Source organism: Grus americana, chromosome 1 (genome assembly GCF_028858705.1).
Source record: "Grus americana isolate bGruAme1 chromosome 1, bGruAme1.mat, whole genome shotgun sequence".
NCBI classification, from domain to species: Eukaryota; Metazoa; Chordata; class Aves; order Gruiformes; family Gruidae; genus Grus; species Grus americana.
Window position 1 is genome coordinate 149,083,242 of NC_072852.1, and position 71,896 is coordinate 149,155,137.

General features: G+C 41.0%; 2 protein-coding genes across 3 annotated transcripts; one reads left to right on the forward strand and one right to left on the reverse strand.

The window, feature by feature from the left end:
* Positions 1–694: 694 nt before the first annotated feature.
* MFSD9 (major facilitator superfamily domain containing 9) lies at positions 695–11,020 on the reverse strand. Its single transcript, XM_054846664.1, has 6 exons — positions 10,850–11,020; positions 8,710–8,797; positions 7,359–7,402; positions 5,926–6,055; positions 5,164–5,373; positions 695–4,619 (listed from the first exon to the last, which is right to left on the reverse strand). Exons 1-6 carry the CDS (start codon positions 11,015–11,017, stop codon positions 3,829–3,831), a joined length of 1,431 nt encoding a protein of 476 aa, XP_054702639.1. The 5' UTR covers positions 11,018–11,020; the 3' UTR covers positions 695–3,828.
* A 13,067-nt stretch (positions 11,021–24,087) lies between these two features.
* On the forward strand, positions 24,088–51,442 carry TMEM182 (transmembrane protein 182). 2 transcript variants are annotated; one of them, XM_054813439.1, is made up of 6 exons: positions 24,088–24,442; positions 24,869–24,968; positions 26,344–26,442; positions 35,097–35,234; positions 46,593–46,705; positions 50,427–51,442. In XM_054813439.1, the coding sequence occupies exons 1-6, from the start codon at positions 24,302–24,304 to the stop codon at positions 50,454–50,456; spliced, it is 621 nt and encodes a 206-aa protein (XP_054669414.1). In that variant the 5' UTR covers positions 24,088–24,301; the 3' UTR covers positions 50,457–51,442. The 2 variants fall into 2 exon arrangements, with proteins under 2 accessions (XP_054669414.1, XP_054669413.1); XM_054813438.1 differs by lacking the exon at positions 50,427–51,442 and having other exon boundaries at positions 46,593–47,719.
* Positions 51,443–71,896: the final 20,454 nt, after the last annotated feature.

Consider the following 71,896-nt stretch of genomic DNA (forward strand, 5'->3'; position numbering starts at 1 on the left):
GGAAAAGGCATTTTAAATACCCCAGGTTTTTTTTTTTTTTCCCCGTATCTAAGACCTCCTGTTTATTACAAATTTGACAGAATGGAAGAGCAGTGCCTATGATGTAGCACATCTCAAAAATAGGTCTTTGATGCTAATATAGGATTAAAAATAACTGGAAATTTGGGGTTATTTCTCCTTGTAAGTTAACACAGAAATTTTTCAAAACTTCCCTTAAAAACAAGCTCTGCAAACTTTCATTTTTATAATAAGTCCAAGCTCCACTCACAATCATTTGATTCTAAAAGTTCAGGCTCCAATATACTCCCTTACAAGATTCACGATCAGCTCTTTGTGAATGAGTCTTCAAAATTATAGCAGTAACAGCACAGTCGAGTCTTGGGTTTTCAAATCCCAAAGCTCCAAGCTATAAAGCATCACTTACCCAGGAGTATTCCACAGCACCCATAAACAAATGGGGGCTGGCAGCACCCAAACATACCCACAGAGGCTCCCATCAGCTAGAAAGTGATGTCATGACAGAGTGCTTGAGGTAATGAGCAAGCCAGTTAGTAAGCAATGCTTGTCCTGTGTCCTTGCTGCATTATCTGCTCAATAATCAACCTGTTCTCAAGAAATGAGAATGGTACTGACCTCTGTGATGGTGCTGCAGTGAGTAAATTCAGAGAAAAGAAAACATGTTAAGAAACTGAAATCTGCAGAACTGGTATGTTTATAAAGGATCTCTTTGAATATATGCAGCATACACCAACATGGAATTCACATTTGCTTCATCTAAAAGCAACAAAATCAGTACATATGGTATGATACCAGCTGCTTTACAGAAATAAACTACTACGTTGTAGACAGTGTCTTCAACGTCAGCTGATCATAAAGGTTAGAAAAGTAGTCACTGTTAAAAAAGTGAAAATTTCAAAACGTAAAAAGCAAAAAACCCCAAGCCTGCTTACAAGCCCAAGAAAACCAACCCACACCTAAAGTAACAGCAAGCAAGAGAAAAAGGTTAATTTGCAGTGATTTGCAGGTAGGAACTTTTTTAGTCCACATTCAGATCTCTGGTTTGTCACAGTCTTCCGATACCACAACTAGATTTCAGAAACTGCTGAGTAAATTCAGTAAAGCCCACTAGACTATAGCCAAAAATAGCTGCAACTGCTCCTCCTCAACTTAAAAGGGGGAGTCACACCTCCTCAGCCTCAGGGATGTCATTTACTCATCACTCTCTGAACTTGCACAGTTGTGGCAACTAAGAGACAACACAGGGGATCCAAACATGGTCTCCAGGCACTAGGAACAGTAGCTTTAAGCACTCCATCTCAAAACGGGTAAGTTCTCTATTTTCTTTTACTTCTTTTTCATTCACTGTCAAGCCACTTCTTGGTTGAATCATTGGCTCCTGTGCCTTTTACCATAAAAGTAGGCTGATTCAAATGATCATTGTAAGGAACAGCTTGAAGAAAAAAACCCACAAAAACATCTGCGCTTCATATTGACTTGAACATCTCTATTTTGTGCTAGAGTTTCAGCAGAGGAAGAGGGGAAAAAACACAGTGACAGTATGATGTGGAATGTCACTTCATTTTATTTCTATTCCTTAAAAGAAAAAAAAAATTAGGGGAACTTTTCTAACTGAGGCTTTACAAAGAAGAAATGTTTCTGCAGCACTTCAGAAGTCATTTTGGCCTACAAGTAAAAAACTTTTCTTCTGTAACATCACTTGCAACATGTCCCTGAGAATGCAGCCTTCCACAGATTTCTCAATTTGATTATTTAATTTCATTTTTATTTAGCATATATGGAGAACTATTTTTCAAAATAAACCAAAAATATTTGCTGTTTGTGGAAAGCACATTTCTCACATACAAACAAAAGCAGTGAAGTTTTGAAGTTTTTATAAGCAGAAAAGCAATATTCAGGCAGCTCTAAATGTTAGTATAAACTGAATTTTATAGTATTTACAGAATTCAGCTTTAATCAGTGCAGCAACTTAGGTAAATGTTATCTATTACTTCATATAATCAAAAAGTATAGTAAAAACTACTAAATCTTTCATATATATTAATTTTTGAGTGGTTTTTCCTACCCTTTTCCTTTACTCCTTGCTATAATTGCAAAACAGAAGTCCCCGACTTACAGAAGGGTGGTTTTAGGTAAAACAAATAAAAACAGGTTTTAGAAGATGGAAAGAAAGAAAATAGGAAATTTAGGGTGAGAATGTTTTGGGGCACCTACCAAGCAAGACAAGGTAAGACACTTGAAAATGCCTCAAGTTCCTAGGGAGAAATGAAACACAGATTATTACAATAAGGAACTCTGAGGATATGTACTGAAATCATAGCAGTAGTAAGACACACACTCATTATGTCAATATATAAAATTAAAACAACTTAGAATTCTATAAATATTCCCATGGTGCTGCCACTGGAATCACTGTGGTTTCAATAAGGATTTAAATGACAGCAGGCACTAGAAAAGGTTAAGAAGAGGAGGAAAAAAAAGAAGAAAAAAAAAGGCAAAAAAAAGCAAAACACCATTGATGACTCTCCTGAAGCAGCAACGCTATTTGCACAGATGTGTTCAAGGAGATAACTAAATAGTTTTTAATCAACCCCCAACAATTATACATAGCTGACTTTGTACTTACGTCAGGTAATACTAGGAAAAGCATATGGAATGTTATCAGTGCAAAATACATTTTTCATGTTTCAAATGAAATACAAACAGTGGTGACTGGCAAGTAATATGAACTTGAACAGTAACTAGCACAGGAGAGTGCTACAACTCTCAGTATAGCTCTGAAAGTAACCTCTCATTCCCTAAGCAGTGCAGACACATGAAGACTAAAATACAAAAAAATAAAGTTTTTCTCTTGTCACTGAAACGTCACTTATGCCTCCAGAAATGAGAGAGAATGCATTAATCCAGATCTATGAACTACTGCTAATTGCTCCAGCACACTTTTACAGTCATTCAAAAGAATTAAGCAGCAAATTTATTCTTAAAATGAAGGTAAAAAAAAAATTGCACAGGAAATATTAACAAATAATTTATGACAAAGTTTCTCAGTAGACGTTATTATCAAACAGAAACCACCAGTTTAAGTTTCAATAAAGCTTACATTCAGTCTCAGTTTCAGTCTGAATGAGCCTGTATTATTCTAAAATTGTCCATTTTAGGCCTTCTAATACATGAATCCTGTTACCTGGGAAAGACCAGGAATCAGCAGGGTTTGGATGGCTACCCCGAGGTGCCTAATCATGCTGCGCAGCAAGTTTTGTAGACAAAGTATGCTTAACAAAATCACATAAGCAAACACTCTGTTAATTAAGCTACTGTCACAGCAGACAAATGGCAGCAGACCACAGCATAAGAAATTAAGGCTAATGAGCTATATTGCAAATTGTCCTGATTAAATAACAAAAATTCACCTCTGATTAAATAATAAGAATCAATTTCTGTCTTTTAACAATCCATCAATTTAAACACCATTTCAAATGTAAGCTACAAGCAGGATTTGTGTATTTCACGATATTCTTTTCTTCCCCTCCAAAAAGGTTAAAAATCCATTAAAAAAATCCCCTCCCGTAGAATACAACACCACCTGTCCCTCTCACAAGTGTTCTAGCGGTACCAGTTAGAATAACCTTTGTCTACGGTTAACATTCCTGCCGCAGAAATACTGTATGTACTTGACTCCACGTGAACATAATATGCCCTCTTAAAAGATCCTGTTCCTACTGTACTAGCCTGGCAGGTGTAAACACCACCCAAGGTTGATTCACTTTGCCTCTCCTGTAAGATACTTCTCTCTGCAATCCAAATTTGCAGCTATGGATTTTTTAACTTAACATTTCCACGGCTACAGTATTTTTGTTTGTTTGCGTTCATTATCAGAATAGCTGCTAAAGCTAGTCCAACCCCTAGACTTGGAGGGCCGCAAGGACTGAACTCCTGAGCAATTCCAGAAAGGAGTGGGGCAACTATACGTCCCACTGATGTCACGGACTGTCCAACACCTAGGAGCGTACCGCTGGCCTCATTCCCACCAATGGTCAGTTCAAGATCAATGATACAAGTCCGACCTATAGTAGTGGAAAAAGCTAAGAACGTGGAAGACAAAATGACCATCCATATGCTCAGCGCTGACGCGTACAGGAGAATCAACGTGCAGGTCAGAGTGCTGGAGTGCAACAAAAGTCTGTAAGTGTTGTGCTGATACAGTCTTGTTATTGGTCCGAGCAGACAACCAGCCAGGACTCCGAGGGCACTGCTGTAGCTCATTAGGTATCCAGCGAACAAGGGTTTCACCCCAAATCTCTCCTCCAAGGCCAGACTAAAATTATTATAGTACAGCAGTATAGCAACAGACATCAGCAACCGCACTAAAAATATATCCCACAGATCAGAGCACGCAATTCCTTTAATCCTTTTCAGCACTGTTGCAACTTGGATCCATGGAGACCGGAAAAGACTGTCGCTTGCCATAGCTCCATTAGTTGTTGATTTCAAGTGCAGGTCACGGTTTGCTTTTGCTGAGAAACTGCCTGTTCCTTTGTTGCCTTGTTGGTGTTCCCTGTTGCCAGTGTTTTCTTCACTCCAGGGTAACATCCAGACAAGACCTATATAGATCAAGAAATTAGCTGGTTTCATTCAATTGCTTTAAGTGCAAGACATTAGCCTGATGGCAACAGTTTACTCAGTGTAAAGATCACAATTCAAAACAGGACTTTAACAATCATTTCACTTTAAAAAATTAGAAAGATTAAGTCTAGTGTTATTCACAGTATCAGTTCAATTTTAAGTGTGGTGAGAGCAAGGAAGGAAAATACTGAGGTGACACATTTGAAACATATAAACAAATCTAAAGGCTAAAGCCAAAATTCTGATTTCCAGTCTTCACCTTTGGGCACACGAAAAATTCCTATTCCCGTGTGTGAATGTAGAAGCGATATATACAATACAAAGGAGAAGCATCTGGAGGTTAACTGTTTCAAAATTCCCACCCTTCCACACAAGCTCAAATTCAAAGGGTAGTATCAGTATACAGAACACGTACGCCATAGATGATAAACACACCACGAATTCCAGGTTTTACAAATGGCATAAAACCACAAAAGTGAGGAATGAAGGAACCCAAGATGCAAAATATGACATACAGCTTACCAGCATTCAGAAGGAAGATAGAGGCACAGATGAAAGACGTTTGATAAAAGCCATCTTCCAACTCTGTAAGGTAGCCACCAACAACAGGCCCCAGAATGAAGCCCACGCTAGAGGCTGCATTGAAGCGTCCCATCACTAACGGGCGATCTCTCTCAGAAACCAAGTCAGAAAGCAGGGCTTTAGAGATGGAGAGTGTGTGTTTGAAAATACCTACAACATAACATAAACACAATAATAAACACGTATTGCTCAGTCCAAAAGCTTTAAAATTACAAAAGCTATCTGAAATATCAATGTTCAAAATTTATTTTTAGGATTCCATAAACCACAAATTCCTTGATGCTAGAGTCACGCAGCACGCTGGGCCACAACCATCATCCTGACTGTTGAACGATTTGGACTTAGCAATCAAAATTATTCACAGATCTGTGTTGAAGGAGCGCTCCTGCAGCCCTGCTGAAAGACAAAGTAACTTAGCTGAGTGCTGGAGCACACTAGGAATAAACCAGCCCCTAAAACAGGAAATTGTGAGTGGGTAATGGTGGAGTAGGAATGGTTTGTTTGCTTGTAAACATAGCTCTGTACCAACTTTGCTGAGTATGGAGATTTCCAGGATTGTAACATACCAAATTCATATGGGAGACTGGTAGGTGGCAAAAGAAGAGCACAGAAGGGCAAGCATCCTGCAGGAATACTAATAATGCAATCTTTTATTATTTACTACAGGGAATTTAAACTGCAAATTGCCAAGCGTTTACTCACCTACGGGAACTCTAGAAAGGGCAAACAGGAACACAGTGGTGGATGTTCCAAGAAGGAAGTAACCCAGTGCACTGAGAAGAATACAAGCAAGCAGGGAATACCGTCTTCCTACTATATCACTCCAGCAACCCTTACATAAAGCAGGAAACTAAGATTAGCTTTTTATAACATTTAACTATGTACAGTGAACCATCAATACTTCTAAATTAAATTGAGGAAAGAGATCAAAGGACTGTCAGTGAAAGCTTAATAAGCTTATTACACAACATTCCCACATGTTCAAAATCTGGAACTGACGAGCAGAGTTCTGCCCTGCCAGCAGTGCACCTGCTGAAACTATCATTCTATTTAATGTCATGCATACAGCTTTTTTAAAAATATTTTCTCTCTTTTAAAAATACAATCCTGCAATAAACACCATGAAATATTAGTAGTAGGGACCCTCTGAAAATGTTACCACATCCGACCACAAGTATTTCTTTGCAAAAATGGTTGCTGTGTACTAGACACTTGTTGAGCATCTGAAAAGGAATGATCTTCACTATGAGGAGTCTGTCATCTGAGCGCAGACAAGTAGGAAGTATTTATGAGAAGGGAAAACAGTAAATTTGCAAGTAGCATCCTTATAAATCAGCTTGATTCCAAACAGGAAGTTTTTTAAGAAAGTAGGTAATAGTCTTGCAGTTCAAAGAAAATGCCACAAGATTATAGAAGCAAATTATCCCAGGTGGCCTGCATCACAAACCCTGAAACAGGGTTTTTTTCATCAGATGCTCAAACTCCACTGGCTTGAAAGCCAGGAGGTATCAGGGTAATATTAAAGGTGCTCCTAGCTAAATACAGGGATCTAAGGTATCGACAGGTAAAGCATACGTTCAAGAGGTTCAGCCTTGATGTTTAGCCTTTGCACTCTTGCTTAGATTAGGGTGTAAAAAAAATCAGAAGCTAACAGAAAACAAACCCAAACAAAGCTCACAGGCATAATGCATGAATTTAGGCCATATGGCAAATTACAGGGCACTATTCATTAAGCAGGGAAAGCAAACTCTAGATAACAGGCTTATGAAGAGCTGACTTGTGAGACTGCTTTTTGGACGGGCAACTGCAATGAAGAAAACCGCTTTACTAGCACCAACACTAAAGAGAACCCTGTGTGACCGAGATGTGCTCAGTAATGTACGACTGACCCCAAATCTGGATTCTAGTTTTTGTCTAAAGACTGTATTCTGTTTAGTTCTGGAAAAAAATTGATAATTCCCTATAAATGAAACAAACATTTTCCACACAAACTAAAAACTGGATCCACCAACCAAAAATGCTTATATGAACACTGTAAACATTTTAAAATTTTCAAGAAAAACTATTATTAATCTCATCCTTTTTCCCCCTAAAATCCATAGAAATACCAACAGGAATGCAGTGTTAGAACTCACCACAAATGTGCTGGAAAATAGTTGCATTATACCATAGAGAGATCCTAAAACACACAAGTAAAATACCAATGTTAAAAATTAAACTGTTGGTTTTTTTTTTAATGAAAACTGCCAAATTTTTTAAATGATGAAACATGAGAGAAACTCTGGGAATAATTTACTACGAGAATAGGAAGAGGGAGCGGGACAAACCAAGGGTGGAGCTTAGCACATAACCAAGAGAATAGTTTCTGCTAAAAACTTGTAGAACTATGCAATGAAGAAGGATGTTGCTTTGTATGATGTATTAAACATTGCCATTTATAGTTGCTTTCTCAGAATCGGGAGAGAATTTCATTACCGGGAGGCACTAATTACCTTCCACTTGGCACTTCGACATGTTACAAGTCACCACAGAAGCCCTGAACAAACCACAGACACTAGTCTTCCATTCTGGAGGCTAAGAGTTTAGCAGCAGTTAGTAACAGAAGAGAAAAAGCAGAGAAACAGAGAAACATCTGCCAGACTCTGTAAGAACACACCTCAAAACCCAGTTTCTTTTTAAAGTTAAAAATCAAAGCAGACTGTTGAAATGAAAACATATTTTTGATGAATTGCTGCTTAAAATAATACTCTTGACAACTCAGACCAGAACCAGAATTATTTCATGAAAAGTGCAGAATTTCATCCAAAATAAAAAAACAAGGTAATAAAAAACTGAGTAACAGAGCCCATGCAAACCACATGGAGCTATAAAGAATTCATCATACTTGTACCATTACAAATCATAAACAGTACCATAAGATATAAGTAAGAACTTCAGAACCACAGAACTTCATCTTAGTGCTTCATTTTTAAGATAAAATTCCAAACCTTCAGAATTTACTTGTAAACACTCCTTAAAGATGATAAATATTTTGCCAAAAGACAATTGCAAGGAATTTAATCAAACCTGGAGTAATCACGGCCTTTGGAAAGCTCAGGAGAACCAGCTGCAGAAGTACTGTTTGCAAAGCCTGTAAATAACAATAAAACTAAAAGCAACACCTCTGGCTCCCAAAGTTGCTGAGCTGTGAATTCTTGGATGCTGGAAAAGCATCTGTACAAGTATCACTGCAAGACTTCCTTGTTCTTTCCAAGAATGCTCTTTCCCAAGCACCTGCTTTTGACTACTGTCAAGTATGCAAATTTGGACAGGTCTTTGGGTCTAACACAGTATGGCTGCCCTTACAATTTTACTTGGAAATTGGCCTTCCTTTTTGTTACGCTACTAGCAAGGAAGAATTATGTTACAATGTCCAATTTGCAGTAAAGCATAATCCAGTTCACGTTATCTTATTCTTTGGTAAATCAGTGAAATACTGCAACCCACCTATTATTCCAGCAACTGTATGACTTGCTCCTAGAGATTTGATATGAAGATTCATTAAAGGAACAACCATGCTCACACCAAATAAATCCTGAAAAGAAGGCAGGAAAAGTTTTAATAACTGACACTTTTACAAAGATGATGGCAACCTGGCTTAATAAGAGTCAATATTTTAAAAAAAATATTATTTTCATATAAATACAAGATTAAAAGAAATTTTTTCATAGCCAATGTGGTATGTTGTAACCTCTACAATGCATCCAGTATGTACAAAATTACAAAACCACATAAACTGATAAAGGATTGTCTCACAGAGGAGTTAAAACTATGAAAACAGCAATCCCCTTTCCCCCTCCAGATACAATCATTCTGAACATAAATACTTTAATATATATTAAAGGAATATTTAATGTTTAACTTTATCTGTTTAACAAGAAAAGTACTTGGTACCAGTATTTTAAATTCAAAGTGGCCTGTAATTTCAATCACCTAAAAATACTTTTTACTTATGCACAGAGAGTACATTTGGAAAACCTACAGTATTTTAACTCTCAACCACCATGGGGAAGAGGCTATGGTAGATCTAAACCTACCTGCAGATCGCCTTTGTGTATAACTTAAGAAATGTAGTGAAAAGACAGAAACATAAAAAAAAAAGAAAAAAGCAAAGCATAAGTGAAAAACGTTTTGTAAGGGGAGGGCAAAGGACACTGCCCATCCTGAACAGTACAAGGATCTCCTACTCATTCCTTTTGATTTTTTATCTTTTGTTAAGCTAACCCCACTGACCCAGTAGTTCTTTCACTACTACTATCTGGCACAGCATGCAGCGTCCTACATCAGAGCAGAACCTTACAGAAGGTCTATTGGAGCAAGATCACCTTTTATGAGTGACTGCTTGAGCTGAACTAGACTAGCCCAAAGCCTGAATAACTGTAACAATGTGTACCACTAAGTAAATTCTCACAGTCTATCATTATCTTTTGATAGTTGAAACTGAGACTTAAAAGGTGAGAATAATGATTAAATACATTAGCATGAGCAAACAGCGCACATGACTTACGAACATCTTCAATAACAACATCTTGGGTGTCATATGCAAACCTGAAGAGAGGTTCAATGGCCTTGTCCAGGTCATCGATAGAGACATTAAAAAGGACAAGTCTCTGAATATACCCTGGCAGGCTTGGACTTGTCATAGGCACGCAGATAGAGCAAGACCCATTAACCACTATCCTAGATGGGTAGTTCTTTCTCATTTCACCTATAATTTCTACATCGAATGACAACTACATTGTATTTGCCTGCTTACAGGAAGGTTGCATCACAGGCAACAGCTCTTTATTACGATGTTTCATCACACCCTACGCCCTCTAAAAGGGCACTCGCTGCTTGGTTGATTTCAGTGTGTACTCCAGCTTGGTGTCAACAAGGCAGTACAGGGTTGGAGAACCACTGTGTTTAAGAGTCAGCAAAGAAGCCAAGCTTGTTCTAACGCACCTTTCCCTGGAATATTTGTTCCAGGACCCAAAACAACTAGATTGTTTCTACTGCCCAACCTACAGGTAGGTAACAAAATATATCTACATCTCACACTGCAAATTTGTACTCATTTTGTATTCATTTTCCAAGTTATCCCATTTAATTGAAAATTAATTAAATGACATTTTCCCAAGGCTCATGAATCACTACAGAATAGACCATAGTCTATGCACTACGGTCTTTCAGCAAGGATTATTTTGTTTTGGGTTTTTTTTGGGGGGGTTTGCATAGTGGGGGTTTTGTTGTTGGTGGTTTTGGGGGTTTTTTTATGTTTTTTGTTGTTTTTTTTTTTTTAAGAAAAGGCAGGTTTTTCTGGGGGGTTGGGAGGGTTCTGTGTAGGCTTGTTTTAAGTTTGCACCAAGCACTGGTATTTCAAGGAAAAGCTCTCTAATAACCACAAGCTGCCCTGTGCTATTCCACTCCGGAGCCGCCGCCCCCCACTTCTGACTGGAGCACGGCCCCTCCAACGGCTGCCCCGGAGCCGTGGGGCCGGGCGGCGGGCCGCGCGCGGCGGGTCGGATTTCCCTTCTCAGGCACGGCCGCCTGTCCCAGGCCGCGCCGGAAGGGCACCAGGGCCCTTCCCCAGCGCCTCCCCGCTTACCAGGAAGCCCACAGCGTAAAGGCACCGCACGAAACGGCCGGACGCCGCCGTCGGACTCCCCGCAGCTCCCCGGCCTCCATCCTCCTCCTCTTCCTCCTCCATCCGGCCACCGGTGGCGACAGGCCCGCGCCCCGTAGCGGCCGGATGCGCGGCGGCGGCGCTGGGCATGCGCAGTACGGGCGGCGCGGTGGGGACAGGGAGGTGGTGGGGCAGGGAGCGGGGGCAGACTCTGGTGTTTTGTGTAGGTTAACGAATGTGTTTTTTCGTGTCTCCACTTTTTTTTTTTTTTCAGGCGAGGAGAAGGAGGAATAAGGATCCCTGCAGGTCTCGGAGGCCGTCGGGATCCCTGCCCCCCCCCCCCCGCACACCTGTAGACCTTGGCCTTCCCGCCTCTTGGTGCGTGTTTGCACTTGGAGAGTTTTGCAACCCCTCACGTCAGCCTGCGGCCCTGCGGAGAGCAGGAAGAGCTAGATAGGATGGAGGGGCTTTGGAGGCAGAAATACCCCCAGGAGCGTGGTAACGGGTTCCCTGCACTGCTCTCGCCGTTGCTATAGAAAGGTGACTTTGGAACCTGTGCACCTCCGAGCCTGCCTCCTTCACGGGGAAGAGTGGCGGTGCAAAAATGCACAAGGGAACAGGAGGTGCTTTAATGTGTTTTTCATTATGAGTAAAAAGAAGCTTTTGAAAAACGATGATGATTTTTAAATTTTAGAAGTTTGCGCTAGTTGATAAAGTTTGAGAATGATCAATCAACAACCAGCAAGAGGATAACCTCAGTTCTATCTTTATGTTTTCAGAAGAAATAAATATCACAGGATTGAGGGTCTTCAACAGATTTAGGTCACAAAAAAGGGAGAAGGGAATGTGGTTTTGCCTTACGGTTATGAAGAATTAAGCTCAAAACCCCCCACAACTGGAAAGCAAGACATATTTCTAGATACACAGCTTATTTATAAGATACCAAGGCAAAGCTTAGGCTAGCATATGCATAGGGACAAAGATATCAGTTTCTGCAGAATAACTCAGTTGTTTAATATCCCAGTGGCTGTGATATTTTATAGTTGGCTTAACCAATACATCTTACTAATTTAACTCTCTAAGGCCACTTTGAATAACAAATCCTCTCAGTGAGATTTTTAAAGTTCTGGGTATAACATTAATGGAGATCACAGTTGCACACAATTCCTCTGAAATGGACAAAATGGTTACAAGATACTGAAATATTAGAGCATAATGGGAATTGACACTACATTGTCTGCTCAGTATTGCACTAATTGTACCCTTGGTCATTTTAACTCTGATAGAAGAAATGGAAAAGGCTTGAAGATTTATCAGAGGAAGCTGCTAAAGAGGTGAATGATTAAAAGATGTTGCCAGGGTTAGGTGCTGTTCCTGGGGTATCAGACAGATCAGTTCAGTGTTTGTGCAAGTGTAAAAGTGACATTTTTGAGCTTCTATGTAAATGTTGGTTTCTGCTGTAAGTCTCAGAAACCTCAGCATTTCTGCATTCTTCTCAGATTCTGAAGATCAACATGATGTAATATAACGGGGACAAAATATTGTAGGCATGAATATTGAATTCCCTGACAATTAAAACTTTCTTAGTTTTGTCTATTATTTCAAGCTATCTCCATGCAGAATGGCTTGTAAAGCAGAGAATAACTGAACTTTTTGATCCTCCAATAACATTGTCAGTGCAAACTGTTCACAGAGAAAAAAAATAAGTTAGAAAACTTATACATGTCTCTGATCTCTTACTGATTTTGTACTGGCAAACTTGATTAGATTATTAAAGAATTGTGCATATTACATGTTTACTTTTGCATGATATATGGTAACATGGCAAATATATCTGTTGCCTTTGAACTGAAGACAGATGGTTCCTACTACCTCTGAGGTTCCGACTCATTCTGTCATTGCAATTACAAAATTTAAGATAAAGGCTCCCAAATAAATCTTAAGATAAAGGTTCCCAAACAAAGTGATGGCACGACTGATAAGGGAATTGACTAACAATTAAAGGAATGAAATACAATGAAGACCATTTATCACAGTCTTAAGGAAAATAGAACCAGTCTAAGATCTTTGGAGGCAGAATTACACTGTTGATTAAAATTATACTATCAATATAATACACTCACATTACTTTAAGGTGTTTGACTTCTTATTGGATGATTCTTAAAGACAGTAGAGCAATACATATTCAGAAATGGCAAACAGCATGTTTATTCAGAATTGTTTGATATGTCTCCAGACTGTATTTGTGAATGGAAAATCGTAGAATCATAGAATGGTTTGGGTTGGAAGGGACCTTAAAGATCATCTGGTTCCAACCCCCCTGCCATGGGCAGAGACACCCTCCACTAGACCAGGTTGCCCAAAGCCCCATCCAACCTGGCCTTGAACACTTCCAGGGAGGGGGCATCCACAGCCTCTCTGGGCAACCTGTGCCAGTGCCTCACCACCCTCACAGTAAAGAATTTCTTCCTAATATCTAATCTAAATCGACCCTCCTTCAGCTTAAAACCATTACCCCTTGTCCTATCACTGCATGCCTTTGTAAACAGTCCCTCTCCAGATTTCTTGTAAACCCATTCAGGTACTGGAAGGCTGCTCTAAGGTCTCCCCGGAACCTTCTCTTCTCCAGGCTGAACAACCCCAACTCTCTCAGCCTGTCCTCATAGGAGAGGTGCTCCAGCCCTCTGATCAGCTTCGTGGCCTCCTCTGGACTCGCTCCAACAGCTCCATGTCTCTCCTGTACTGGGGCCCCCAGAGCTGGATGCAGTACTCCAGGTGGGGTCTCAGCAGAGTGGAGTAGAGGGGCAGGATCACCTCCCTCAACCTGCTGGTCACACCTCTTTTGATGCAGCCCAGGACACGGTTGGCTTTCTGGGCTGCAAGCGCACACTGCTGGCTCATGTTGAGCTTCTCATCAATCAATCAATACCCACAAGTCCTTCTCCTCGGGGCTGCTTTCAATCCATTCCTCTCCCAGCCTATAGCTGTGCTTGGGATTGCCCTGACCCATGTGCAGGACCTTGCACTTGGCCTTGTTGAACTTCATGAGGTTTGCACGGGCCCACCTCTCCAGCCTGTCAAGGTCCCTCTGGATGGCATCCCTTCCCTCCAGCATGTCGACCACACCACACAGCTTGGTGTCGTTGGCAAACTTGCTGAGGGTGCACTCAATCCCACTGTCCATGTCGCCGACAAAGATGTTAAACAGTGCCGGTCCCAGTACCGACCCCTGAGGAACACCACTCGTCACTGTTCTCCACTTGGACATTGAGCCATTGATCACAACTCTTTGAGCGCAACCATCCAGCCAATTCCTTATCTACCGAGTGGTCCATCCATCGAATACATGTCTCTCCAATTTAGAGACAAGGATGTTGTGCGAGACAGTGTCATATGCCTTGCACAAGTCCAGGTAGATGACGTCAGCTGCCCTTCCCTTGTCCACAGACGCTGTAACCCCATCATAGAAGGCCACCAAGTTTGTCAGGCACGATTTGCCCCTAGTGAAGCCGTGTTGGCTGTCACCAATCACCTCCTTATCTTCCATGTGCCTGAGCATAGTCTCCAGGAGGGTCTGCTCCATGATCTTGCCAGGCACAGAGGTGAGACTGACGGGCCTGTAGTTCCCTGGGTCTTCCTTTCTTCCCTTCTTAAAAATGGGGGTTATGTTCCCCCTCTTCCAGTCGGCGGGAACTTCGCTGGACTGCCAGGACTTCTCAAATATGATGGTGAGTGGCCTGGCCACTTCATCCGCCAGTTCCCTCAAGACCCGCGGATGCATCTCATCAGGTCCCATGGACTTGTGCACCTTCAGGTTCCTTAGATATTCTCGAACCTGATCTTCTCCTACAGTGGGCGGTTCTGCATTCTCCCAGTCCCTGCCTTCTGTGACCTGGGCAGTGTGGCTCAAGCATTTGCCAGTGAAGACCGAGGCGAAGAAGTCATTAAATACCTCAGCCTTCTCCATATCCTGGGTAACCAGGTCACCCATTTCATTCTGGAGGGGACCCACATTTTCCCTCCTCCTCCTTTTATCACTGACATACCTATAGAAGCTTTTCTTGTTGTCCGTGACATCCCTGGCCAGACTAATTTCTATCAGGGCTTTAGTTTTCCTAACCTGATCCCTGGCTGCTCAGACAGTTTCTCTGTATTCTTCCCAGGCTACCTGCCCTTGCTTCCACCCTCTGTAGGCTTCCTTTTTTTGTTTGACTTTGCCCAGGAGCTCCTTGTTCATCCACGGGGGCCTTTTGGTGTTTTTGCTTGACTTCCTCTTTGCTGGGATGCATTGCTCCTGAGCTTGGAGGTGAGCCTTGAATATTAGCCAGCTGTCTCGGGCCCCTCTTCCATCCAGGGCTTTGTCCCATGCTATTTTACCAAGCAGATCTCTGAAGAGGCTAAAGTCTGCTCTGCTGAAGTCCAGGGTAGTGAGCTTGCTGCACACCCTCCTCGCTGCCCTGAGGATCCTGAATTCCACCATTTCGTGGTCACTGCAGCCAAGGCTGCCCTTGAGCTTGACGTCCCCTACCAGGCCCTCCTTATTGGTGAGAATAAGGTCCAGCATGGCACCTCTCCTTGTGGGCTCCTCTATCGCTTGGAGGAGAAAGTTGTCATCAACACATTCCAGGAACTTCCTGGATTGCTTGCGCTCAGCTGCGTTGTCCCTCCAACAAATGTCAGGGTGGTTGAAGTCCCCCATAAGGACCAGGGCTTGTGAGCATGAGCCTGCTCCTATCTGCCTATAGAGGGCTTTATCTGCTCGGTCCCCCTGGTCAGGTGGCCTGTAGCAGACCCCCGCTATGATGTCCCCTGCCCCAGTGCTCCCTTTAATCCTGACCCATAGGCTCTCAGTCGGCTCCTCATCCTTCCCCAGGTGGAGCTCCATGCACTCCAGCTGGTCATTGATGTAGAGGGCAACACCCGCTCCTCATCTGCCCTGCCTGTCCTTCCTAAATAGCCTGTACCCTTCCATCCCAACACTCCAGTCACAGGACCTGTCCCACCATGTCTCTGTAATGCCAGTAAGGTCATAGCCTTGCAGGCACACACACATCTCCAGCTCCTCTTGTAAAAATCTTCCATGAAGAAGGGGTAAGTCTAGATGGTCTTCTCATTTCCAACCCCTTTTCCATGACCTGGAAGGAGAGATAGAATCAAAATTAGTGTTTTTATGGATAATGCTTGGACCAGGAAAATTACTCAGACTACTGACACAACACAATCTGAGTACTCAGCTTTCATGACATATCAGTATTCTAAGTGTAAAGGTGCAGCTAGAAACAAAGCATGATGCACGCTTAGGGGGTGCACCTCTCTGTTGTGGCAGTCAGTGATTAGTAGTAGTCCTAGTAAATAATCAGTGACCATAAGCTTTTATTGCTATTCTGTGGCCCAAAAAGCAAACTCCATCTTTTGTTAAGAAATAGAGGAACCTGAGGTAGAAAAGCAGGAAAACTTGATTACTTTTGTATCAGTTATTTTGTCTGAATAGTAATGCAACATGGTGTCTAGTTCTGCTGTCCTAATTGAAGATCAATGTTGAATACCTGGAGAGGGTTAAAAAAAATTAAAAAATACTTTAATTGTAAGCCCTGCCAAGCAAGGGCTTGAGGCAGACTGTAGCTGCCCTTCCTCAGCCAGCTTGGTGGCTGTGCCTGCTCCAAGCCATGACAAAGTGAAAGCACTGATGGAAGTCATCTGAAATCTAACAAAGTTTTGAAAAAAAGATCCTTTCATTCCTTCAACAGGGGAGAAAATTTTAAACCTTATAAATTCTTTAAATAAAGTTTGTAAAATACTTCTGTAAGACAGATCTAAGACAACTACAGCAATTTATTGCATTAAATGGAACATATTCTTGGATTCCTGCATTACAAATAGGTAAGGTCAAGACCCCCAAATGTACAATTTGTCATCAAATTTAGCGAATCTAACAATGACTTATTTCATTCTGGTTTACCGCTTCAGATCATTAGGGTAACATTCAACAGTAATTTCAACTTTTCATATACAAATTGAGCCCAGCAGAAAAAGTTACAATCCAGTGGTCCAGAACATTTTAAGAGGTACTGTAAATGAACTTGAGTTTGGAAACTGCTGTTAATCTTAAAGACATTTAAAGTGTAATCTCTCTGAAAAGATCTGCAGATTTAAGGAATGTGGAAAGAAACCTTTGATTGACTTCACTCTCAAAGCTGTAAGTGCTGGTGGGCATGACAGAGTGACTTAGCATTTCTAAAAACCTTGTTAAAGGAAGAAATTATTTCAGGCTTTGGGCCTAGTTCTCCCCTTCTGGAGTTTTCCATGGCAGCATAACTAAGATCACGTAGCTTTCTAGGTTTCTTTCAATTAATGTTTAACAGATAAAATAAATGGAATGGTTTAAATAGTATTGATCCTGCTCTGGATCAGAGGATGGCCTGATGACTCCTGTTGACTCCAGTCCATTTCCCATTGTACTACAGTACCCTTATTTCACACACACACACAGAGCCTAAGATTTATTTTTTTAACCGCAGGAGGTCTGTAGAAGCTGGAAGAGTACAGAAAAGACCGGAGGCTAGTTCCTCAGGCCTCCTGAATAAAATCCAAAAATATGTACCAAAAAGTGTCTGTGCAGTAGATGGAAGGAGTTAATGCCTCAGAGTGAGATTCATGATAGCTTCCTGCTGTGGAAGGACCCATGTAAGACAGCAATAAAAATGGTGAACAAGGGCACAACACTTAATTTCTGATTATTTCTGGGGTGCAGGCACGCAACTATTTCCATGGGAAACTGCCTGGAGCACCTCCTAAAATTAGGCAACTCATACATTTCTGTGAAAATTGTACAAGGAGTGAGTCATTCCTTTAAAACACTGCAGGAAACATTAATGGTTGTCCTGGGTTTGGCTGGGATAAAGTTAATTTTCTTTCTAGTAGCTGATACAGTGCTCTGTTTTGGATTTAGGACGAGAATGGTATTGATAACACACTGATGGTTTTAGTTGTTGCTGGGTAGGTGTAGTGTCTACACTAAGCCAAGGACTTTCCAGCTTCCCACGCCCTGCCAGGTGCACAAGGAGCTGGGAGAGCACAGCCAGGACAGCTGGCCCAGGCTGGCCAAAGGGATGTTCCCTGCCGTAGAACGTCATGCTCAGCATATAAAGTGGGGAAGCTGCTGGGAGGCAGGATCGCTGCTCGGAAACAGACTGGGAATCAGGTTGTTTTTATACACGTGGTGAGCAATTGCATTTGTGCATCACTTGTTTTATTTATATATATATATATTTTTTTTTTTAAATAGTTTTGTTATTGTCATCTTCATCTTCCTTTGTTACCCTATTAATCTGTCTTTATCTCAACCCATGAGTTTTTTTCCATTCTCCTCCCAATCCCACTGCGGGGGGGAAGGGTGAGCGAGTGTGGTGCTTGGTTACCAGCTGGGGTTAATCCATGGCAATGGTATTGGCCTGGCTTTCCTATAATTGAAAGAAGAGTTTAGAGCACTTGCTGAGGATGTGAGGAACTCAGATGCACCTTCTTGTACATCTGATGGTTTTAGTTACCTTGCTCAATTTGCAGGGATGTGGATTCATCACACCCCAAATCAATGCTGTGACTTAATTAAAAAATATCATGCCTTCCTGTATTTTTACCTATTTTATCCAATGCAGATTTAATGTAAGATAAAATGCAGAATGGAATATATGAAACAGAGCAACCCACTCACAATCACGGAATCACAGAATCACAGAAGGGTAGGGGTTGGAAGGGACCTCTGGAGATCATCTAGTCCAACCTCCTGCTAAAGCAGGATCACCCAGAGCAGGTTGCACAGGGTTGTGTCCAGGTGGATTTTGAATATCTACAGAGAAGGAGACTCCACAGCCTCTCTGGGCAGCCTGTTCCAGCACTCGGTCACCCTCAGAGTGAAGAAGTTTTTCCTCATATTCAGGTGGGACTTCCTGCGTTCCAGTTTGTGCCCATTGCCCCTTGTCCTGTTGCTGGGGACCACTGAAAAGAGTTTGGCCCCATCATCTTGACACCTGCCCTTTAGATATTTATAAGCGTTGATAAGATCCCATCTCAGTGTTCTCTTCTCCAGGCTAAACAGCCCCAGCTCTCTCAGCCTTTCCTCATACGAGAGATGCTCCAGTCCCCTCATCATCTTTGTAGCCCTCCGCTGGGCTCTCTCCAGTAGTTCCCTGTCCTTCTTGAACTGGGGAGCCCAGAACTGGACACAGGACTCCAGATGTGGCCTCACCAGGACAGAGTAGAGGGGGAGGAGTAGCCTGGAGAAGAGAAGGCTCAGGAGGATATTTTAAATGTATATAAATACCTGAAGGGAGGGTATAAAGAGGACAGAGCCAGGCTCTATTCAGCAGTGCCCAGTGACAGGACCAGAGGCAGTGCGCACAACCTGAAACAGAGGAGGTTCCCTCTGAACATCAGGAAACATATTTTTACTGTGAGGGTGACCCAGCACTGGCATGGGTTGCCCAGGGACGTTGTGGAGTCTCCAGCCTTAGAGATATTCAAAAGTCATCTGGACATGGTCCTGGGCAACCAGCTCTAGGTGGTCCTGCTTGAGCAGGGGAGTTGGACCAGGTGACCTCCAGAGGTTCTTTCCAAGCTCAATCATTCTGTGATTTGTGGCCTGATTTACTGTAGTGTTAAGATTAAAGTGGTCATATCTCAAACTAGTTATTCCAGGCCCCCTTTTAGTCAGTGGAGAAAAAAAAAAAAAAAAAAAGTAATTGCACTTTTAGGGCATGATTCATTGCACATTGAAGTAGTCATCCAAAAATAGGTCAGCTGGACTGTGCCGTACAAGTGCCGATATGACTGTAAAGGAAACCTGAAGTGACCAGCTTAATTGGAGACAGCTACCCTGCAGCTGTCTAGTATTAGGTAAGATGAATCCCAGCCAAAGATTTAATGGACAAGGTGTACTATATGTATGAGTCTGTATGTCTGCCCAGCACGCTGCTGACAATTGATCGTATAGGTGCAATGGATAATACTGCCCAGCGGGGAGGGTGGACAGGATGAGGATCTGAATCAGTGAGGGAGATGCTCCATCGCTGTTCAGAATGTTTTTCTTCAACAGTAAATGGGCATTGAGGTCTCAGAAGGACTCATCTCTGAGGCAGCTGCTGAAATTGTTTCTTGGTGTATAGTGAGACATGCAGCCAGTTCTAAAAGGCTGTTTTTAGATCATGGACATATCTGCCAGCACAGATAAGGAGCCGCCTGCCAATTCCAAACATACACACACGACATTTACTCAATCACACACAAACATAAACAAGCAAATAAACAACCTCCCCCTCCCATCGACTAATCAAGCTTTTTCTCCTTCAGATGGAAAAGGAAGAAAGAAAAAGCCTGTTATTGTTTTGGTTTGTTTTTTTCTTATTTTCTATTTTTAAATACAAGGGGGGGCTCAGATACTATATTGAAGCTGGAGCTATTTAGATACATAAATAAAATATGCAGATTTAGAGTTAGTTTAGCCCTATTTATCTGGAAAATAAACAGAAATAAAATCATAAAACTTTTGCCAGCTTTGTTAAATGAGATTGGAATTCATCCATTATGTGGGGGCCTTCAATCTTCACCCTATGAATCAACAAAATCAATGAATGTTGGGCTTAATTGGCAAAACTGATTGGATGTTAAAACTGATTTAATTACATCATTGTCATTATAGTAAGGATAAATTTGGCCAAGTCACTTTGATTTTAAAATGCCAGGTTTTCTGTAGAAATTTTGGAAGGAACTGGGGAATGACCTTGTTGAAGATTCAGAATAATGACTGGTTTGGCTTGATAAGCCTGGTCCTATTTCACTGCCTTGAAACTTTCTCTCTTCTATTGAGGAACCATCAGAATTGAACTGAATTGAAGAAAAACTGTCCTGAGACTTTCCGTGAGTGTGTATTCAAGTAGTGGATAACATGAATTTTTAAGCTGACATAACAAGTCTTAACACGGCCTCTGATTCATTCCTGACATAGCCAGGCATAATACTGGAGATGTCAGAGTATTTGGAAGATAGGACTGCCAGAGAATGTGCCATAAATATAAAAGAGAATAATTAAATTAGATCCTTTCAGGATGAACATGCTAAACTGAGACCAGAGTGCATGTACAGTATAGTAAAAATAAATACTTGTACTGCACAGGCAGTGATTCAGCTGTCATGTGAATTCAGTGAAACTTTTCATACAAACTTATTTCAGTGAAGCTACTTATGAGAGTGTTACTCTCATGCAGAAATGGGTTCATGGGGTCACTGACATATTTCTGACCCAATACCAGCTAAGTGCAATAAGACTGAAATCAGCCATTTTATTTCCTTTATTATTTGTAGTTCAGTGGCTGAGACCGGAGTTCTCTTTTACTTCTGATAAACGTTGAAAAAGTCATTTCATGATTGTTTGCCACAGTTTCCTTAATTACAGGTGTGAATAGCAGTGCATGACCATCTTTGAAAAGAGCTTTGAGAACAGTAGAGTAAAACATGAGAGTGAAAAGTGTTTGTATTATTTTCACTGTCAGAATTCACCAACTTCGGGCTTGTCCCCTTTTGCAGTACTCATACAAGCTCTGTCCAACTGGTATTTTGGAGGTCATAAACACATATCCTGTAACGCTGAAAAATAACATTGTTTAAGATGGGCCAGATGGCATTGTGTTAAACAGCACATCAGAATTAATTCGATTTTATCTCTTTTTTTTATTTTAATGGCTATCATGAAGAACTTTGTATCATTGAGTTTGTTTATGTCGTGACTATCTACATCTCTGGATTTCACTGAATAAAATTTCTTAAGCTTTGGGCCAATGCTTTGTAAGGCCACCCATACAACAGCGAAATGGTTGGGGACTCCAGCCCACTGAGCGGGATTCAGTTCCAGATTAAGACCTTTGCATTCAGATGTCTCCGTGTGAAATAGGGATCCTGTGGTGCCGTTGTTAAGAGTCGGTGGAGGTCTGGTTAAAACACTCAATAGTGCCTCCAGAATGAACTGACCATCTAATGGAGACTGATTTCAGTCATCTAAACAGAGGTATCTAGCATCACTTTTAGGTGGTGTGAACCTGGCTTGCAGTTGTTGTTCAGGAAAAGTATGGGTGTCCTCTAAGCCCCTTGTCAAATGTAGATGCCTTAGATGTCCTGGAGCATCCAGTGGTGGGAGATGACAGTAAGACAGCTGTATCCCTCTGTCCAGGCTTGATTCAGTCACTATCACATAGGCTCCTAGTGCCATTTGAGGTGAAAGAGGGTACCTAAGACCCCTGCATGGGTCTGGCAGATATGGTTAAAACTGGGAGAGAAATATGCCCTTCTGGAGTGGCAGCTGAGAGCCAGCAGGATACTGTGGAACCTAGCTAGAGCTAGGTGTCTGCCTGAGTGATTGGACTGAGCTCTTTGAGTGTCATCTAGGTTGTGCTGAACCGCTCTGTAGGCTCCACTGACTGTATTGACTAGATTGCTGTTGATTATAATGGAAAGACATCTAGCTTGTGAAATTCTCTAAATTTGGGGGTGTTAGTCCTGAACTGAATCTTAATCTTTTTTTTTTTTTTTTTTTTTTTTACTATTTTGGACACCATGGCATGGCATAGAATAGAATGGAATAGAATAAAATAGAATAGAATATTTCAGTTGGTAGGGACCTACAATGATCATCTAATCCACCTGCCTGACCAGTTCAGGGCTGACCAAATGTTAAAGCATTATTCTAACCTGCCAGTAATCCTTTTCTAAAATATGATGTGTTTTCTTTTATAGCACATTCTATGTGTTCTTCTTGTTCCTGAAGATTTTGTTTCTTTTAAAGAACAATAAGACATCAGTTTCCAAAGCAATGTTTCCAAATATCACTTTCTACTATAGCAAAGTGAACTGCATCAGTGCCTGTCAAAGATACAAATATGGCAAAGAGTCAGTTTGACTGAAAATTCATTCCCTCTTCAGCATACACTGAAGCTATGTGGTGCAAAAAGGCCACAAAATATCAGATGCGCTTATGTATGAAGTTAGTATAGTATCACGTTTGAGTAAGATATGACTCATAACAAATGCAAATGTGGCATTAGGCAGATAATGTAGTGTTAGAACAACACTCAGGACACATCTCTGGTTCATCTGTCTGGAAATGAGGAGAGGTGGTTGATACAGTCTTTTCCTGGCTCTCCTTCAGCACGCTGCTGCACTGTCCAAGCAGATACTGAGAAACTGGAAGTGGGATCTCTCTGGAGACCTAAGTCTGTTGCAATAAAATTTTGTGACAAATGTTTTCTGGAGTAAACTGACTTCATCCTTCTCTTGATCCTGGCACTTCCCAGCTGGGGATGTCAGTGGAAAGTTTTCTACTCTGGTGATAGATAATGCCAATGAAATGTTATTGGGTGAAGACTGCGGGATCTGGTGCATAGTATAAACTCAGCAAATCTCTACAGGAGCATGCCCTGTAATCCACTAGGGATGTTTGGGAAGGCCTGCTTGGCATGAAAAGATGTTGTGGAAAAGCCTTTTTCTTGTGTAGTGAGTCCTTGGAGTTTAAATGTGTTACCTCTTCCCCTTCCAAAATGGCCAAAGCACATGTATGGGAAAGTGTTGTCTTTTTTAAAAATATTGAAGTTTCTTTATCAGGTACTGGGAGGAATTTTTAGTTGCCTGCATTTGTGATATATGCAAAGAAGATGCATCTGAATAAATAAAGCAGTTAAATGCTTAGTTTAGTGTCATTAAAACTATTAATTTAGGGGTAAGATGTAGATTTTTAAAGCTAATAATAAAATTTAGGATTTTTCAAAGGCATCTCTGCAATTTGGCTGCCATGTTTTAAAAGTTCCATAAAAAAAAAATCTCAGCCTTCATTTACTAACATGAATTACAGGAACTTCCAAAGTGTTGTGTGTGTTTCCCTCCTTGCTAGCAGCCAAGGAAACATTCACCACCAAGCCTGAACTTTGGAAGTCCTTGTTGCTACTATGTGCCCTGTAATGCAGTTCATGTGGACGTATAGAGGCATTGCAACTCCATCGCCATCTCCACTGATGTTGATGGACCAGCTGCAATAATATTTCAAGTCAATCCCTGATTAGTTAGTGGAAGGTCAGCTATTTCTGACTGGCCTCGCCCAGACAGAGAAACAGAATGAAGCTCTGCCATCAGTGTCCTAAAATAGAAGGTCCTTTTCATCTGTCAGGCTTGAGTCAGCCACATGGAACACAAATTAGGAGACACAAATCAACTCACAGGGCATTGAGAAACACAGGCAGAAAGTCAAACGAAGAGAAACTTCTTCAGATAATGAGCTGTATTCTCCAAACAGCTTTTTAGTCACTGTCCCAAAAAATTTATTTTACTACTTCTTAAGGAATTCAAAGAGTAGTTCCTTTTTTTCCTTTTTTTTTGTTTTTGAAGATAACATTGATAATGAAACTGAGTGTGGGGATATTTTTTGGAGGTTTCTTTGCAGCTCTGGGGGTTTTGCTTTTTTTGGTGGCATTTGGAACTGATTATTGGCTTCTGGCTACAGAAATAGGAAGGTGTTCAAAAGCACCTGAAGATGCTGGGGTTAGTATGGACATTTTTATTTATAATGAGAATTATATATGTAGATTTCTTGGATGTGTTTATTTTGTAAGAATTTACTTCTGTGTGAACTTTGGATATACTAATTTCGACGTTCTGGAGGCTTACAAGCCTGCTTCAAAACCTCTTGTAACCAGTTGTATTGATTCCAAAATGAATTTGTCTTTTGTGATACTACTTTTGCAATATGACATTCTTTCAAAGGAAGTATAACGGTTTAGATAAGGTATAGCTAACCTATATTCAGACAGACTGTGTTTCATTATGATGGTGGTGGTTTTTACCTCAACATCTAATTTCACTTGAACTTGATTCTTTCAGCCATTTAAAAATTGTATGATAATGGCTTCTTTTTTTTTTCTTTTTTTCTTTTTTTTTCTTTTTTCTTTTCTCTTTTCTCTTCCATAGGGAGAGAAGGCCACTTTCCATCATGAAGGTTTCTTCTGGAGGTGCTGGTTTAGTGGAAATGTAAGAGAGAACAATGCCAGCATGTGGAATTTCTGGTATAGTAAGTAACTTTTTTCTTTTTACATTATCTACAGTAGTTTGTTCTCAAAACTGTTGTGGGGGGTTTTTTCTGTCTTATGAATCATTGGATTTCATATGGCTTCTTTGGTGATCAGGTTCTTCAGGTACCCTAAAATAAATTCTTAACAAGCATTTTTGTAATCTGTACTAAAGGAAACCCCAGGACAAAATCATATGTGTTTAACTATCGGCTTACGCTATGAGTGTTGTGGCTGCCCTGTTAACCTGCGTCCGTTCTTACCAGAACCGTCTCTTGCCACTTATTATTAAACAGACTGTTTATTTCTGTAATGTAGAGTAAAAGAGCTTAGTGGTTAGGCTGGTCCATGAATTTTTGCTTAGAGAGTTTCTCCAACTAGTTCTACAAGTGGGTTACAGAGGGTATGAGCAATTCCACGGTGAAAATGGTGTAGGACACATCATTTCCAGAAGAATTCTGCTACTAAATTCACAGATGACCCTTTGCTTTCTTTCACTACATGCTAGGATTCTGGAAGATCAGATAGTATTTTAAAACCAAAATTTCCCATGAAGAAGAGTTCAAACAAAGCTTCTTTTCCTGTCTTTGACCCTACCTCTGAGGTACAGAGCTCCCTGTCCTTATTGCAAGATTTCCACAATCCTTGTGAAAAGCAGGTGCCATCATACAAACTTGACTTCAATAACCCATATTTTGCTAAACATATTGCTTGGTCTTAGGTGACCAATGTAATATTCACTGTAGCTAATTTCCCCTTATTATTTATCTGGAGAATTCTGTGGTCAGAAATCTGAAATTTAAATGTGGGTTAAGCTATAGTCAGCCTTTATCTTTTGCAAGGAAGAAGCTGAAGTTTTTATAAGCATTTAATATAAAAGGTGAAATAACCCTTCTCTGGGGATATTGATTCCATAGACTAAACTCATATTTGTTGAGACTGTAAACTTTCTGAAGATGCTTGATATTTTTCATTGTTCTTTCACAAGAGAAAAAGTAATTTCCTGGGTTTTTTTGTTAGTTTGGGTTTTTTTTGTGGGACATGCAATAATGAGATGGACGTAATTAACCCTCACAAGAGAAAGGTACATGCGCATATAAAGCATACGTATGCATTGCATATAAATTGCAGTGTGCCTTCAGCAAGGCTGCTTTACTGTTCACATAGTACAAATCTGTGTTGCTCTTTAAGGAATATCCTTGGCTGTAGAACAAAGCTGGTATCTCCTACACAACCAAATCCACTGTAATCTATTGCCTGGGAAAAAAACTGGAATCTTGACCTACGAAACTCAGTTTGCCCATCTGAAGAACAGGCTTAAAATATTTTGTTCTTAAGGCAGTAAAATATTAATCTTTAGCTCTCTTTCACTTTTAGCTAACCAGTCACCTTCTAAGAATTGTACACATGCTTACCTGTCACCATTTCCTCTTATCCGAGATGAACACAATTCAACCTCCTATGACTCTGCAATTGGTAAGTATTTTTTTGGCTGCAATGCCTATAGTTTCAAGAAAACAATTTGGATGCTTCAATATAAAACAGCCTTATCACGCCACACAGTTTAATGAATAGAGTTTTGGTGTTTCATAATTCTCATAATTTTACAACATGCATATTTAAGCCACTATTTAGCAAAGCACTTAAATGAATGCTTAGCTTTAAGCATGATGGCAGAATGGAAGTCATTTCTAAAAAAGGAGACATTTTCTTTTTTAGTGCTTTTTTTATCCAACATAAAAAGTATCTTCCTTGGGCTGAATACATTAAACAAGTACTTCTCATATATTCCAATAAAACTGGGGGGTTTTTTGTTAAATAAATAACCACATGTGGAAATAGATTGCATTTATTCAACCAGCTCAGATGTACTGCACTGACCGCTAGGTATGCCATCTTCTCTCCATTGATACTATAGTAAGCTGAGGCACTGAAATTACTCAGAACAGTGTGTGCTGTACATGAATAATGTAGCCTAAGATTGTAGCAATGGGCAGTTCTGTTTTGTGAACTAAGCTCTTTTTAAATAAATATATATTCTCTATAATAGTTCAAAATACTTACTATGTTAAACTGAGATTTTAACACCAAGAATCTCTAGTGCAGTAACAGAGATACATATGTATATGGAAGATATAAAGTAATGGAAAAACTTATGTTTGAATAATGCCTGGAAAGCTGTTTTTACAACTCCACTTAAAAATATTGGTCACATTTCATCAGATCAAGGGCTTTATGCAAACATATTCAAAGTAAATTACTTCTGATACCTATTTCATATGACTCTTTGAATAACCCATGATGTGTGGATGCTGCATGTCTCTGAGCCTGCTGACTCTGTGATTTGAGTGATCCCTTCCTGTCCTGAAGCTGTAACTATGCCTTTGCTAACTTTGAAGTTTCTTCAGAATCCAATTTTTAAGATGCAGACATGAAAAGAAAATAAATTGGATCGATAATAATTCTGTTAATCTTTAGAAATTATGAATTGTTTGTCCAGATAGAATTCAGACCTCACCATTTAGAGTTCTAATCTGTAACTTCACAGCATATCTAGAACAGTTTATCTTTCCATTTGAAAGGGACGGAGTCATCAGCTCCTAATAATCTAGACAGAGTTTGTATTCCACCATTCACTCATACATTCACAAAGGATCTTCAAATTATATTGCATGATTACACAGAAGTGGACAAACAAAGAATGAGGAAAGGAGAAGGAATATCATCAAAAGTTTAATTAATTTTAGTTAATGTTTGCCAAAAGAACCACTGCTCAAATATAATTTTCCTATCTATATTTCATATTAGGAGATTAAAAATAGACAGAACTGTACTATAGAAGCTGGCCCAGGTAGAGTATATTCAGAGCCATTCCTACTATATAAATAGATACAGTTGGATTGCTTTCGAGCTCATTAAAACTGAAAAGGGTTTTTTTTGTATGCCTCCAGTTCATTTTCAGCATCCAAGCTGAGTTATTTACTAGAGCAGGTATGCTTGTTCGAGAATCTTTCACAACTTTTTAGGAAGAAGGTTATGTGTTCATCTCTTCTGTCAGTTCAAAACTTGTTTCTCCTTTAGTGTACTTTGACAGTCCTGCCCATCATATTTGGCAAACAAATTTTTAAAACCTTGCTGCATCTCCAGTTGCTAGATTAGGAAATACTAGAAGGTTATCCTCTTCTTGATTCACAATGGAGGAAATACTTCTCTGTAAAAGCCAGTGGCAAAACCCCTCGGTTTGATTTCATGAAGAACAAGCTCTCATCAACTATTTGGACATCCATTTGGCTGCATCTAATACCTTGCATCAACTAAACATAGAACAAAAGGGCACTACCAAAAGATTGAGGTTATTAGCCTTTTTTTTTGGTTCTGCCACTGTTGCTTGATACAATATTACCATTTTCATGGCTCATAGCTTTCTCAGCATATTCACTTTTGGGGATAAAAAAAGAAATCTCCCCCACAAGTTTATGAGTGTGTTTTTAGTGAGTCCCTTAAGTCCTATTTTAATTAGGAGTGGATAAGAAGAAATATTCTGTCATCTGAAAAAAACTTAGTTTGCTCTTTCATTGAAAAAATAAACAGCTGAATAAAAAGCTTTAAACTTCATTAGAAAAATCAAATGTACGTACAACACATTTTTCTAAAAATCTCTAACTTTCTGAAAACGGAACTGTTAGTTTCTGAGAAGCAAAGGCACATGACTTCTTTTACAGACTGTTTGGCTTAAGAGACTTTGGGACCTTATCAGAGGAATTTGGATTTAACTGCAGCCCCTAGTGGAAACACAAGTGTGGTTTGTTGGTGGAGTGCCATGTTACCATCCAGTTAGAAGGGCTCAGGCAAAGATAAGTTTCCTGAGGAACATAAAATCTCTGATGATTTTTGAGGGCAGTGACTGGACCAAGTTCTCTGTTGACATAACTCCTTTGGTATCAGTAGGAATTTGGCTCAGAGCTTTTCTGGGACAGAATTCAAAAGAGGCTCAATCTATCCCCTCTTAGCTTATTTACATCTTTTTGTGTGTTGGTTTTATGGTGTTTGTGTGATACTTCCCACAAGACTCAAGCACTGAAGACCTTCAAGTTTAGTGTTTTAGTACACTTTACAAAGCTTTAGACCAAAGGCTTGGTTCATCCTGCTGTGCATACCTAGACTATGAGCTCTTGGTGTCAAGAATTATAGCCTTAGATGGAAATGTAAAGACAGAAGAGCCTACAGTGATGCTTATGTTGGGGATTTGAATGCATGTTTTAGTGTCTCAGGTTTCTTTTTGTCATCACTGTCAGACGCATGATCAACTTGGAAGGGTTAGATAGCACTGCTTTGAAATTGCAGCTTCTGCATCTTTTAATCGCAGTTTAATGGGTTTGTTCATGCACTGGTTTTGTTAAATATCTTGGCAGAGTGGGGAGGACTTCACCTACCTTCAGTGTAAGGTGTGGTCCACAGCTGTGCGAACCGTCATTTATAGTTAATGCGCTTAAAGAAATTTGCAGGCCATGCCATTTATCTTAACCTGAAACAGGGATCTAAATGAACTCGGGGGAAGCCTGACTCTAGTGACTTTCTGTGATGGTTTATCGTGACAGCTATTACACTGTGCAGCTCTTAAGTAGACTTAGACAGCACCTCGTTGTGTTGCCAGCACATTAATTTATATGATGATTCACAAACATATGCGCACCAAACTACAAACTAGGAATTAAAAAATTGAAATTAGCCCGTACAATAGAAGTGCCAGAGTAGTGACCTCTACATTCAAAAAAAACCCCGTACATTTGTATAATCATAATCAGATCGGTTATCCCGTCAGGCTGTTTCGAAAACATAATAGTTTAGTACTTAAATGATAATTTACTGCTAGCTACATTAATGCATGGTATCATGTTATTAGATTGCTTAACACTGACATTCAAGGACTATCACACTTTTATAAAACTCTTTTACTACAAGACAAGAATACTAGGCCCGTTTTTGAAAAATGTACAAAGTGTTTACTCGTACAAGTAGTCCTGTTGGCTAGAGTGAGATTATTCCTAAGAAAAAGAAGGGCAAGATCTAGCACTTAGTCAAGTCATTAATTTTATTTTTGAGTTGTTTTTTTTTTTTATCTTGATTTGGAAATAAATAATAGTTCCTTAACTGTTGTAAATTGCTCCAGTGCCATCTGAAGCTAAATTGGAAGCCATTTAATGGGGCTGCACTGACACTTTAGTTTAATACTCTGATTTGTAGCTGCTAGTGCTTTTTTCCTTGACCATTAGTATCTTATTTTGTCCAGTACTGGGCACATTGCCAGCATGTGAAGTAGTGCCTAATATAATGTAGAATACAGAATGTTTATAGGACTGAAGTGAAATTCTAGTTCAGCAACTATTACATCTAAAACGGCGTGATAAGATTTATTGGCAGGTTTGAAATTAACCTGAAGTAATCTAGAAAATATCAGCAATGAAATCTAAAAATAAAAATTGTACGGTGAAACGTTAGCAGTAGCCTATTTCTAGGGCAAAAAAATGCCGTTACGTAACACAGTCACATAATTGCCCATGAGAGATTGTAATACAATACATTTACTAAGGGAGAACTCCCCAGCCACCAAGCAGTGATAAAGCAAGAAGTATTTAAAAAAGCAATGTATTCATACTGTGAATATTTTATTTGTTTTACTGTTAAGGTTATTAAAAAAAAAAAGATTATTGCTACTAAGGGATAGTAAAGGGTACTGAGTGAAACAGAAAAGTTTTTCAAGGTTTACTGTGTTGCAAGGTGTGTCTCCTGTGCTGCTGCTGAGATCTGAGATCTCATTTACAGTTGTTTATGTGCAGAGAAGATACTCCAGATTTAGAGCAGTTCAGGCATTTCACCTTTCATTGTATTTTATATTGTGGGTGGCATTTTGATACCTCTTGTCAAAAGCATTTCGATATCTCTTACATTAAATAGAGAGGTAAAAAAGACGTATTCTAAAATACAGTCCCCAGGGAAATGACAGGAAGGGTTCACTTTAGGATGTGAGCTTGTGGGTGAAAATTCAAGGCAACTTTTCCAAGTCATTTTGCATATCCTTAGTAATGTTTATACAACATATGCTTCAAAAGGTTTTTCACCTTTGTAGTTCTTAATAATTCATGTTTGATATTGAATTCAATATTAAGTGGCTGGGTTGGTGGTGGTTTTTTTGATAGTCCAGAGAAAATGTATGGGCTGATGGCTGAGATTTTAAAACACTTGAAGTCAGCAAGGGCAGTAAAATAGATGTAATGGTTTCATGAGGTTGGTGTTAACACCTGCGGTGGTAGATGGGTGTTGCATTGTGTCATTAGCTAACCTGTTCCTGAATAACCCTGTATGGCGCTTCCGAGGTGTGCACGGCTACTACACAACAAGTGTGCGTTGCAGGTGACACAGCTGTGTAACTTTGTCAAATATATTATTGCTTCTCTTTCATATCATGCATGTGTAACATCTTAAAATATGAATCTGTGACTTCAGTTTATAATCAATGCTGGGATCTACTATACTACTATACTACAAAAGGGAGCTTTTGATAATTTGCAGCCATTTCTCCAAAAGTCGGTCCCTTACTCAAAACCAGTTACTTCTAATTTTCAAATGATGCAGAAGTCTCCAGGGGAATCTAAATGTGGATCTTTCGGGAGAAAAGCAAGTAGCAAAATAAAATTACAGGTCATGCAATTTTGGAGGAATATACTGCACCTATAATACTCCCACAGTATACAGGCTGAACGGTGCAGAGCTCAAAGGCAAGCATACCATGTGTACTCCTGTTTTCCTCTATGTACTATTTTATTTTTAGGCTTGCCTGTCACTGCCAAGGCAAATGTTGTACCCGATGAAGGGGCAGCTTACCAAGACAAGTTACAAAACCTTCTGTTTAGCGCTCTTGCGACACAGAGCAATGGTATCTAAGATTAACACTGCAGATAGGTTTACCTCGGACTCTGCGGTAGCACTTGTACTTTGTATCTTCTAATGCAGGAAATACTTGGAATAATGCGTGCACTTGAGGTAGCTAACTCAAACATAACTGTGAAGTACCTTGAAGAGGCAAGGGTACTTCTTGTCATCTGGACCAGAACACGGGCCATCTTAGGAACTTCCTTAGTAAGACCTGAAATTGTGCAAACTTCTCCTAACACCTTGTATAGGTACGCTGAACCATTATTTCTTGGATCACAGTGTCATCCCTTTTCAGGGGACAGAAAGAAGCACAATTCAAAGCAGCATCTTCTGTTAATGTTTTTTTCTGTCATGGTTCACCTCAGTCTCAGAGCAGCAAAGCCTTTGACTTGAAGAGTAAGTTCATTCTTAGGTAGTTTTAATTTCAAGCAGCTCTTTTGTGTTCATCTTTAGATGCCGGTTAAAGCTAAATGACAGCAGTAGGGCTGCATTGTCATCTTGATGATTAGCTCTGCAGGAACTGATCTTGCCCATCAAGGCAGAGAAGATGGGAAATGTGGTCTGAGCAAAAAAGGTCTGAATATGAAATAAGTAAAAGCTTCTTTGCAGAAAAATGGTTGCTTTTTAACTCCCTTACTAAAGAAAAAGTCTAAATGCTCTTAGGATGTTTCCTCAGCTCTGTGCCACAAATGACCCTGATGACTTACTGCCTTGCAGATTAGAGGGGGTAGTCTTTTGCTTGAAAAGCAGCAGATTTGGGAGCATTGCAGACGTTTTACCTGTCAACTCTATTTTCAAATTGATGTTTGATGATGGAGTTAGCTGGCTAAACAAGTATTAGGATCATCAGAATTTATCTGTGATTCTCTAGAGTAAATAATTATTTCTAGAGAAATAGAATGGAAGCTTATTTCAGGTGATAGCAAGGTCAAATCAGTATTTCATATAGTGCATAAAATAGTTATGCTGTTGGAGCAGAGAAACAGCTTTTCCCTTGTATAGTTACAGAGAGGTTTAAACAAATTTTCATCAGTTACTTTTGTACTCCTTTTGTGTTCACTTTCCAGGAATATTTTAATAAATCAAGCTTTTCTGGTAAAATTTCACTAAAAGCAGACTTCAGAGCTTCCTGTATGAAGAGTAGATAATTAAACCGTATACTAATTTTGTAACGCTGGAGAAGCTTGTGCCCTCATCCATTCAGAAAATAGAAACACCACTGTATGACTTAGGTGACTGACCATAATGATATCGAAGAAAGCTTTTTCAAGGTCCATTTTGGCCAATGTGTCCTATTATGTAGCATGACTTTGAAGTACCTTGGGCCATCCATGTAAAAGAGTTGGGTGGTTATAGACTGATTTAGCGGTATTAGGTTTTAAATGAGGAAGTAATGTCCCATGGACTTGGGGACTGCGATGAAGCTTAGCAAAGTAGCCCCACGAGTAAAATAATATGAAATTGCTTCAGAGACCCAAGACTGAAGGACTTGAGAGATTTACCTTTCTAGGTCTCCATTCACTGCCCATTTGCATTAAGTGAATCATTTAAGTATGTGTTTAACTTTAAACAGGTGCCTAAATCCCCTAAGAGGTAGAGTACTTAAAGCAGAGCACAGGCTTAACTGCTTTGCTGAACCACAGCCTTCTTTCTTACCTACTGTTTCCATTTTGTTTTTGTTTATGTGGCAAGAAGGCTTGTATTGGATATGAACCAAACCACAATTTTAACCCTTCTGCCAGCTACTTTCAGACACGTTCATCCTTCCTACGCCCAAATCTGCTGGTCAGTGTGGCGGAAAATTATGTCTCTGAATGTTTGCCTGGATTAAAAAGGATGTTATTTAAAAAGTGTGGCTAATGTGATGTGGTGAATGTGATCTAGCTAATAAATTTACAAGGCTGATAGAAGCTAGATGGTGTATACTTTAACATGAGTTAAGCTGGTCAAGTTAGAAACTGTGGATTTTTGGAACACATTAGTGGGAAGTGCAAGCTGATAGTGTCTAGTGCACCTTCAGATTTCAGATGAGAGCAAACCCGAATTATTCCAGAATAGCTGGCTCTAACAAGCTGTATGAATTTGAAACTTTCAGGATATGAACCAGTATAATAGTTGCTTAGTTGTGTTTTGCCATAACAGTAAGTAGGTGCTGTCAAATGCTAAGTGGCAGTTTCTTTTGTGACTCACTTTTCCTGACTTGCCAGCTGGCTTATATGCTTTCCCTCAGTTGGGTGGAAATGTTTTTCACTGACTGAATTGTCAGTGCTTCAAGATTTTCAGATCTGACGATGGAAATCTTTGCAACTCATAATTTTACTAATGGGTTGTGTTAATGTACCAATTTTTAAATTCATGGAAGAAATTTATGTCACTCTTGTATCATTTGTAAAATGATGACTTTGTTAAATGGATGTGCAATTAACCAGCTAAAAAATAATTGTTAGAAAGACTCTTTTGGCCAGAGTATGTCACAAAACTCTCGGCTCATTTATCACCAGCTGCATCCATTAATTCAGCACTGCTTGGCACTCTCTAACAGGGACTTCTGAAACATCACATTTTAAATTTAATAAAATACAAAGAGCTTTAGAGCAGCAATAGGCTGGTTTAAAATACTTAACTGTTTTTCAGAAACCCGATTTACATTTTTTGAGTTTCTCCCCCCTCCTGCTTTAGATTTCCATCTATTGAATATGACTATATGTAAGGAGAATTATCCAGTTGTAAATTCTAGAGAACTTACAGATTGCTATTGGTGATATGGTCTGAGCACTAAGAATGTCAAGATGTTGCAGCTTTCTGCTTCTCCCAGACAATTTTGGTAAAACAATTGTATCCTGTCAGTCCAATCATTTATCCCAAAGAATCATTGCTACAGCTTTGGTGTACCATTTTGTAAAGAGCATAAATTTGATCAAGTTGCTATCTTACAAGTCACTGCTAAATATTAAGCAGACGGATTTCATTCTTGGTAACTTACAACCTATTTTCCGTGATCATCAGATAAGGACTGGCATTTGAACCTAATTTGCTCCACATGATATATAACATATATGCACAATAGAATGAATGTTTCATTTGTTATAAAGGCAAATGAAAAGAGAAGGCAAAAAGAAAAATCTTTGTTAGCCAAATATGTTATTTAAGTTCTAAAATGTGTTGTGTTCTTTTTTTTCCTTCTTCCTTTTCTCCAGTTTATCGAGGTTTCTGGACAGTTCTTATGCTCCTGGGAGTGCTCACTATTGTAATGGCTAGTTTCTTCATCATCTGTGCAGCTCCTTTTGCCAGCCACATTCTGTACAAAGCAGGAGGAGGCTTTTTCATCATTGCTGGTGGGTATACTGTTTGCTCAGTCAATTAAAGAATAGAAAAGATGAGGTATTTCTTCCATTTTCCTTGACCAAAAATTATATTAATCATGTTTAAAAGAAAAAACATGTGCTTCTATCCTTTGGCTTGTGAAGTGCCTCCCTTGGAGACAATTCCTTCCACAGTTATTTAGTCATGAAGCTATTGTAACAAATACTTTTGGATTAAGATAAAAAAAAATCCAGGACAAATCATGGAATTACACTGCAATTTCAATCTACTATTTTAGCAGGAAAAAGAATGTATATTTAGGGATGCTGCCTTATAGGATTCTCAGGGGCTTTAGCTAAGGAGAGGGGGTTTTTTATCAGTGACACAAAAGATGATTACAGTGGGCTCTAAAGAAGTTGGAAGACAGAGCACATTCACATGACCAATATAGGAGAAATGTTTTGGGTGTGATTGGAGTACACAAAATAGTTGTCACATATGAGTAAGTGGGAGCTGTAAACCTCTGTGAATGAAAGATAACAAATAACTGAATTCTCTCCCTCCTCCTAACCCACACGTACTATGGAGGATGCACCGTCCCCAGCTGATATGGGCAGCTCTCTGGGATGCTGTTCTGTTAACCTTGAGAAGTCTGGGAAGATGTCAGGCTGGTGTGTAAGATACAGTTGTGTAAATGATGGTCTGTGCTCAATCACTGTTCTCCTTTTGTGAAGCCTGGGGAGAGGCAGCCCTGTGAGAGCAGTGGTACAGGGTAGAGCCACTCGCATCAGGACCAAAAAGCCTGGGCTCTCTTTCTGCTTCTGCTACTGACCTGCTGACCTTGCTTACCCACCTCACCTTGCAGCTCTTCATACACAGCTAGTGATAATTACTCCCTTTTAAAGGACCCTCAGTGAACCGGGGGAAGTATTTTGCAATATTTTTGCTGAAAAAACTCCTGCGTACTTGCATTTCATCCCTTGAGAATTACTCCTCCGCAGTTTTAAAAGACGTACAAAAATATTCATAGTCTGATAGAAATCCTAAGATATTTCAATGCTTTTTGTCACTAATTTGCAGGGTAAGAGCCCATGTGAGTCCTGCTCCTTTTCTGCTTTTGTAATCTGTAAAAAACCTCAGCTGTCTCTAGAAAGTAGCAGCGGCTGTTAGAGAGGAAAAGGGCACTTGAAAGACACCAGGCACTGATGGGCAGAGGTGCAAAGTGATGTGTGTGTTCTCCACTCTCAGTTCTCCATGTTAGTTCATCTGCCCTCATTTAGGCAGGAGAAAGTTAGATCCCCAAGTCTGCACTAGTCTCCCTGGGGTTCCCTCGGAGGCCTGCAGGAGGCAATAACATTCTTTGGCAGTCCAAACTAGCTATGTGAGAAGTTCCCCCAGCTGGGGATTCATTTCATTTCATCCTGAAAGAGGGGCCTAACTGGATCGGATGAATGTGCTATGGAGGAACCCTACACCTCTCTTTCCTTTACTGGGGGAATATAGAGAGACTATTTTTTTTAGGTATGTGAAGTTAAGTGAGCTTTGTTATCCCAGTGTGTGACACTGGGCCTGTCTCTTTGCCGCTCTCACCCTTTGTCCCTGTAGAGCAGATGTTCTTCAAGGGAAATCCTGACTTTTTACTCTCTGTATATGTAGTACCTTTCAACTTCAGGACTGATCTCAATCAGGGCTTCAGGGAAAAGCTGTGTTATTTTTACTGTTACCATTGTTGTTGTTAAAAAGCAAAGATATTTAGCAAAATCCTGCTATCATTTGCCAAAAGGTGGTGGTGGTGGCAGCAGAGTATCGAACCCTAGAGCCATTCAGGTTGCACAAGATATTTTAGCTTGGGTAAGTGGACACGGTTCCTGACCAAGCTCTTCCGCATCTACTCCCAGTCCCACCAGTAAGGCAGGGCTGCTTGAGGAAGGTACTTACTGTAAATACCATTATCCTATCCAACACTTCAGATCACCCACAAAAACATTAAAAAAAAGTTTGTTGCTCTCAGCTCTTCTCACAAGTACTCCCATAGCCAAGGTGAGGGTTTAATTATATCATGAACTAAAATCATGCTGGTGGGAGTGACCATACTGTCATAAGGACAGTTCATAAATACCTTCAATTGTCAGTAGTTAAAACTATGTCCTGTGGTGTTACTGATCAATGGCCAATCATGTTAAATGGAGAGTAGGAGGGATTCTCAGACCCAAAGGTATGACAGCATGAAAATTCCTCTCTCTTTCTCTCCCAATAGGAATTCCTCATAATAGTTAATATCTTAAATCTGGGATAACTTGGGGGCAGATCACGATAATGTAGAACCTGATGCAGCAGAGGTTTTAGCCTGCCTTGAGAAGGCAGGGTGGTGTGCTCTGCTGTGTTCCCTGGTGCCCTGACCCCTTCCTCGAGCCACCTCCTTCAGGACTAGAGAGCCTGTTCGTTGCCTGCCTCCCAAAGGAAAACAGGGCATGGAAGGGGAGAGTGATGAGGAGTGGTCCATGTTTACCACTCCTACTAACATGTGATCAGGATGCAGCCAGGATGTGCATCTATTTAAACACAGACCTAATGGAAAAGTGAAAAGATGTAATGTGACTTAGATCATACGTGAAGTTAGTGTTCTTGTAAGACAGAAACCAGCATACTGATTTAAAGAAAAAAAGGGATTATATACATTTTTTTGAAAGGGCCTGGATGCTGTCTTACCACAAAGTTCAAGTAGCTGGAGAGAATAGTAAGCTTCTGAGAAAGAAGATAGACAAGGTGGTTGTTCTGTGGAAGTTTGGAAGAAGATAGGAAGATCACTCATTTTCCTACTTTAATATATCTTTAAAGAAAAATATTAGATGAAGCAATTTTAATACCTGTTATTGGACTGAGGAATCTGTATTCTTTTGCAACCTTAACTGACAAATTACATGGCAGATAAAAGCTCTGCCTCAGCTGAAGAAAACAATTCATAGAATGGTCTGCTGTGCCATCTTAAGGTTCAGAAAGCAGCTGAAGAAATTATTTGGAATGGGATTAATGCCAACTATTTAGCCATCCAAAAGCTAGGTGTTTTGTATGAACTAGCTGCTTAAACTTCTAGTGTCAATAGTAAGAAACACACTCTCAGAGGGACAATTCACCTTATCTATGCTCAGACAGATAGACTTGCCATCTGGAGGGACATAGGGAAAGAGCCTAAACAGAGATCCCAAGCAACATAGAATAAGTTTAAGTTGGAAAGGACCTCTTGTGGCAATCAAGACTGACCCCCCCCCCCCTTTCAAGGCAGGGCTGGCTTCAAAGTTAGATCAGGCAGCTCAAAGCCTCATCCAGTCAAGTTTTTAAATCTCCAATAATTGATATTCCACAGCATATTTGGGCACTTGTTCCAGTCTGATAAACTTTATTGTGAAAAAAACAAACTTTAACTTATATCCACCTGAAATTGTCCTTGCTGCAGCTTGTGACCACTATGTCTCATTATTCCAGTGTGCATGAAGAGTTTATCCCTATCTTCTCTGTAACTCCATTTAGAAAGATGAAGACTTTTCTTCTCCAGACTAAAACTCTCCAGATTGCTCAGCCTCTTGTCCTCCATTCCCCTAACCATCTTGGTGGTTATCACCTCAGTTGATCCATACCTCTTTCACCAGGGGGCCTCAAACTGGACACAGTATTCCATATATGATGGCACAAATCCTGAGTAAAAGGAAATAATATTATTTTCCAACCTGCTGACTGTATTCTTGCTGATGCAGCTCTGCATGAGGTTAACTTTCATTTCTGCCAGACCTGCTTGAATTCTTGCACACTGACAGGGGCCATTCTTGTGCTTTAAGAAAGTTGCTTGTGAGGAACAAACAGTTCTTCTGGGCCCCTTTGTCCTTCAAGGCATTCTTTGCCCTTCAGGGGACCCTTTGCCCTTCAAGGGGATTCTGCCTACCATTCCTTGAACAGGTTGAAGGCTGTTCTCCTGAAGTTCTGGGTCTTTTATCTCCTACTAACCTTCCACATTCCTCCTAGCATACTAAACTTTGCCATTTCATGGCCACTATACCCACAGCTAACACCATCTATCATGTTCCTGACCAGTTTTTCCTTATTTCTGAGTAGCGGGTCCAGCAAAGCACTTCCATTATTTGGTCTGTTCCACACCTGTTTCAAAAAGTTATCCTTCATGCAGTCCAGCTACCTACCTCCTGGATTGCTTGCTCTCTGCAGTGTTGCCCTTCTAGAGGATATTGGGGTGGCTGAGTCCCTTGTGAGAACCAGAAATCATAACTATTTTTCCAGTCCACTTCCTCTTCTTGATTAGGTGGCCTGTAGCAGATGCCCACATGATGACACCCTTTTTACCCACCTTGTTGATCTTAACCTATAAGCTCCTGTTACTTAGATCTGTGTCTATTCAAGATATTTCTTTGTGCAGACTGCAGCCATCCCACCCCATGTTAACTGCCTGTTCTTAATGAGTCTGTAGCCATCCAGCAACTCATTCCAATTAAGCAAGTGGTCTCACCATATCTGCAGCTGCAGTGTCATCATCTATCATCCAGTGACTACATGAACTTCAATTCCTCCTGTGTTATTCCAGCACTGAGTTCATTTATGTACATGCATTTGAGATGGGCTTTCCGTTGTGCTGCTTTCTCAGTGGAAGTATATGAGCCTCTCTCATTGCACTGCCCCATGTATATGCTCTCCATTCCCTTCTCCCTGCTTATCTGGAGGCTGGGATGTCCATCTGCCAATGGTCCTTGCTTGCATCTCTTCTCACAAGGTTTCTGAGCTTCTTGCTCTTTCCCCACCTTGTCTAATGGATCTTGCCTCTCCCCAGCAGTCTTTGTATCTCAAAGAGGGTCCCGTGGCCACAGAAGCCAAAGCCCTGCTTGCGACACTAGCTACAAAGCTATTTGCTGATGCACAGTGTATGCCAACTTTTGTACAGCCAACTTTTGCACATCCTTTGGGCAGCAGGTTTGAGACCATCATCACCGGGGCCCCCATGCCCCTACCTCTCACCCTCAGAGCCCTGTAATTACCCGCTCAAGGTCTCAAGGTCTCTCTGGTAGCCTCACTGGTGCCCATGTGGATGAACTGCAAAGGGTCTCCAAGGGCCAAAGGAGTCTCAGAAGCCCCTCCACAGTGTCTGGTATCTTGGGCCCAGAATAGCAGCAAACCTACCCACAGAGCAATTCTGATGTCTGATCTGTGGCATAGTCACACACCTGCCTTTCTTCATCCTGATCTTCAAGAAAGGCTGCCCGCTTCTCTTATTGTGTGGCGCAACTGAACTACCACAAATGGTGAGGCACACACAATTATTAGTATTGGTGGCAGCTTATTGACTAGCAGCTTTTCCTATTAAGCTTTGTAACCACATTAACTACCTGAGCCTGCAGGTGAAATGGCAGATGCTACACCTGTGGGGGAAAAAAGTGTGTATCAGTTCAACGACACCACAGTCAGTGACTTGAGCGCTGTCTTTGCAGCCTCACCTCCACGTCTACTCTATCAGAGGATGGACCAAGAGCAGCTACAGTAATGCAAGCTGTAAGAAGCCTTATAGCTGCTTCAAAGGTCATAGGAAAAGAAGGGAAAGCTCCCATAAAATGATCACTTAGAGCAGCCTTCAATAAAGTCCATAATTACCTTGGGCCTGTTCCTGCGTGGGTGGTGGTGAAAACTGTCCTCTTGTACTGATGCTGAGCAAGCAAGTCCTCAGGATGTGCGCAGAGCATTACAGAATCATACCCTTGTGAAGAACCAAGATTTGAAGTACGACTTCTGCTTCCTGCCAAAAGAGTGAAAAAACCTGATATTTTAATTCAAGCTCCTAGATGAGGACAAAAATCTGTCTTCAGAGCTATGTGCCAACTCCCATAACTCTTAAGTGGGATCCTCTGTGTGTACTTCAGAGTGGAATGTCAACCATACTTTTTAAATAGAGGTCACAAGAGGCCAAGTTAGGTGGTAGAATCTGTAATAAGGACAAGGACAGAAAAATGCAATTGAAAAAAAGAAATAATATACACACACACAAGTTTTCCTCAAATGAGATAAAAAGTTCTAAACTTCTAGGCACAAGTAAAAAGCTCAAATCATTCTTTCCAGCACCTGTTGTCTTCGTGTCTGCATAGTAAAAGATTCATGCCATAAACAGCCATTCACCATTGACAAGTGAAAGGCATTTCTACGTGGGAAGAATAAGTACTAAAGGCCAGCAAACTGCTTCTTGAATTCATAGACATTTCTAAAGGTTCTGTATTCTTTCTCCTCTGCAATATGCACAAGTATTTGTTTGAAAGAAATTCAAAAGAATAAATGCAAAAGACAGAAAAGAGTGACCTCAGAGAAGTCCATGTCTTATCACACTGCACAGAGCTGTGTATCAAACATGTGTGTCCTTAAAAAAAATGCAAAATGGAAAAAAAGAAGGAAAAAGGAGGAGGAGGGAAGTATTTATTTGTCTTAATCTCTCTCAGACATATTTCATGTTCTAGGAATAATTTCCCCCATCATTCCTGATTCATGCAACTGCTGTTTTATTTTATATTCACTAAAAGGCAAGGGCAAATGGACACCCGCACACTATACAAAAGGTCTAAATGCTGAAAATGTAGAAATACATCATAGCACACATTGTTCCTAAAAATATTTGCTTCATGAAATTGTGGAGGGTTTTTTTCAGTCTCAGTAATTTTGCCTTGGAGCTTGGCTATAAGAGTTCATGACATTCACAATAGATAGTCAGTACAAGACTGCAGGAACAGATTTCCCAGAATAAATACAAATTCATTTTAGTATATTCTCCTCCATAATGAACAGGCATTCCTATTACACTTGTAATGGATGCTTTCTCAACTCTTACTGGCATGACTAATATTTTGAAGGAAAGAGACAAGCTCATGAGGCAAACTTGTGGATACAGAAGTAGGGTGGAATAGCAGTAGTGTAGTTATATAAATAGAGGAATTCTCCCCATTGTCTTCCACAAGCAGCAAGTTTCTTTATTTAAAAAAATACTCTCCAGTAGTTAGAATCTAATTCTGACCTCTCTTCAGTTTTGCACGGGCTCTGCCGATGGTTCTGCGTTACTAATATTCTAGTGGCCGTACCAGACTCTTTGGAATCAAGTCCAAATCATGTGATTGAGGGTGATGTAAAAAAATAGACTAATTTTAAACTTTTTGCAATATATCATTTTTCTTTAAAAATACCATATTCCCTACATATAAATTGAGGCAGTGAGATTTTGCAGTGATGGGAGCTTGTTTAAACCACTTGAGCAGACCAAGATAGACAATTGCTTAGTGAGATTTTGTATTGCCTTCAGTCCAATGCCTTTCCTTTTGTTTAAGTACACTCCAGTGAATGGTACTTCACCAACTGGTATAAGTAACCACAGCAGAATGTTGCAGAAAAAGTGTAGATGTACGCACAAAGTAGAAGAATGGAGAGGCAGAAGACTTGTGTTTATTAGCAGCTCTGTTACAGTTTGTCTTATGTGTTAAGCAAATCTGCCTTGGCTTTGGGGAGCAAAACTCCTTTGAAAGCCAGAGTCAAGAGCAAAGCTCAGACACTTAGAACCTCTGAATATCAGATTAGTTGTTTCTAAGCCTTGTTTTTCTTTCTACAAAATGGAGATAAACCCAGCTTTTGATCTATATTTTTGTAAACACCATATAACGTGCTGTTATTTGACATGACTGTTACGGTTCATAATGCAAAGACCAAATTGATATCTTGTGGCCTGTAAAAAATACTTCACACGTTATATGTGTCTGAATTTTACATGCTACTCAGTCCGCTGAACAAATTGTACTCTGTTCTTTATACTGCTTTTTCTTCAATCCTTTCTCGAACTGTTAACATCCCTCCGTTTTATTAAAATAAGACAATGCAAGCAGACATGGAATCATATAATCTGAAAATAAACAGTATTCTTTTGGAATCTAGCAACCAGATAAATATTTAAGCTTTAGTAACCATTCATTAAGCTCATAACTTGCCTTTGAATCAGGTATTTTGATGCAATCAGTGTGGATGCCAGGAGGAAAAACCCTTTAAGTCAAAGAGACTTGCACATGTGCTTAAATTTAAGCACAACCTGAAGTGCTTAATGGATAGGAAGGAACTAATGCCCCTGGCCCGAAACATCAAACATTTTAAATAGATGCATTAGTGATAACAGAAGTACAAGATCTGCTTCCCTGCTCTCAGCACTGCTTCTAATGTACTCTAACATCTTAGGAAACAAGACCAAATGGACAAAACAGACGGTCTACCTGTTAAGAAATGCTTCTGTTTTCCTTTTTCTCTTTTGTAACACGCAGAAGCCTCAGTAAATTCCTGTGAAAGTGCTTAACTCCCATGAAATCATAACTCTGTGAAAATTAGACAAAAGGAGCACTAATGAATGAAATGCTGTTGGAGGCAACAGGACATGGTCAATTTTTACTTAGCTTGATTCTACTGTTCAAGACATTTCTTGAACACGCTAAGCAATATACCTGCTAATTAGCCTCCATTAGCAGATAGTGAGAACCCTTAAATACTGCTTTAGTGCCTTAATTAACATAGAGGGTTTACATATTCTCCTTTTCTTTTTCTTCTCTTTTAAAGAAGGACATTTATCTCTGCTTGACATACATTTCTTCAGCAAATTTCCATACCCAACAATTTGCCACACACAGGTATTAACAGCTTGCTGTGAAATCACCCGATGGATTTTAGCTTCCCTGAAGTTGTTTTACCACTGGCAGCACTGGCTTGCTACTTTGCATCTATATGGAGTTGGCTCTAGTTTAACTACCTAGAAGGTGCTGCTTCAGACTGCCCAAAGAGCAAGGGGTGCCCATTTCGAGATTAAAGCACCTCTGACAGAGTCTGGTTTTAATGGCAGATGCTTCTGACTTCTTGCATCTGCCCAGGCTGCCGGAGGTCAAAAGCATTCCAGATGTGCAAGGCCTGGTTGCACTTACCTGCTGCCACAGTAAGGGAATATACATCACAACTTTTTGTAATAATTATTGTTTTGGACTAAGTTTACCCCAATGTAGAGAATAAATAGAAGACTGCAGACATTTGAAAATGCACAGGCATAGCCATCTGAAGAGGAAAATTCCAATGTTCATATGGATTTCACCATATTATCAATGTATCTCTCCAAATCTTTGGGCTATAATTTTTTTTCATTGAAGTTTTCAAACCTTGAAGAATCTCCATGTCTCTAATAACTGCATTTATGAATTTTGCCCTGAATTTTTTTAATTTTACATAAAAAGTTACTACCTCTGTTTGGTTCTAATTTTGCTGTGTTGCTTACATTATCTGTTATTAGACGTTCTGTTATAGGAATCGTCTGCTCAATTTGACTTATGTTTGGAGAGTCTTCAATTAAATTTCTCATTTTTTATGTCTGGCCCTAAGGTGATCCTTCTCTCTGATTATTTCACCAGTTGTGTGTTTAATACACTTGCAGCACTAAATTCTATTAAAATTGAGTTTTACCCAGGTAAAAGACTTTCAAAATTGAATTTATGCCTTTTAGAGTTGAGTACTGGGGTTTTTTTAAGCTTTGTTAGGAATCTGAGCCCTAGCAAAAAATGTAATCCTGGAAGTATAGTTCATAGACAGGAAATGTGTCTGCATCCTTCTTTGGTTTTTCTCCTTTCTTTCAGCCTCATAAAAAATTTCAGATCCTTTGGGATTTTCAGTCACATTTTGATTATGCCTCAGGTTCACTACTTCAGCTCATTTGTTGGTGGGCTTCAAAAGGTAGTGTTCACAAGCATTGAGTTGTGAGCTCTCACTTGTCAGATGTTCAGGATGTCCAGAATGTAAAGCTATTACATTTTGACAATAAAGGACCAACAAGAATGTCACCAGATCACCAATTTAAACTGCTCCAGCTAACCTGTCTGATTTTGCCTGAAGCCAATGAAGGAGTGATGACAAGAGTTGCTTGCTGCCTTGTCACTAAGTGGGTAGGAAGGGCAGGGAAAGGAGGTGGTGAGGCAGCATCTCAGGGTGGGCATGAGGAAAGGTAACCATGAAAGGTTACCAGGACAGGTGGGTCTGGAAACAAATGCCTGTCCATGGGTGCTTACACAGTGCATTTGTGGGTTTTGCCACAAATGTCACATTTGTTCAAGCTTACATCGCAAGTATTTAGGAGGATGGGGAAGAGACCACGAATACCTTTGACTTATACTCTGCAACTTGACAGCCTGTAGACTCAAGTTTGGCAAGAAGCATTCCCAGGGGTATGCACTGGCTTGTGGTTTTAATGAGGCACCTAAACATCCTGGGATAAAAACATGACGGGGTGGTGTCCCCCAACTATTTTCATGTTGGAATAGCCAGTCCTGCTGCTGTAACTGTGCTGTGACAGCTGGAGCTCAAGGAGCAAGTGGGTACAGGCTGGAGCATGCAAAAAATTCAGACTTGTGCCCTCAGTTTTCCAGCAGATCTGCTGGAGCATCTGTGCTGCAGGCTTGCATTTCTCAAGTGTCCACATTCCTCTAAAGTGAAATGAAATATTAGGCATGCAACGGATACTTTGGAAAGCACTGTCTTCTTATATCTCCTTCTGGTGCATAGTAACAAAGAGATTAAGAAAGTTTGTAAGGACATGTGCTCCTATTACTATCATGTGTAAGCAATCCAAAGGCCTTTCAGAGGAGTGGTTGGGAAAAGGCTGTGAATTATGTGGGGGATTAATTCCAGGAAACTGTTGTATCCATTCTGAGGTTAATACTAATAGCCTGCTTCATAGCTATTATTTAATTATTGTTGGGTTTTGTTCCTATACCGGGAATGGAGGATTTTGAATGAAATACCTCTGAATTTGTCTGCAAAATATTTGAGTATAATACTCTGAAGGTAGTATGTTCCAAACAAAGCCCTTTTCATAAGAAAAAAGAAACAAATCTAGAGAGGTGAACATGACAGAAAGATTTCTCACCCCTTTCCCCTTCTCATATCTCATCCAAAAGACTGTCATAGAAACAATGTCAGAGCTTGGGAAGCAAAAGTAGCTGTTTTTTCCAGGTTGTCCCATCCCGTCCCTCCTCCTTCCCCCTCCCTTGGCTCCTGAATTCAGAACAGTAAATACCTGCCGGAATTTTGTCTGTAAACACACCTGTGTTTCAATCTGCCTATCAAAACCAGATATATCCTTCGTCATGGTAGTATGCCTTTCAGTGCAAATCAGAAGCAAGATGGAGATAGCGCTTGTTAGAGGAAACCAAAGACAAAAAATATTATCCAGTGGTGGCTGACTGTGCCTTGCAGTCAGGGACTCAAGCATTGATGGGTTTCTAGGTATTACCGTAAATGCACCCAGCATTTGTCTCACATTCTGTCGTTAAAACCTGGTGTTTCTTTTCTAGGCGTCTTGTTCTCACTGGTAGTCGTGATGTACGTCATCTGGGTCCAGGCGATGGCTGATCTGGAAAACTACACAAACATGAAAAAAATGGATTGCCCAGACTTTGCTGTTTATGTACGTTATGGCTGGTCTTTTATGCTGGCTCCTATAGGAGTATTTTTTGCTTTATTAGCAGGAATGCTGTTCTTGTTGGTAGGGCGTGCCATTTATTTACACTCAGACTAGTCATACACTGCTGAAGAGAATACAGGAATCCTAGTGAAACTTTATGACAGTTGTAAACTGGAACACAATTTTATACATTATTACAATTATGGCAATCCTAAGTGTGCAGGCAGACTTTTGGAAGTTCTTCTGTTACTTGTTTAAGGGTAAAGGACACAAAACTCAATAAAGGAAGAAACCACCTTTAGTTCCAGCTAATTGCTTTTAATTCTTTAGAAAATACACCCATGGTTCTCCATATTGTACTATTGGCAGCATTTTTGCAGTTTTGCAAACAGAGGGAGGCAAAAATTTTCTGCAACCAAAAGCCCAACACGAAGTGGGCCAAATCAACATTTTATACATTTGTCTTTTAAAATTTATCTTAGGCTTCTGCTTGTGGAGAAAGGTAGAAGACGGAGGGGAAAACAAACATTCAAACACAGTAATTCAATCTACCTCCTCTCCTGTTTTCCACTACTTGCCTTAGCTTTAATACAAGCAAACATGTCTGCACTTTATAAAAATAGATTGCAGTTGTTCATGCAGCATCCATGGGAAGAGGACAAGAGAGAAGACAATTGCCGTGAACAGCGACCTGGTGCTAGTCTGTACATGTAAAAGCTTAACTGCTTCCGTTACACGTTTCTCTTTTCTGTACGCATTTGAAAGCTGTATACTTCTGTATTCTGAAATCCATGTTTGTTGCATGATTCTGTAAGCCAACATGCCTTAGTTAAATCACTAGCTGAAGTTACGCCAAAATTGTACTTTGAATTATAGCATTAATATTTTAATCACATTTTAACCCTTTTATTGTTGAATGGAATAATTGGCTTCTCCAACAAACATTTTCCTGGTTGTGTAAAATGACTTTTTTATTAAAAAAGGTTTATTATGAAGACAATATCTAGGACATGAAAATGTATGTTTTATGTAGCCTTTATTTTCCTAAATACTAAAAATCTGCATTATAGACCAAATCCAACTTTCCCAGGGAAAGCAATGAGCCTAGACATCAGGGGAGATGGATTTGATTCTGTATTGTAGGAGCGGCTGGTTCTCTGTGTATGTCTCTGTGTGTGCACACATATGTTTGGAAGATGGGTGAGGATGGGACTGTATGCATGGTATGGAAAGGATGGGGTGGAGTCTTAACAATGGGGAAACTTTGTCTGGCATTGGGCCCAAGTTGAAATTAAATCCATCTGAGAGCATGTGGGTTTTCACTTTGTAACTCAATGCAGAATGGTTTGGGACTGATGGGGAAAAATAAAGGCTGCATGTTGGTTTCTTCTTGTTCATAATGCTTAATTCCACAGCTGTTATGAATACTGAAAGCATCACTAAAAGGCAGGAAAGGAGTGCCCACCTAGAAGATGTGGTGGGCCAGATTGGATGTTGCTTCCATTTTGGGAGCTTTTGTGATTGGAAGCTTTCCAGCCTTCCCTGCTACTTATTTATTTTTCCATCATCAAGATTAGCTTTATACATTATAGAACAGGAAGACAACAAGGGCGGGGGGTAGGGGAACTGGGACTATGAGGTTTGGAATAATTACCAAATCACAAAAATATTTTTATTGGCAGCTAACATGATGTTTTTAATTACTGTGTCAGAGTATGATGGGTGAATTTTAACCGAATATTCATAAGCATATATATGAACTCCATATAAATGATAGCCATCCGGAGAACATTAGGGTTACACCATAATGCCCTTGGTTAGTCAGGAAATGCTGAAATTAACCCTGCCCTTTGTGCATGTGGTATTATATTCCTGCCCTTAATTACACAATCACATACTGTTTCTCAAATAATACAATCTGTTGGTATTTACCCCCTTTACAGTCTGGGATACTCACTGGTAATTGTGGAGGTAAATTCAATAATCAAGAGTTATTTGACTAGGTACCCCTCCCAAACCCTGTCTGCTTCTCTGCGGGGGACAGTCCTTCTCCACAAGAGCTTAGAGGGGGCAATATGCTTGAGCCACTTTCTTGCAAGTTTTAGAAGCTGGAGGAATTGAGAGGTGCCTCAGAGCTGGACTTCTTCCAGCAAACCTAACCATGTGTGCAGCAGCAACTAATAAACTCTGCAAGGAATGAGCCAAAGGCTCCCGTGGAGCTCTTAATTCAGCCCATGTGCATCTTCAGAACTCTCTCCATTATGCAGCTAAATTAGCTACACCCTTCTGCGTGAGGCGGCCTCTTTTGGAGGCAACCCTTTGGGTCAGACTGCGGCCGTAATAGCCATTGAAGATCCAACCTGTTTCTGAGGGTTTCCTTAGAAACTTCAGGAAGCCTTTCTGGCGTCAGTAGAAATTGCTTGAGTACTCATAAATTCTTCACTCAAACTCACACTTTTGGCAGTAATCCGTAGCTCTATCCATTTGCTTTAATTGGATACGGCAGAACTGAGAGTCAGGTTCCTTCCGAAACCTGGGGGGACAGGTTGTTTGCTCCCACCAAAGCTGGTATGTAGCAGAGCACGCGATGTGTAGTAAGTAGCTGCCGCAGACCTGGGAACAGTGTTGCGGGCGGTGGAGAGCCATGTATGGGTATTACCTAAAAGCACAGTCTATCTCTTGTTCTTCTGATTTCTTTAAAGAACTACGTATGTGCAGGGGAATGAGTTTGTAAGAACTCGGGGAAGACAGGCCAGCTAAGCAGACTTGCTCCATGGCATTCTTCCAGATACGCTTTTGTCTAGAAAATCCTTGGCGGCGATGCAGGGATTTTCATGATTAGAGCTAAGTAAAAGATTGTAAAGGGAATTAAATACTGTAATCAAAATATTCTGTGAAATTGGTCAAAGAACTGTGTTCCTCACAAACCTATAGGGTTTGGGGGTTTTTATTTTTAATTGCCTGGCTGGCTTAATAGCCTGTGGTCATATTGGAAGAAAAGCAATTTTTTTCTTGTAAAAGTAACGTGTTTGATAAAGTGATGGTAAAAGGAATAGGTAGATAAGAAGCATTTTCTGGTTACTTTCAATCTGACAGTCATCCACTTGTCCAGTGCAAACGTGGCAAGTGCCGTGACTGCCCGTGAAGGAGGCAGTGAGAAAACAAGGGCACGGAGGTAAGAAAGGAGGCAAAGAAAGGGGGGTGAGCGTCCCCCTGTGATGCCCCCTGCCAGCCCGCTGGGCAGCTGTTGCAGATTCCTGGGGGACACGCTGACACAACATGGCAAAGGCAGCTGCGGACAAAAACAGTCAGAGAAGGATTTGCCCTGGGTTTATCCTTGTTACTCATTGGGGTGGCTGCTGGAAGTTTTACTGGAACTAACCTTCATGAAATATGTGGTTGTTTATTGACATTTATGTTAGTGAGGTAAAGCAATGTTCTCCTTTGAGGAAATGCAAAATAAAGCCCGCTCTATTTCTCTGCAGGGTGCCTAACTGCTGCAACTGAGACTGTACTCTATAGTGTGCTAGTAAACTGCTAGTAGGACAATTGTAAGTGGTGTTGGTAATGCTGTGTCCCCATTCTTGCAAAATCCTAACTGTCTAAAAAGTATGTTGGGCTTATTATCTTTTAAGAAGTCATACTGAACCTCTTAAATGAGCTATTTACCTTCCGATGCAACAGCTGGGTTTTCCTCTGACTCTCCTATCTGTACTTTTGGCAGTGTGATTTCCAAGCAGTGAAGACTAGATAAAGTATGTTCACATGAAATTCTGCTGTGATGTGGACTGATGCTGCTGAAGTTGGTGGAGATACCGAAATTGAAAACAGAAGTTGGTCATCTATAATCAAAAGTGACAGAAGGGATGAAGAAACACAAGTATTTACAGTGCCACTTTTCCATCCATGTCTTTTACTCACATTATGAGTTTAAAAAGTGGTCTATCTGTCCAGTCCACAACATGGCTCATCTACCCAGGAGACACGTTGACAACAGGGATCAGGAGAGCCATTGGACATGCCGGTAAGAAGGAACAGAGGGCTGGCAGCATCTCCCAGTTAAGACACCTCCAAATTCTGCACCTGGTTTTTCCCTACATCCCAAAGAGCCCAGAGGTGCCTCACGGAGTGCTGCAAGGTTCTACATTTTGCTGTGAGGAGAAGGGGAGGGCCTGGACCAGAAGTCACCCCGTGTCATTTGCTGTAGATCTGTTCCTTATCTGTTCCTAAAAACTGCCAAGGATGCATTTAGTACAAACCAGGGGCAGCCCCTACACACAGAAGGTGCCGTTCACACTGGGAGGCAGCCACTCTGAACTGGGTTGCAGCAAGGGGACGGTCTCATTGGTAGTACTTCACATTTGGCACACCGCTCCCCCCCACCTCGCACCTGGGTACCCAAGGAGATGTTCTCTGAAATGACCTGCACATGATTCAGGTCTTAAACAGTTTAAGAAAAAGACCTTAAATGAATGCATCTTTAAGATGGAAACACATTTAAACCAGAAAGAAACTCAGAAAGATAATGAAAAACGTTCCCCCCCTCCTTTTCTATACCACATCAGATTGACTTATCCTCTGTTATGTGGCTTTACTTTGAAACAGATCACTCTCATTGCAACACGTTTAATGCTGCCAGCCACCACATGGTTATTTGGCAGCTATTTAAAGCTCGGATCATATTACTCTGTCGCAGCGCTAGGCACCCGTGTTCCAACTGGTATACAACTGATCTAAAGACAAATCAGCTTCAGGTTTTGTTCTCTGAAATTAAATGTGACGGCATGATCTTTATGATCCTTTTTCTCCCCTTTTCGTCTTTTTTTTTTTTTTTTTTGTATGCATTATTACTTTTTGGAACAGCATTTTGCTAGCACCACAGGGGAAATTCAGTTAGGTTGTCAGCCTGATATAGTGTATTATCAGACGCGTTAGCTTTTCCTCCCTCTTACATTTGCTTAAGAGCTTATAAACCACAGAGAATAAAAAGTGCTAAATAGAATGAAATGACCTGTCAAGGGTAGATATAGTATTTGTGAATGACTTAAAAAAATTCCACCAGCTTCAAGCACTTCAGTCTCACTGACTGTCTGCGCTATCTTGAAATTTGGCCTCTTTCTTTTTTCCCCCAAGTAAAGCACTTTGATGGTCATTGATCTTTGATGATTGCTTCTTGAAAAGGACTAATTTTGTCTTCCCATATTCAGTCCAGGACAAGATTTTGTAGCAGGAGAGGATGCCATTATGAGATTTGAAATAGATTTGAATCCTGCTCTTAATATAATGAGCCTAATCTTGAATTTTACAAAACATTGAACAAAGTCAAGACAAGCGACTCCCAAGAAGAATTAACCAATAAATTCTTTACACTGCAGAGAATTTAATTATTTTATTAAAGGAGAATAGGAGAATTTTCCAGAGGAAATAAAGTGACTGATCTCATACCCAGGTCATTGTTAACCCTGACACATATATTAAATTGAGGAGCTGGGGTGATCAGCTTGCATTTAACCTCTCAGGAAATATGGGATAGTGCTTATCCAGAAGCTCCAGTGGGTATTGATTAGGAGACTGAAGTTTCATATGTAATCCTTCTTTCACTCCTTTTTTCTAAAGTCCTGTCCGTGTTGTTTGTCATCATCCGTGTGTCCCCCCCGCCCCCAGCAATTACGTCAAAACCTTGTCAGGGTTTAAAGCTTTGCCCTGAACTTTAAATAGCAGCTTGCTAGTCAAAGTGCTATGAACAGTATATTCCTATATGTTCCAGGACTGGCGCTAAGATTATAATGTAACTTGTTTGTTTGGCATGTACATCACATAATCCGGTACAAGAGGGCTGCTTTCGTTCACTGCAGGCTTCGAGGTGCTGGTGTGCTGCTGCCATGCACACAATGGTCCTGGACATGCTGGTGCTGAGATGAGCCTGCACAGCTACGTGAGCTGCTCCAGGACCCACACCGCGGTCCAGACATGGGAAGATAGAGCTTAAAATGCCATCTCTGGACATGTCTGTGTAGCAATGTAGTGTGGACATACCAACTGGCTCCAACAAGTTAGCTTGAGTACTGGGCTCTGCCACCTGATGGTGACCATGCTGTGGTGTGCAAGACAGAGCTGGTCAAGGAGAGAGGAGGAACTGTAACCTGGACTGTGCTCTCTGCCTTAGCCACAGAAATAAGGCCCAGTGTGCCAGCACTGTGGTCCCATCACTGTAGCCCCAAATGCTTGTTTTGTTCTTGAAGCTGCACAATAAATACACCATTCATTTGTGGGTTTCCCAAATGTTAGCTGTGTCTGAGGAAATGAGCTGGGTGGGATTCAGAACAGAACATGATATGTGTAGGTTGTTGCTCTTCAGCCGGATTCATAGAGTACTGTATAGAAGTGGTGCAGAGCTTCATAGTTCCTTGGAAGACATTTCTGATAGACTACTAACCCTCTGTATCTACAGAGAATGCAATCCACAGGAGGCACTTGCTTCTAGTTGCTTTCAGAAAAAAAACCCTCTAGCCTGATAAAAAAAAAACCCAACTCCTATCAGCTTAGTTTTTCTAGCCCTAATGAAAACCTAGTAGTACCTTACTGTACAAACAGTCCCATAAAAATCTGTCACAAGGCAATGACATACACACTCAAAGACAGGATGATGACAGCTGGTTCTAGTACATAAGACCCTCTTGTAAGTCTAACCTGTGATTTACCCAGTAGGAAAATATTTGGATAACCTTTCTGCAGTAAGAAGCATTACTTTGTAATTCAGATGTATGGGAATATTAAGTAATTATATTCCAATTATTAATTGCTATAAAAAAGCATGTCTGACATTTTTTCTCTGCAGAAAAGAACCACAACAAATTCCATGCCTATTTGAATGACAGTGAAATACCCTTCAGATTGCCCTTGGTAATCTGTGCCCATATCTCCACTGCTCCAGTGAAATGAGCACATCCCTTGAAGACTCTGCATGAATGAGCTCTGGGCTCTTTAATTTAATAAGGAGCTTCTGCACTCAGAGAGGGAGGAAATTCATGAACTAGAGAGACCAAAGTAGAAACCCCAGTTAGAAGCTAATGCCCTACATCTTGGTATCTGAAACTCTTTGATCAGTTGTATGCTTGGGTTATTTGGTCAGATCCTTATTCCAGCACAAACACACTGCCTGTTCAGTTATTGGCTGTATGTCTAGACATAGGGATACCTTTAGATGCAAGCGTGTCTAAAAACTGCTCAATAATAGAAAAAAGACAGGGCCCTGAGAGGGATTGAACAACTACCTGTTCTTCCAGCCTAAGACAAACGGTTAGCAAAAACAAACTCTCACCTCACAAGACAGGGATGCCTGCCAAATTCGTTCTCTGTGAAAGAACTGCAACCTGCATCGCATTTATAGAGATTTGTATTTGCTGTTTAGTTTAAGAGGGAACACAGGTAACAGCCACGTCACCCCTGTGCAAGCCATTACCCATATGTAGTACGCAGGATGGAAATCCCGTCAGCTGATGCCTACATCTGTCAGCCCGCCGCTGTTTACTCTCACTTGGCGACTCGTAAAAGCGGGCTGGTAGAAGATGACGACAGAATTTTTGGAGAATGGACGCGGGAGCCAGGGGTGTATTGCTGTGGCGAGGTCTGCCCCGCACTAAGGGGCAGGCCGGCCTGTGGCAAAACCGCGGGCTTTCCAGCGGAGCCGTGGGGCAGCGGGACCGAAGTGGAGGAGCCTAGGCGGAGCCCGGGGGAGGCCCGGGGGAGGCCCGGGCTGCAGGCGGTCGGTCGGGGGCTGCAAGGCGGCCGGCGGCCACCGGGGGGCTTCATTTCACCTCGAAAGGAGCTCTGCCGGGAGCTGCTTCCAGAGAAAGCGGGTCGTTAGCGCTAATGAGAGCCTGGCTTTTCTCCTCCCGTCGCGGAGCATTTGCTGTTAGCTCAGGTTTTATCCATTTAAAGGTATCTCGGCCTCCCTGTTTATTTCGGGGGTTTCAAGTCTGTCGGCCTTCACAGCGTTGAGGCTAATACACTTAAGCACGTTTTACCCTTTGCAGGAGTCTTGCGTCAGCTGAGTAACAGCAAAGGCCATTTCTGGGGCAGGACAGCCACCCCGAATGTTGTGCTAAAAGCTCTTTAGAGCCTACCAGACTCCCGTTCCCGCGGTGCTGCTCTACTTTTTGCTACAAACGGGTGCTTCAATGATTTCTTGCTTAAATAATTAGCCGTGAGAGTAATACATATTAATAACTATAATACATGGGGTTTTTTTAAACGCTTATATTCATTCATAAGATCTCAAAGTGCTTTTTAAATGAGGTCAGCACAATTAACCCTATTGAACCGCTGCTGTGAAGAATTTCCAGACGTGCTCATAACTGATGCTGTCACTGTGCATCAGCCGGGCAAACGGTCCCTTTTCTAACACCTTTAAGCCAAGGCTGGAACCAAAAGCAAAACAGTGGGAAGCCTCCATATTAGATTAGGTTTTTGGTCACAGAAGCTGCTGCTGCCTTGAAGGGAGGAAGAAAACCGCCTGGAAGCATTTGGAAACTGCCCCGCTGTGGTTAAAATGGTTGGGGATCACTGAAGAGCTGAAAGCAGTACTTGGCAAAAACTGGAAGAGGTAGCAGTGAGAAGGAGAGCGAAGTTTCTTAAGTAACACGTAGCTTAGAGAGCTGTCACAATTTTTGAGATAGGCTTCTGCCCTTCCTCAGAGAAAAACGTTCCCAGTGATCTGGAAGAGTGAGGGGGCTAAAGCCCTAAAAGGAGGCCTCCAATTTTAGAAATGTCTCTCCTCTCCATAATCCCTCCACTTTTATAACATTTTCTAGGTATGACATTATACAAACTGCGTAACTGACAAATCCTCCGTTTGCATTAGATTTAAGTGACTTCCCTCCCATCGCTCCTCACTGTTAAAAATACATTACAGAAATTACTATCCTGCCTAGGAAAATGTGTGATGACTCTGGTGTCTGTCGTTTATTTCTAAAACATTTTGGCATTTTTCCTGCCGGGTTGTCTTTTCCCTTCAGCTTCAAGTGGGGGAGGGGAAAGTGCAGGGTTAGGGCAAAATTTTTCAATTTCCCTGGTTATTGAATGCATGCATTGCCGCCCGCATGCCAGGCATGATGGGATCTAAACGCTGAGCAGGAGCAGTGAAATCCTCAGGAGGAAAGGCGAATAGAAAGCACAGAGAAGCCACAGTTTGGGCTGCCATAAGAATGGCTGCATCAAATTGGACCAAAGGTACTGGTGCAGGATCCTGTTTTCCCACAGTGGCCTGTATTTACAGAAACATGACCTTTCCTCTCAGGAGAACTTTCAGCTTCTGCAAAGGGGACAAATTCACCCCTGCTTTCACCTCCTTGCCGCATGGGCTAAATCTGGCCCTCCGCATCCAAACAACCCTCCGATCTCCTTCACTCCTTTCTCCCACAGGCCTCTGGCTGACGGTCCAGCGCTGCTTCTCAGGGGCTGCTTGCGCAGGGCGTTTCTGAGTGTTAATCACGCCACAGAGATCCGGTTTCCCTCTGATAAGAGCCCGGCTCAATCTGCAAGGAAAGGAAGGGAATCAATCTGCCTGATTGCCGTAGACCCTTCATTTTGCACTCCGCAGCCCCTCGCCAAGCAGAGCAGCGGGGGTGTCTCCGCTCAGTTGCTCCCAGCAGGTGTCACTATGGAATGGGAAAATGCAATTCCAGGGCCGGGAAAGGAGCCTGGCTGCAGGCAGAGCATCCTCTGACACTGCCACCAAGGTAGCGTGTCGCTACGTTCAGGAAACTTTCATAATTAGATCTGAAACAGATGTGCTGCCGGCCTCGGCTTCTCCGCTTTTTTCCCCTCCATTGCAGCAACCCTAACAGAGGGTCAGAGGAGTTTTTCTGATTTTTTAAAACAGTGCTTAGCAATGAAGAGACACCTGTCTTCATGGATCACTACCCGGTGCGGTAACACAGCACAATAACGTGTAAAGTTTCCAGAACTGTTGGCAATTACTGATAAGCCCAGTTCAGCTCTCAGTTACATACAAAGCTGGGTAAACAATGGGAGGAAAAAATTAATTAGAGCCCGTGTTTGCTAAAGCTGGCTAGCGATTCCATCTGATCACGTTCCTGCTCCTTTTATTCCCTTTGCACAAACATTTGGGTGGTCAGGTTTTGCTGGCATCTAGGTGTGCAGGAGGAGCTTTTGTCTGTGCAAATAATTCATCTCTCCCAGGACATGGGCCCTTCTGGCGAGCACTTGCCCACGCTCTGCCCTTGTGTTTGCAGCTGGGAAGGTGTTTGGAAGCCTGGGGAGGTGGACGTTAAATGGGCACCTCTCCCAAGCAATACTGGGAGTGTCCACATCAGCAAGAACAATGAGGTAAGAGAGGAAAACCAGGAATGGGAGACAGTGGGAGGGACACTCATCTGGAGACACTTCACATGTGTTTTGACCCCAGAGTACTCCTGTGCAGTATGTCTTCTGTGACAGTAAGCACAGCCTACGTGAAGCGGCAGAGGGGAATTCAGCATCTCACAGAAAGCTTCTCTTAGGCATGCTCTGGACATACTGGTGGCATGAACATTGTGCTTGGCTTGGATTGCCTTGCTTTCTGGGAAAACTAGGGTGGTCCCAGTTCTTAGAGTTTTGTCCCAGCCAAATGGTAAGGCTTAATGGTTGTTACATGGAAGCTCACCTCTGCATGGCCTGCTTGTCCCTCCTTGGTTCCTCATCAGGGACTTGGGCAACTTCTGTCTGTCGCAGGGGACTGAGGGTGTTAGAGGGTGTTGCCAGGGCTCTAACAAGCATGTTCTTCTTCATGATTGATTGAACCCCCTCACTACGGTAGTTCTGATTTACTAATGTCAAAGCTAGCCCAGTCTTGAGAAGGTGCTCAGATCAGATGACCCCCAATGTCCCTTCCAACTAAAATAACTCCATAATTCAGTGAATGTGAGGTCACATTTACTTAGCTATGTTCTTGAGCAGAGACCTTATGTTTTCTGCATGCCATTTACCAGTTTTATGCAGTGGCAATGCCTGTTCTTCTGCTTTGCCATTATCAGAGATCAGGAAGGCTGAATGTGACATGTCCTCAACTGATTAGAAATCTGGTTACATCTTTCCCTATCCTCAGATAACTCTGCAGGTAAGGACCATGACTGGTCAAGGATGAACAGGGAAAGAACTTCAGTTCCCTCAGCATCATCTCCTGCCATGCTCCATTCCCTGAAGTCCTCCTTCAGAATCAGGGCCTCAGTGATTTCTTCAGATTCAGCTCCAAAGCATAGAAACCAGGTCAGGCAATCATGGGGATGGCTTGATGTTTTGCTGGCAACGAACAGTTTGGTGAGACCTGGCATCTGCTTAGACTCATGATGTGTTTCTCCTCTCGTGAAGAAATGATTGGCAGATGGATCCATAAAATCCTGCCCTGAAGGACACCCCTTTTATTGGTGGTGTTCGTGCCCTGGTGCGTAAAGCTGTGTTTTATGGGGTGCTGGGAAAGGCTCTCAGTATTTGAGGTACCATTAGGAAAAAAAAATCATCCCTATGCTCTAATTTTTGTTTATTCTGAACACAGTTGCTGGATATAAGCCATTCTAATTAAACAGCAAACTTCTTTTGCAGAGAGCTCAGATGTTGTTGAAATCGATGTCAAGCGTTACACGATTCTGTATCATTTGCACTGATCTTTCTAAACTCTGCTGGCATAGAGGAGTAGCAAAAAAACCCAACCTCGAAACCAAAGAACAAGCCCCCCAGCTCTATTTACTGTTGCACTTCAGCTGTCCCCAGGGTCTCCGTGGAATTTACAAAACCAGGAGCAGAGCCTGACACAGGGCGTCAGCTGGCAAATGTGGGGGTTACTTGGGTGTCAGATAAAAATTCATGCAGCTGAGGAGAAGAAAGCCTCCTTCCGTATCCAGCACAGCCCTTGCAAATCAGGGCTCAAATTTGGTATGCAATGAGCACATGCTCTGCAACTTGTTCCTCATGCGTAGGTTACAGAGGTGATGCTACTTTAACCCACATAGTTGCACCGGATGTCCAGCAGAAGACCCCGAGACACTTTGCTAGTGGTGCGGGAGGGTCTGGGACATCAGCCAAACGAGCTGCACACACTTGCTGGTACTCAATTAGCAGGTTCAGGCTGCGTATGTAATCCACACTGCCTACGGTGCCAAGCTGCCAGTTGCCCTCAGCAGCTAATCATATAGAACTGAAAAGTACAGTTAATTAAGTAGGTACAATTTATTGCATAGTATGTTCCCTACATACAAAATGGTGTGCAGTATTCTGCTAGTGATGTAGGATGTTGCTCTCAGAGTTGTCACTTGTGGTCCTGGTCTCAGGGGACCTGCACCTGGGGCTGTGGAGGCCATGACTGGCACCAAAAATATTGTATCTTCTTACTAGTCTTGGAGTCTGGACTTGTGATGGTGTTTCTTTGGCTACCTTTGCCATCACTTGCCTTCTAAACTAGGATCCCAAAGAAGATCTACAACTGTAGTTCTTTGCTGTTGGAAAATAACAGTGTGGAGGGCAGTGGATGTGATGAGAAAGGTCACTTTTCTAGGCTAGCATCAGGATTTCTTTGGAAACTTCATGCCAATTGCTCATGGTCTTCCCCACCAGTGTTCATTCAATGCACTGAAACACCACGCAGTAGTCTAATGCAGCGATTCTGTGTCAGCGTTAGTTGTGCACAGAGGCAGAGAGCTACGACTTCCCAGTACAGGGGATGTATGGGAAATGCTTTGCAGATAGAAAGGGGCTTGTTTTATAAGCTGCCAGTGAGTCCCCTTTCAGAGAGAAACATGTTTTTTAGGCTGCGTATCATGTTGTTTGAAGGCAGATTTATGACAACTGCGTTGTTAGTCAAGGGGTGAAGAGGGATGCGGTGAAACTTTGTGAGAACACTAAAAATCATTAAAGAAAAAACAAACCCGAAACAACACCGGAGGTGTTTATGAATGATTGAGAGTAATCTGGAGGCTATTGTATGAATGAAATCTTGCTTTATCCTCTGTCCTTGCTTGCTACAGTGAGATTTTGGCAGGATCTGCCATTTGTCTGGTTCAAGGTGAAATATCCATTTGGTTTTGAGGAGGAATCAAACATTTTTACAGCACATCTCATCTTATTTAAAGTGTTATTCTTGGGATGCAAAGAAAGCTTTTCTACCACAATGTAAATGAGGTGTAAGTCCACTGAAATAGACTCAGACCAGTCTAAGCAGAAACCAGAAAACAGTACCACATGTTTCTTTTAAAAAAGAAAGAACAAGAAAAACAACAAACAAACCAAATAACAAAAAGCTGGAAGACACAGTGAAAGATAAAGATGTATTTGAATGATCGGGTAATTATATGTACACCAAAAGCCATTCATTCATTTATCTATTCTTCCTTTGCCAGCATTGGCGAGCAGGCAGAAACGAGACTCTTCCAACCTTCTCTGTCATTTGCTGCTTCTTTCATCTGTTTTCCAGTTTCAAAATCAAACACTTCGCTCTCGCTCTGCTATGGAGATTTGTAAGGGTTCTGTTGTGTTTCCTTCCTTGAGTTGGCTTCCAGTTCACACAGCAGCGGACAGGCCCAACGCGAAAGGTTAAATGATTAGTCCGTAAAACTGAATTATTACTTTCAGGAGAAAATAGAAGGTCGTGAATCCTGCATGCTGGGAATATCACTTGCGGTGACGAGGAAGGCACCTAGCTGTTAGGGAGGGCTGATGGACACGTGATGGACACAGCGACGTGCCACTTCTCTACCACTGGTATAGGGATAATTGCCCTACACACACATTTCAGACGTACGGGAGGGCAAAGTGTCTGCGTGTAACAGTCTGCGGTTTGACTTAGAACAAAACACAATAACAATTAGGAGGGGAAAGAGCAAGAATTAGGAGAGTAGTAATAAGATCACACAGTAAGTAACTGCCTACATGCACAATTAGACAGTTCCAAGCCATTTTAAAGTGGAGTTGTGTGAATAATTGATTTTTCAGTTCACTGGTCAAACTGAAGAAAAAAAACATTCATTTTGGATTGACCTGAAACATAAAATTTTATTGGCTTTCTTGGCAAAATGAAAAAAAAAAAATTAAAAAAGTGATTTAGGGTTGAAGTCAAAGTTAATGGTTCATTTAGTTGGGGGAATTGAAATGCTGATTATGTGCATTTTTAATTTAGAGAAGTTTAGAAATAACTTTTTTTTTTTTAAAAAAAGGTTAAAATATTCTGAAAATGTGGAAATAATTTCTCTTTTTTTGAAATAATCTTACTTTCAGTCAAAACTATTAGCCAAATCAAGCCAAAGTCAGGAACAATTTTGACCTGATCTGTTTGCCTAGTACCTAATGACACTGGTTCCCTCTGTCCTTCCATCTTGCTCTCACAGGATAGTGCATTTGTTAGAAGAAAGATTGCAACCAACTTCTGAGGGAAATGATGATTTGATTTTTAAATGAGGATTTTTAACTCACTTCCGTTGGAGACGAAGGACATAATTATAAACCCATTCCTTTGTTACAAAGCTAAGTTTACTAAGAAAATAATCAAGTGAAGTGATTCTGTAAGATTTTTTAAAGGTAGTATGTAAATAAGTAAATAAAGCTTGACAAATGAAGAAAGTAGTTATTCTTAAGCAGCCCATCCGAAACACTACTGGTAAAATTACTAATTACCAGTCCTGAGAAATAAACCAGAATAAAATAATATGTGCGGTGTTACAAAGTCATCATTCCTGCAGCAAACTGGTGGCGACCGTGGGTGCAGAGGGGGGTCCTGTGTGGAGCCGAAAAAAGGGGAGATCGGTGTCTGGTCACGCTGGCTGCCTGGGTGTCAGCTCCCAAGGCTGAATCTCTCATTTTCACTTGCTAGGGAAAAGCCGGCGTGCCTTCTGTGGGCTGTGCTTTCCAGGTCACTCTTCTTCCTGCAACAGTTCAAGTGTCAAAGAAGGAGCAGAGGCTATTTCCCAGGATCCTGAAAGGCAGCCATCACATGGGGCCTGCGGAAGGTGCCTGGCAAAGGAACAGGGTTTAGCGATTGTTTTGGTTACTAGCAGGTCCCTTCCTCCCAGCCCCTTATAGTGAAGATATTTTTTTCTTATAAATACCATCTGCTCTTTATCAGTCCTTCTCTCAAGAAGTGTGCTTTTTTTTTGCACGTCACACTTTGTACACACTTTAAAATTACTGAATGGGCTACTTCTACTAGCATTAGAGTAACTTTGAGCAGGAAAAGGAAAGAAATGGTCTAACATCACCACCCTTCCCACATCCATCTCTCAGCATCACCGAGCTGGTGTATTTGGTGCACAGGGCCTCTGCCTGGGTCGGGGAGGAGGGATCTTTGCTTGGAGGGGACTGTATCGACCTCTCCTCACGTGGGCTCAGCACAAGAGTACAGGCAGTTATTTATGGCTCTGGAGCCTACGCAGCTATTCAAAACGAAGACACCTTGATCAGTTAGGTTATGGAAAATAATGGGCCCTATACATGCACTTTGATACATTTGCTTTTCTTCTGGTTTGGCTGAAAGCCTCTTGCTCTCTGTCTTTCCTCTCCCTACTGTCATTTCTCTTTTTTCTCTTTCCATCCCCATTTAAAACCTGACTTAAAGAGTTTATGAAGGAGAACCAGGCCCCAGCACAGCCATTGATCTTAAGGCGAGCAGGTTTCTGCCTGTGTCAGTCTGTCCTTTGGGTGCTGCTGAAGCAATCAGGCAATTCATTTATTTTATATTAAAACTTTATTAGGGATGACCAATCTTGTTTTTCTTCATGTGTTTCTCTCTTTTCTTCTCCAGAAAAAGGGAAAGAAAAAGTCACACCAAGCTGTATTCATAGAGCAATTAATAATGATAAAAATAACTTCACTGTCATTAATGACCATACTCTGATACTCTTTTTCAGGTGATAGATCACCTTATCATGACTTCTGTGGGCCCCTGTGCAAAAGAAAAAAGAAAAAAAAAAGCTTCTCATGATGTATAAAGAAATTGAAACCTGTTTATTTATGACTGGATAAGAATGAGCTGCCTCATTAATGTGGTATAAAACGGGTATAATTCAGCATTCCATACAATCCTCCGTGACGTGTTGACAGGTGCTGTCATGCACTATCACTTTTAGGTTATTGCACTCTAATAGACTACAATTATAGCTCATTTAATATGATATGACAGTGGGAAAGCACGTGTGAGGTTACAAGCAGTTACACTTACAAAACAAGCTGGTGGCAACGGGTGCAGCTACAGGTAAATATTGCAGGGGCAAATCCCCTTTCCACCATCACAGGGCCCAAATCTCTGTGGCTACAGGTCTTATACATACGGTTCTTGCAATGAAACATTTGTGTCTAGCCACTTCCTCTCATTTTCTCTTATTTTCCCCACAAATGCCAATATTACTGCTTTCAGTTGTGCCTCCTAATGTTGCTCCAACAGTCGAAACCACAGCAGGGGGTGGAGTAGGCTTGAAGAAAAGCCGAAACTGTAAGTAGCACAAGATTTATAACAGTTGGCAGGCCAACATCTCATCTCATACAAACAACTCGGTTTCCTTTTGGCGGCCTGCTGTGCCACTAACAAGGCAGGCTACAAAATTCACCCACTGGGTGATGGGGGGAAGGCAACGCAAAGCACATGCCAGCGTTGTTTTCGTATGGTAGGAGAGTGGCAGAAAAGTTGGACCTTGCACTTTGGTTTCACTCATTAAAGGGCAAAACTGCAGAACCGATGCTGGACAGAAATATTTTTAACTGGTTAAAAAAAAAGTCCCCTTGGGGAGGTTAAAGATTTCTCAACAACATTTGCAACCCAAGCATTGCAGGGTTTTGTCAGGGCAAGATTCACACTGCAGCTGTGTAGGTGGTATTACAAGCCAAAAAGATGCCAGCTAGTCTGTATTTTTGTGTAAGCCATATACTAAAGCGAGTGGCTTTGCTACTTTCTTGCTTGATATGTATTTCAGATATTGTTTTAAGTGCTGAGGTCATAGCTGTGCTTGCACACTGAGCAACTGTAGGATATACTCCTTCTGGGACCTGCCACGCACTTAAATTCAAGGGTTTAAATATAACAGCCTAGAAGCTGACTCGGTGTGATGTTTTCAGAAAACCAGCTTTCTGGCCCGTGCAGCCGTGGTGCCTCGACAGCTGGGTCACGCCATATGGGTCAGGATGCTGCCTCTCTGTTTCACGCATCTACGGAGCTGGAGTAACGCTCCTGAACCGGTTCCTAATGAAACATCTCCTTTGCGTTACAAAGAACGCGCTTGTTCGCTGAAACTCTTTTCCCATCAGCAGCAGTCATAGGCTTGGCATACCTAGTGGAAGAGTACACACGCAGCCTCCCCTCCTCCTCATCAGCAGCACAGAAGGCTCAGCATGGTGAGCCATCCATCGCCTTCCTCCCTCCCTTCCTGAGCAGCCGCCTCTCTCCTTTAAAATTCAGTTTTCCCTGCCGCTCCTCACACCTTTCTGAACCTCCAGCTCCCACCATGTCCTCAGTGTGCCTGCTCCGGCTCCTGCCAACGGGCTCAGTGAAGGGGAAGGGAGGTACCTCTCAGGTCAGGTCCGTGAGTGGGCTGCTGCTCTTCTGCCAGTGGGAAATGATTTTCAGCCAGCCCTGTGTGCTCGACAAACCTGGGTATTCTGACCACAGCTAATTTTCAGGGGAGATGCCTATGCACACTTCAGCTTGATAATCCCAACTGGTTGCTATGTCCCGTGGACTTGCCCAAAGGATGCGTACCCCGGCCGTTGTCACATACAAACCCCGTTAAACTAACTGTGCCCTCTGGTTCTTAAGGAGATTGCAGTGCTATAGAAAACATCATAAATAAGCCCCCGTGCTAAAAACGGTAGCATGCTATTTTGCATCTTTTTATGCTATTTTATGCCTCCATCCCAAGGGAAGAATTGAATGAATACAGCATACTGGGGTGCTGGAGAGAAAATATGAGAGGTGCTGGTATCATCATGCAACACTTGCCTTTAATATTATTGCTAATTTGGGGCAGGACTCTGAAAAGCTCCTGCTACTCTGAGGAAGAACTTCCTCTGCAGAGCAGTGACACTTGGGATCCCAATCCCTTGGTTCCTTCTGACAATCTCCCATTTAATGTCACAGTTGTTTTTAAATTCTCCTACAATAAAGAAAAAATTGTGACTATTAAAGGAAGCAGGAATACTTTGTTTAGTAGCTTTTTGGCATTTGGAAATTAATTAAACCAAATAATATCTAAATATGTAGACTACATTCGTTAGTAATGAAGGCTTTTTAAAACAGTTGATCTCATGTCACAGCTATCAAACTTTTTCTTCATTGTTGTGATGAATCTCAAATCTGGTAGCCTTTTTTTATTTATAAAAGTACTAAAATTTATTGCTTTAGTATACCAGTAATGTCGCATGGTTAAGGTCTACTAAGAAATTGTGAGTGCTAACATTGTCACAACAAAGTAAACTCTACTATCCTGCAGGCTGAATGCTACAAACAGTAGCACCTCTACGCACCAAGCAATGCGTATTGCTACCAAAAAATAAAATAAAATAAAATAAAATAAAATAAAATAAAATAAAATAAAATAAATAAAAATCCCAAACCAAAAGGAAACAAGATTGAGGCTGGAGGATCACAAAGCAGAAACCTTCACTTCTGAATTTTCTAGTTTTTTCCTGTTTGGCCTGAAAAGTCATCTCCGTAAATTGAAGGACAGTTGGACCCAAAGCTTCTGCCCCTGATCAGTGTTTGGTTGGCAGGGACTGTATTCTCCCTGGTTTGGGTTGCTTGGGGTTTTTTTTCCATACCTGAATAAAGACTTTCTTGCTGAGTGGGGAGGTTGGGAAGGGGAATGAGAGTTAATGCTGCTTGAAAAAGAACTCCAAGTGAATTTCTACAATGAACTTCTGGGGTCTCCTGAGGGATGCTGCAGATGGCATGTGGTCCTCCTGCCTTGGACTGCACCCAGCAGGCACCTGTGGATGGGCCTGGGGGTGAAAAGGAGCAGTGCCAGGGAAAGCATTAGACACAGAGGTTTTCTTTTCCTGCAAACTGGTTGCAAAACAGCACCAACAACAGAGTAAACCCTTCCCTGTTACAAACTTTGGTGATTTTTTCACATGTCTTTTAATAATTCATGCTTGCAATAAGCTCCCTTCATCCCCCTTCTCATCCTCACTTCCATAGCCCTGGGAAAGCAATTTATTTAGCCCCCTTTGCTATGTACAGAAACTTCAGTTGTGGCCGTGTGGTTTTAGTCAAGTTTTCAGGAGTGAAACAATGTGTTTCACCCTGCTACTATAAAGTAATTTCTAACACATTTCATAAATTTCATTCTGAAAGAAAATGTCAAGTAGAGAATTCAAAGTCCTCTTTTTAGTGCCTTTCTTCATGAACTGCTCACAGTGGATGATGCCATAACCTCCACCAGTAACATGGAGTAATATGAAAGCCAGGCATTCGCAAATCAGCAGGGAGGTAGAGACCTAAAAGGCTTTTTTGTTTTGTTTATAGTTTCAAATAAGGATGGTCAGGTCTTTGCAGGTTTTTCTTGCTTTTAGGCTCTGTATTATTTTTGGCTTGACTAAAACCATGCTGAAATGGCAAGAATTATCTTTTCCCTCTTTGTTCCCAAGAGCTGTGATCTGTAGTTTTTGTATGTATCAAATATTCAGTCCTATGTATGTGTGAAAAAAAGAGAGAAAGTCTGGTACATTAATTTTTTATTTTTTTTTTTTAGACTACATGCAGAATTCTATTTTGTCCTCACACAAGGAATACTTTGGTGGTAACTAATGAATAGAGGCATTGCATTTTTAAAAAAGACTTTAAGATTATGGAACACTTTTGAAATCAGATTCCCTGTGAAATCAACATTTGTATTTTTATTCCTTCACGTACTCACACTGAGAAACTCGGGATCTCATTAGAATTTGCCCAGTAGGACACATTTCTCCTTTCTCTCTGTCTGTCTTCATTCTTTCAATTTATCTTTATTTTTTCCCCTCTCACTTTTCCTTCCTTCCTTCCTTCCTTCCTTCCTTCCTTCCTTCCTTCCTTCCTTCCTTCCTTCCTTCCTCTCTCTCTCTCCCTCTCTCCCTCCCTCCCTCTTATCTCTCTCCTCCTTTTCCCTTCCCCTTCCCCTTCCCCTTCCCTTCTCCCTTCTCCCTTCTCCCTCTCCCTCTCCCTCTCCCTCTCCTCTCTCTCCAGCAATTTTCAAGATAAATCCTATCTTTGCAAATTCATAACTGACAGGGCTGACAACTAGAATATTTACTGGAAAAACAAGAATGCACAGCAAGACTTCATGATTCTCTCTCTCATATGTATTTCTTTATAGGGTGCATTCTGCAGTATTTGGTGCATGTGTCAGTGGAGATGAAAAGATACTTTACAGGGAAACTGAAATCTATTTCCAATGACATTACTATAGCACAAAATGGAATACTACGAATGACAGTCACTCAGATTTCCATAAATGTGGCTCCTCTATAAGCAAAATTCTGAAGTGATTTTTATTTCTAATGTCACCCTTGGAGGCTCTGCAATGTCATCCTCATTTTCGTCACAATAATTATATTTAATTTTGGGGTTTGGTCTATCAGAGGTCTACAAATTTGTTTCATCAGTTAACACTACTCGTTTGTCAAAAACAGGCAAGAAGCCATGATTTCCCTGTTCCTCTTCTATACTGTACGGGCATTCTTTAATGGTTAAAATGCTATCAGTAGGGGAGGAAAAGAGAAAACATCTTTTATGAGTCTTTCCCAGTGAACACAACAGTCTTTGTCTGCCTAGTGTGGTAGGCCAGCTGAACCTTGCCTCGCATGAAGACCTGAATACCTCCCAGTCCAAAAGAAGCAGCTTCCCCAGTGAGAGCAGAGTAGGCTTCTAAGTTTGAAGTGTGTGCCTGTGGGAAGCTAGATTTAGGGAGTTTTCATTAGCAGCAAGTTATGTAGAGTTTCAAAATGGAATCAGTGAAGTCAAATCAACCTTCCAAGTCCATTTCAGGCTTTCTTTTTTATTATTTTTTTCTCTTTGGACATAAAACACTTCAAATAAAAGTTCTATTAATAAAGCTCTAACCACAGATTAAATATTTCTGCTGACATTATTTGACTGATAATATCAATTTCAAAGTTCAAATTTTAATAAGGTATTACAAAGCATAGGAAGAAACAAGCTAATCAAGCCAAGTTTCATATTTCCCCTCTTTGTATAAAATGATAAGTGAATTTAAAGCTATGCTTTGTCTCTTTAATATCTGCTAAATATGGATGAATTACTGAATATATATTTATTCTTAGCCTCATTTGAAGGCAAATATTTACAAGGCTTTTCTCTTGTAATCTGATTTTAATATCTCAACTGAAAATGATTCATAACATGTGGCTTCAAATACCCTGTAGTTAAAGAGGCCAAAAATTAATTAGCTGATTCTAGCAAGGGTTTCTTGGAACCGACCTTGAAAGAAAAAAAAAGAAAGCGGTACTGTTTATCAGATCATTGTACATTGTTGTTGCTTGTGCAAAGAATTTCAGGAGTAAATAACAGAGACTGGCAATAACTTGTGTCAGATCTTTGGTGCTGATGTACCTGCACATCCCTTGGTTTTCTGTGGCTCTTCTAGTAGGGCTTCAGGGGCCAAGTATCTTCGGTCCTTTTGGCGTGGAAATTGTTCAGACAGGCATCAGTACGTGGAGTGGGTTAGCGACTGTTATGCAAGCAATGGGAAGCACCTCCCTTTAATCCCTTGTCCAGATTAAAATGCAGTGAGTGCGGAAATACTTGCAGGTCCTTTTTTGCATCTTATAAATATACTCAGGAAGCCATCTGGGAACAGAAATACTCCCTAAGTACCGCTGACCTGAAACGCAAGTGTCTTTGTGAAGTCAGTTTCTCTCCTTCCTTTGAAAGACAATCTTGCTGATGCTGACTGCTAAAAATAAGGATGCAAAATCTTTTCCAGCATCTGGAGTTTTCTGTGCTTTAATCCGTTCATTTCCTTATGCATTGTTATATAGGTATTTCTGTGCACACTCTGATTAATGTACAAATATATATTTTACTCAGTAGGATTAGAGTCAAGTGGGCCTGATTCTCCACTTCCTTGCATCTTGCATCGTTAGCTGTAAGTGTAGGTACAGCCCTTTTAAGAGCTGTCATTTTATAAGGAGCTTTAGGGAATTAGATTAACTCTTGCTTTGCCACGTTACAAATAGTATCCATCTATTGTGAGCTGAAAACAAATCTTTCCTCTGCCTTTTTTTTTTTTTTTCTACATGCTTTTCTAGAAACCTGAGCAGTGGATTATCTTCTGTCCCATTACAGCAGCTGCTTCCAAAAGGTACCATGTGGTCCAAAACTTCCTTGGGGCAAGAGTTTTCCTGTAAGTGTGTAGAGGTATGTGTGCGGGTATTAGACAGGTATTTGCATTATCTAATTGCCAGCCATAAAGGTGCAAATAAGCTGTTTAACAGCCCTTCCACAAACCACCTCTGAAACCTCCTCTTCAGTTCCTGTCCTGAGTGGTTGGCACTGTATTTGGGGAGGTCTCCGAATTAGGAAGGTATGTTGACTGTCTTTGTATTTTTTGCACGTGTTTGTTTTGGGCAATGGTTCTGTCAGCTTTGTAACAAACCACAAATTTGCTTTGCTTATGTCTGTTCTCCTCCCCTCCTACAAAACCAGGTATCATGGTAGGTGTGGTGTCCTTGGTTGCTACAGCCACGTTATCTCAATAATGTTGTGCAATGGCAAATGCTGTGATAGTAGGTGCTCTCACATAATCTTGTATTTGGGTTGAAATCTGTATAATCCGTGTATTGCTGATACTCCTACTTGCATAATAGGTTTTCATTAATCATCCTTAGGAGAGTCAAACGGTAAAAAATATTTGACATCATTTCTTCAGCAGCAATGAGCCTTGGTTTGCCATGAAAAAAGGCCTTCATGAGCATTCTGAGCATGGCAGAAATCTGGTAGCAGAATACTGATTCAGATATAATTTCACAAATGCGAACCAGGTCAGGAAGCCTTTCAGGATTTCAGTTTTTCACAGAAAGGAAAACAGAACAAGATTTGTATACTTAACCAAACAGGAGCATAGCCTCAGCTCCAGGGTTTGGGTTTTCTCCGTAACTTAGTTAGGTTTTGATAACATTAATTAATTTTAAAAAATTCAGTGGAATAGCATGCATAGAATTTAGTCAATATTAAGAGCAAAACACAGAAATTATGTATGTGCATACGTACTCTGTGAGATTTTGTCTTTCCACATGGGCGTGTATGTGCACGCTCATAAACAGCCCTGAATGCCCCATCTGCAGGCCGGCAGGAGCATGGGCCAGGGACGCAATGCTGCTGCTGAAGCTGCGCTGATGTGCGCACTCCTGGTATCTGTCCCAGTGTGTCATGCATCCTTTATGATTTCTACTATAAAAATCTTGATTTGTCCATGAGCAGCCTTTCATACAAGGCTTGAAAGTTTAGGTGTACTTGTGGGACTTTGCCAGTTTTGCGTTGTTAGTTGTTGCACTGTTATTCCCTGAATTTATGCATTTAACAGAAGTTCTCCTAGCAATGATGGAAAAAGTCAACAACTTGCTGGTGCCCCTGACTTACCAAAGGTTTTGTATTTCAAGAAACATGAGAGATTGTAAACCCACACTTAGCACTTTGGATCAAGTTGCATCTAACAGGAGTACTTGCGTTTTTATCAATGAATGGGTTCACTTTAAATAGTTTTTCCTCCTCCCACAAGGTTAGTTTTTTCTTGGTATAATTGGTAACTTTTCATTTTCTCTTAATCAAAACAATTTCTGGGAATGCAAGATACATTTTGCTTGAGAATGAAGTTGAGGCATAGTTTTAGGCAATCTCATATGGTTAGTTAAAGGTGGTACAGTTTGCTGTTTAAAAGCTTCTACTGTATACAGCTCCATATCTTGCATTTTATCAGTGTGATGTGATCTAACAGCCGCAGGAAAGACAGAATATCCTGAGTAACCAGCAACTGCTACGGGGCAGTATGATTTGACAGAATCCTACTTATAATTGCTGATCCTAAGCTGAGGAAATACGGATGGAAAAAAAAAACAAACAAAACAAAAACCAAAATTATTTGTGCCTTGCTTTTTTGTAGAAATGTCAGGTGTTGCTTGAGAAGTCCGGATTTCTGATTTTTCACTTCTGCTGCTTTTACAAAAACAAAGGAAGTAATGTTTTGGGTGACCCCTTCTGTGTACATACTATCTGTGGTTTTGATATAATCTCCTCATTATAGTAGCCACATCCTTCCCTTCTCATAATAGCTCTTTTGCTCTCATCCGTAGTGCCCCTGCTTATTTCCTCCTTCTTCATTATCTTGTGCAGTGGACTTAGAAAGATCCCTTCTTTACCATAGAGCTAGATGACCTAGTCTGGGCTCACAATAAAAAGCATGTGCTACGGGAATACCAGAGAGCTTGCTGTGATCTTTGACCAAAGTTTTGCTGGGGTTTGCTGCTGTATAGTTCCTCTTTCCATAACACACCCCTGCCTACTACCATTACCACCATCATAAAAAATAAAATAAAATAAAAAATATTTAGTTGCAATGCTTTGAAAATCAAGTTTAGAAGCTAAGGTTGTAGACATTGGATGGTTAAGGTGTTTTGACAAACATAGCTCCAGGGAGCTAGCTAAATACAGTACTGAATTACCAAATCAATCCAAAGAACTTGCATGAAGTCTGCTGGTTTATAGTTTCTTGAATGCTCCTAGTCATTGGGTATTAGCAAGTTATGCTACAGAGTTTACAGCATAGCATATACACTCCACAGCCTGTTATAGCCATAATCCATATTTTAATGCTTTATGTCAGGCATCCCTGCTGCCCTCTAACCATTCTTTAATAATAAGACAAAAGTGATATTTTAGGGTAACAGTTAATAAATAACGTGACTTATCCAATCACACCTTTCACTAAAATATTATTATCTTTTGACAGGTTCATTACTGTAGAGACATCAGGGACTGATGAAACATTGTCTAATTCTACCACTAGTACATTTTCTGTAGTTGTCTTTCTTTTAATTTAATTCTCCTACTCTGAAAGCATACTGTCCATTGCAATTATCGAATGAGCATTTAATCTAGCATAACTAAGGCATTTTAATCTTTTCTTATGGAAAAACGATTAAATGGTCATAACATTGTGATGATGTACACTC

Excerpts from the sequence above, each read along its gene's own strand:
- MFSD9 (XM_054846664.1), bottom strand. The coding sequence starts at position 11,017 with ATGCCCAGCGCCGCCGCCGCGCATCCGGCCGCTACGGGGCGCGGGCCT. Across the intron at positions 8,798-10,849 it reads TTTACGCTGTGGGCTTCCTG|GATTTATTTGGTGTGAGCAT; the intron begins GTAAGCGGGGAG and ends CCTTCTTTTCAG. Across the intron at positions 7,403-8,709 it reads TACAGTTGCTGGAATAATAG|GATCTCTCTATGGTATAATG; the intron begins GTGGGTTGCAGT and ends TGTGTGTTTTAG.
- TMEM182 (XM_054813438.1), top strand. The coding sequence starts at position 24,302 with ATGAAACTGAGTGTGGGGATATTTTTTGGAGGTTTCTTTGCAGCTCTG. Across the intron at positions 26,443-35,096 it reads CTCCTATGACTCTGCAATTG|TTTATCGAGGTTTCTGGACA; the intron begins GTAAGTATTTTT and ends CCTTTTCTCCAG. Across the intron at positions 35,235-46,592 it reads AGGCTTTTTCATCATTGCTG|GCGTCTTGTTCTCACTGGTA; the intron begins GTGGGTATACTG and ends TTTCTTTTCTAG.